The following is a 72,089-nucleotide window of genomic DNA, read 5'->3' on the forward strand; positions in this document are numbered from 1 at the left end:
GTATTAGGTCACACGATTGACAGCTGCCATTTAATATTAAGTGCATTAAAAGCATACGTTTCAAAAATTAATGCTGGTATTGCATTCATACATTCACAGTCAGAAATGAAGTGCTTAGGCATTCTGTGAGTGGCATAACTATTTTTTTTTTCCATTTTTCTTCTCAGTCAGAGTTGGAATAGACTTGGAACAGTACACCTGGTATGTATATATATATATATATATATATATATATATATATATATATATGTGTGTGTGTGTGTGTGTGTGTGTGTGTGTGTGTGTGTGTCTGGGTTTCATCAACACAATTGAGGGGAACTGAGTGAAGTAAATAAACAAACTTTCCATTTCACTGAACTTCCATTTTTTTCAAGTAAATTGTTGACTTTGCTTTGTAGTGAACACAAAATTAACAATAGTCGCTGAAACTGGCATAGAGATGCAGGATGGTAAATTCAAAACTTTTACCTTTAGTAGGCAAGTACATTTTTTTTTCTTCATTCAGAAAAGACTTTATCAAACCTATGAACCTTTGCTCTGCATGAATTTAAATAACAATAATTTCTCCAAGCACTTTGAGACAAAAATTACACCACATATGTGCAACATTATGAGCAGCATTGACTGCTCACCCTAAAAGAAAGACAAGCATCATTACATCCTCTGCTCAGTCAAATCCAAAATTACGTGACGGTGTACCTTGGCTCACCTCACAAAATAAGGAAAGGGGGAAGAGAAGAGAAGTTCACCCAGAACTTCTTTTCTCTGCCCATCAGCCTGTTCATAGGCTGTTCTCCCTTTCTCTTTCATAACTGCCTGACAACCTTCTGGAAAGTCAATGCTATGTGCATATCAAACAAACCCAGACCTATTTCACATAGATGTATTCCATCATTCCTATACCAAAATGGATTCCTATCATCAAAATCATGATGGTTAGTCACCAACATCCCCTAACTTACCCAATGCCCATGCTGGTATGTGATTAACAAAATGTCTAGCCCTCTTTAAAGCTACAAAACTTGGAACCTGCTTCCACACCAGTCTGAGCATAACCTCCAACCACACTATCTCCATTTACAGATGCTGTTGTTTTAACTTAATTAAATCACCAATAATCAAAGCCAACAGTTACCTTTTATGAACCCAACCTAAATCATTACCCACTAAATGAATGATCAAAATCTTCAGGACTCCCAACATTGATTTTATCATTTCAAGCTTAACAAAAAGTTCATGCCAAAGTAAACCTCTAAATCCATTCCATGCAACCTTCCATATTTCTTTTGAAAACCCCAACATGCTTAAAGACACATCTGTTACTCAGCTTTTCCATTCTAGATGAGGAGAACTATAATCTACTGTTTCTATGGCCCTGCATTACATTACACAACCTCCACACACCCATGCATAGGTGACTCAAATTTTTTTCCCAGTCTCAACCACGCTATTGTGGCACGACAAGCTTTTCAACAACATTTTCAGCATAATGAGATGGCAACATTTGGATAAAAAAATAGCCCTTTGCAGAGCCTGACCCTGGACATGCTAATCACCTAAACATGGACCCAACACCCTTATATTAAGTTGTTATATTTAATAAAATTACTACGGGGTAACCAACCATCCCAGCAAGCCATTACCTACTAATGGCACATACCCAGTCCCTGACATGTGTTACAGTAAAAAAACAAAAAACAAAAAACTCTTAAGATCTCACATCCCAAAACCATGTCTTAACTCTTACTTTCCACCAGATACCCATAACCAACCAGGCCTAACAAAGTGCTGGTTGCTTATATGTAGGGAGATACTCAGATAACTAAAATCCCATGCCAAAAGACTGAACATATCCTATGTGATAGCTTTTTTACTACTCAACTCCACCCCTAATTATCTCACTTCTCCCAACCTGTTCCTTTAAATGTAAGCCTTGCTTCCCCAACCTATTCTAATTCTACACATTTTACAAATTCCTATCTAGCCCACTCTTTGACACCACCCTCCACACTCAGTTACCTCAAGTGCTCTTGGACAAATCTGACTGTGGCCAGACTTCATTTGTGTAGCATCAGTCATTGTTTGACAATTGCCAGGACAGTTTCTTTTGCTTTAATATATTATCTACCTCTCTGCTACATGTAAAATTCCACAAAATCTAATAAAAAATACTTTTTAAAACCATTTAAAACCACTGTAAAATTAGGAATCTATGTGCAATTCATTTTTAGACCCTTTGTTTTTTTGCTGAGCAAACAAACATGTTCTCTTATACTGTTGTAAAGAGAGAGAGTTCAGTCAGCACAACAACATATAACACAGTTACTTTATTAAAACAAGCAGATAAAAACTAAAAAATAAGCACTTTCACACCCATCACAGGAGCTTCATCAGATCTACTGTTTACTAACTAAACAGCATTTAAATACACTGTAGCAGACTTCAACGAGATAGGCCCCTTGATCTCAGAACAGGTTTTAAAGGTACAGTGCCGTTTAAACCTCTGTAGTGATCTGCTTGTAACTCTAAAATACATCTGGTTTCTATGTACTCAGTTTTTGCTCTGATGTCACCAACTCTAGTGTGGGGTGTGACTAACTCTAACACCGAGTGGAATCATTTGCTAAAATATGATTAGCTAGAACATTCCTGGTATCTTTTTTTCAAACTATAGCTGTTATGTTCACATATCCTGTCTTTTAATGTCCTATTAGTCTTCTCTACATAGTAGTAGCCACATACTTTACAAGTAGCAAGGTAAGCAAGATCGGTGCTCCTGCAGTCTGCATAAAAGTTAAAATAATAGATACAACCAGTTGAAGCATTCTCATAACTGCTAATACTATTCATATATTTACACATGTTACAAGACCTACAAGGAAAACTCCCTTTCCTATCTGAAATAGTAAATTATTGCACTCAACTTTTTGTCTTCTCAGTGTTAGAGTTAGCTGCACCCAACACTAGAGGTGGTGACATCAGAACAAGAACTGAGTGCATAGAAACCACATGGATTTTAGAGTTACAAGCAGATCACTGCAGAGGTTTAAATGACACTGTACCTTTAAAACCTATTCTGATATCAAAAGGCCTACCAGGTTGAAGTCTGCTACAGTGTATTTAAATGCTGCCTATTTAGTTAAACATATCTGATGAAGTGCCTGTGGTGGGAGTGAAAGCGCTTATCTTTTAGTTTTTATCTGTTTGTTGTTTTAATAAAGTGACTATGTTATATTCTGCTGTGCTGACTGGACTCTCTTTTTGCTACAGTTTTGGATTTTCTGGTCTGATCCAGTCATATTTTCAAGTATTTTGTGTTGATTTTTATGTTCTCTAATACAATCAATTAATTTCTTCATAGTTTTACATACACAAATGCTCAGTTAGCTTCCTAATACTTTTACATGTAGTAAGGGCAGTACTTTTCTCATCTAAACTTGATATCTATGTGCTTGGTTCTCCATTACAGACAATATCCATACTGATATGTGCCTGACTTAATTTGTATATCTATTTAAAAAATCCAAGTTGTTCTATAACAAATCTTTCAGATTATTTGCTTTCTTATCAACAAATGCAGGTTGCTCTCCCATTGTTTCATACAAACCATTGTGGTATTTTAAGATGCAGCAGTTATTATGCATAATATATTTGATGCTACATCTAGCTAGACTTTATTCCATAAGCATCATGGTACTTTTATCACATTGTATAGTACTTGTCATTGTGGTAATCCCTTTCTTCAAAATGTGGCCATGCACGGTGCTTGTTACATTGGATATGTGCAGGGTGATATAGATATTATATTAGAACAGAAGGAACTTTTCTGGTAATTAAAAATGATGTAATAATTCTACCAAGTATTAATGACTCTCTACCATAGGCATTTAAAACATTGTTTAACAGAGTCTGACGTACCATTAATAATAAATTAGCTAATTCTTTTTGGTGTACATTTTACTTCTGTCATTAATTGACTATGGTGATGTAAATGAGTTTATTATTTAAATGGATAAAGAGTGAAGGTTAATAGGTCTGACAAATAATTTGCAAACTGAAGAAAAATGACAATGCTAACCTAGTAAAGTAAAAGTGTAGACACTGGCATCCTGCTTCTCAATTTTGTGACCTTTCATTTTGACACATGACAGAGTCATGCCTTAAGTCTCTTCCTTCTTTAGTTAAACATATAATAGATTTTCTCTTATACAAACATTCCTAAAAGTATTAACTATAGCAAATAAATATATTACACATCTGCTGTTTTGTGTGCTCAGGGCAAACTTCTATCATTTCCCAAGTGTGCACTTTAGTAAATATTATAAAACAGTAGTCCTTATCCCCACACATCCTTGGACTAAAATATCCATTCTCTCAAGCTGTCAGGTTTCAGCTGTAGTTCAGAAAAACAGACTACTTTTTCCATTCTGATCTTCATACTGTTTCCATTCATCGTTCATTGATTTTGTAGTGTCTGCAATGCTAGAGTTGCTGGTACAGTCCTTTGCTCTTGTTTCACAAGACAGTGGTATAAGATGTTCTTTTATTTTAATCATCACCTTTGAATTTGTAAATGTTAACATACTGCAAAATCAACATACCTTCAGTATGGAATGAAAGGTTAATCTATATTTTAGTTTACACATTTTACCTCCTTATATACTCCCTGCAAACTGCATTGGTTAGTGAAAATTAGCCTCTTGAGTATCAAGTTCAGCTTAAACAGGCCAATCAACCACTATAAATTGCTTTGTGGTTGTCTTGACTGAAACCAAATATGTTCCTTCTCAAAATATGATGCAAACTGAGTCAAAATAACTCTAGGCTTTCCATATCAAACACTAGCTTGGATCAGCAACAATGACATCACTTTTTCAATACCCTGTAATTTCCTGCCTTCTCTACCTCCCTTACTTTTTCACAGTCCATTAAATCTGTACCTTCCCTTCCTTTTACTATTCCAATCACATATTTTTTTTAAGTTATAGCTCCTATTGCAATTATCTGTTGGCCCACAAATTCTGATTGCACATATTTCACTTTTTTAAGTAAAATTATATATACAGGAATAAACACTTTAACGTAATACAACCACTAAGTACTCACACAACTTTTTACATAAATTCTTGCTAGACACATTACTAAAACTCATCAAACAGCCATCAGTTGATCATAGAAGACAAATTAATATTTTTTTTTTCTATTAATGAGCTCAGTTTTATCCAGTAATGATATTTTGGGGCTATCTTATTTGCTTTCCTCTTAACAGTAGATATTTCTTTATGACTCACAATGGTGCCAGTATTTATATATTCTGTATTTGAAGAAATAATCTTATTTTTCAGTTCTTTGTAGTCATTTAGTTATTGTTAATAAGCTCCACAAAAGTAGGAATTGAGACTTGGGAACCCATCTAGGAACTGAAGCATTAATACCAACAGCAACACTGATATAAATGTATCAGACCACAGTGCTTACAGGAACCATTTATTTTCTCAAAACAATATAGAACTGTGTAGTCATAAAACATGCTGACAAATTGCTTTGATTAAGGATTTTACACATCCAACTAACAGCTTCCTTTTTGTATATAATTACACTCTATGTTGAGTGATAAAAGAAGTACACATGACTTTTCCAACAGAATAATCTCCAAAACAAAGATGGTATAAATTTTGAAGATATTAAAATCATTCTTATGTATTGTAGTTAAAGATGAGCAGCTCATTTGGAGAACATAATACCAATAGTTTTATATATTCTGGATGATATTATCTCCCTGTCTTACCATTTATTTTGAGATTGTTTTGAAAATCAAGAATGTGTGTATATTCTTTTTTAATTATCTCGGACATTAAGCTAACTTCTGTTTAAGAACTATCCATTAATGCATACTATGGGCCAGTTTTCATATCCAAATCATATTTAGCCATTAACAGTCCATGTTAAGCACATTATAGGTTCATAGGTTGGTACTAGGCTATCGGCCCTATGGCCTATACAAGCCTAGCCATAACAATTCCCTGGCTATTTCTTCCCACACTATTTACTTCCGTGGATTCCCTGGGGTGAATTTCCTTTCTCCCATCCAATGATCAAGGTTTCTTTTGAAGAGGGAACAAGTCTCTCTTTTTAGTCTCTCTTAACAATTGATTCCAAAAGTCTCTATTTTTAAGCTTAGCATTTTTTGAAAGTTCAGACTGTGTCTACATTCCAGGGTAAATGCTATAGGTAATAATTTGAAATATCATGCTTTTATGACTAGTTATCTATATGCAACATTACTAAATGGCTAAATCTGTTGTTTATGTAGCTTGAATATGTTGGATTTCCAGAATTAAAAAAAAAAACACGTCTTTAACATACACTTGATATTGTTACTCAAAATTTATATACACTGTGCATTGATATATATATATATATATATATATATATATATATATATATATATATATATATATCGGTCCACTTTTAAATCCTGAAATGCTAAAATCTTGAGTTTTGAGATACCGAACTCAAAACATCGAGAGTTCGGTATCTCAAAACTTAAAAGTGGATCAAAAAAAAAGGAGAATGGTAATGCAACTGTTGCACTTACCATTTTCTTCACTGTAGTGCAGTCTTGGAGTTGGTATATTTAAGTAGGGGGGTGTAGGGGGTGCAAGGGGGCTTGCCCCCCCTGCAAACACATTATTTTAGTTTTTTTTTTTTTTTTTGTCCATTTTTAAGTTTTGAGATACTGAAAGCTCAGTGTTTTGAGTTCAGTATCTCAAAACTCGAGATTTTGGTATTTCGGGATTTAAAAGTTGACCTATATATATATATATATATATATATATATATATATATATATTTTTTTTTTAACCAAATAGTTTCTTTCATTTTTTTCCATTTAGCTAAATAATCAGAATTTAGCCCTAAAGCCACCATTTTAATAAGTAAGGTTATAGCATAAGTTGGGAAACGCTATTAAAACCATCTTTACTTTCTCTCAAGTGATGTTCCAAAGTTATTATAGGTTTGCTAGGATGGCATAAAAACTTCAAACAAATGCTGTTAAATTGTTTAGTGTTTTCTTTAGAAGGAACTAAAGCAATTGTCAGTATAATGTACGCAATGTTTGTGTAAAATACCACTTTTGATTAAAACCAACCTATTTTCCATGGAAGAGGATAGCTTATTCATTGTATTTATTGTATTAGTATTGTCCAAAATATTTTATAATTTACTTTTATTTCTTTACAGTTTCATGTAAGAGCAAATAACTGATTTTAAAGGATATTGATGAATCATTGTATACCCTAATATGTCATTGTTGTTGTTTTATGTATTTGATTCTCCAGAAGCTCAATGGCCAAAACAAATAATTAAGGAGATAGGGACAACTTTTTCCATGACCCTGCTTATCTTTATTTAATGAGAAATCAAAGAACACAGTTTGACATGTGAGAATTAATTTTGATAAAGATGGTTATCGAATAAGAGATATACAATTACTTGCAAATCTATGTATTGCTAGTACTTTAACAAGTTTAGTAAACTGAAGGGTTTATCAAGATCCAGGCTACTTATAGATAGTTATTATCAATAAAAATAATTACTACTTTGATGTTATACTGTGTTAGCCTATTTAATATAAATCCAGTACAATCTTTCCCTATTAATGTGGGTAGTATATTTAAATTATTGGTGATGACTGACAAACATTTTGTAATTAACATTCAGTAATGATATGGGTCAATTAGAGGAGTATAGAGATGGATCATTCTCCTGTTTTAATAAATGAGAGATTGTTGTATATGTCAGTGGCAGAGTTATATTAAATTTAGATTAATTTCTCTGCGTACTTTCTGTAAAAGATATAAAACACTGTGGGGTGACTTTATAGCTATATATAATTTTATATAATTCAGTAATTATTTCATCATTACTGAGGCTTTATTTTCCTTCAACCATTTCATTCTCATTTATTTCTGCAGTTTGTTCCAGTTTTTGTATATTCTTATTTAACAAGGTCTCTATTACTGTTTATTTTTCCACACTACTATTATTTTCGTTAATTTTCTCATTGTGTTTTAAAATAGGCCACAATTTCTTCTATATCTCTATAGTTCTTATTACTACCAGCCATTGGTAAACTTTTGATATGATTAGATTTCTCTATGATTTTAGATCTAAGTGCTAACTTATGTAAGCCTTTATGAGTTAGATAACATGAACATAATATGATATTCTGTAATCTAATGGAAAGCATATGCCATAGGATCCTTTGAAACTCTGCATTCATTTTTTTCCATTTCTGAAAATAGGGCCTTTTTATTTCTGTGTTTTCATCTTTATTTATCTGTCCTTGCAATTCCAATAAATCTTTATGTTCTTCTTTTCCCAGTTAGGGGTTGCCACAGCAAAACTCCAGTCTGCTAATGCTTTGCAGTAGATTTTTATGGTGCCGAGGTGCCAGCCTGATGCCCAACCTTCAATGAAGAAACACCCATTCACACATGTCTTTTGAATGCCACTTGACCATGGGGTGGACATGCAGCCTCCACACAGAAGGCGCTCCAGCTGAGAATCGAACAGGAGAACCTCTTGCTGTGAGGCAACAATGCTACCGCTGCACCACCGTGGCTTCCGTAATTCCAATAAATCTTTATCCCATTGCATTTTGCTGTTGTAATACAAAGTAAAAATATTGGTATTCAAATGTTGTTTCATTGTATCAAAAACATCATCATTATTATTAAAGTCAAGTCATTGTATATTTCTGTTATAACTCGCTCTTTAAAACCTTTTAACTTTGTTAAATAAGTTGATAGTCTATTAAAAAAAAATTTTTGGATTTATCATTACAACACATGTAATTGCATTATAATTTGATAAAAGTGATGTTATCACCTTTACCTTTTCCATTTTAGAAGTCATATCATTTTAAATATGTACCCTGTCAATTTTTGACTGCATAGTAAATCTATACAAGCAATGATTGTAAAAGAAAGAATTTGATTTAGAAAAATTATGTACATCTATAAGAATTTGTAAGTCAAAAATGTTTACTAAAGCCTTAGCTGATGCTGAAAGTCTGTACTACAGACTACAACTCATTGCCACTGTTGAGGCCATTTACATTCAAAGAAATGCCTTTAAATAAGATAGCCTATCTGTCACATATACATTGTCATGGCAAATTGATATTCTATGAGCTATATGACAGCTGAATGGAAAAAAAAGGAAACCTGCTTCTTAAATCCTCATTTTATTTCACATACACATCTTATTTAGCATAGCCACTGTGCCTGCCTTGTTGTTCCTTCTTACATAATTCTAAAGAAACAAAGAATCACTGTTCTGATAAGTAATGGTCTCAAGTTTTTTTAACAGTCATCAAAACATATGCTAGTAATGCTATCACTTCATGTTATATTAATTTTTGTTTTATATAAGAAAGTCTGTATGCATTTGTTTCAACATGCTTTTCTATATCTCACTTTTTCATTTCCTAATTATTTATTTACTTATTTAGTTATCTACTTAATTAGTTAGTTAGCTAGATATGTATGCACTTATATATACTTTGGTGGTTTGACTGGACATTCCCTATTTTCAGCAAAGGCACAAGAAGAAAAAATACAAAAATTCTATAAAAAATTTCAGTTACAGTGGTATAAGTACTGTTTTACATACAGACATTCTTGATATATGCAAAGTATATCTGGATGTATCTCCAAAGCTCTTAACTACAAAAGGCAGGCCATTTGTGCTCTTTTTGTTTAAATAAATAAGTATCACAGTTCTCCCTGATCAATGTGCATATTTATGCAATGGACAACCCAGAGTTTGTGTACTGATAATATGTAATATGGCTAGGCTTAAAAAGCATGCAGGTACAGGGCCATCAGCCTAGTGACCTTCTATGACATTATAATCAGAAATGCATCCCTGGCTTGTCAAATGCCATAAAGCACAGGTATATACCTAAGCCATTCTAGTCATTGGACATGGATAATTGGAAAAATGAGGGCATGAATGGCTAGGCTTAAAACGGCTGTAGGGCCATTAGCATAGTAACCTCCTATGATCCTATGATCCTATTATAAATCCTTTCAATTTTAATAAAATTTCCTCAGCTCTTTTTTTCTGAGAAGTAAAATGCTCATTTCACATCTGAGATTCAAACTCTAATTTTTCAGTTCTCCTCTCTAAAGGTTATCTGTATCGAGAATGGCCAGTGGAATGTAATACCATCACATTATTCTATGTCTACACCTGTGGTGTAGGTGTGGGATAGCACATCTGCATTTAAGTGACTGTGGACAAGATGGTAGTTTATCTTTAAATTAAGAGACTGAAGTGTCAGTACCTTGTGGATAATTTGGGACTACATTCCTTTTGCTAGTAGAGCCAATGTAATGGGGTATGGTCAATAAGGAATGCAAACTCTCTATCAAAAAAGTGAAATTTGGGGGTGTTGATGTCCCACTTAATGGTGAGGCACTATAGTTTAATCGCTAACTGGTGTTCGTCAGCATTGCCTAGCTTTTGATGGATGTAGCACACAGGATGTTCATCCCCATATGTAATATAAGGCTAAATTGCATGTATGACTATTGCTGAACATCAGTGTTTGCCAGAGGCTATTTGCGGAATTCTGCAGTGATAAAAATGAATCTGAAGATTGATATTGCCTTTATTGGTCAAAAGGCTTGTTCTGATTTATCTACCCACTTAATTCAAAAGGGAACATTAACCCAGATCAAGTCAAACAAAATGTATGCAATGTCAGCAAAATCTGAATACATTTCCAATAATAACTTAGCAGATTTAAGAAAAGAATTGGCTTGAATCTTAGTGGTTCACATGGAAAGGATTTGTATTACTTTCATCTTCTCAGCCTGTGATGTTACTATCCCGTAGACAATTATGAATCTTAAATAATCAGTTTCTACTTTGCATAATCTGTACTTAGCAGGGTAAGCAAGTAGTCCAGCTTCACGCAGGAAATCTAAGACAGCTTGTACATTAGAGAGATGGCCTTCTCAGTAATCTGAAAATGGAACCACATCATGCAGGTAGACTGTTTTATACCTGATGTGTGGTCTCAGAAATTTTGACCATTAGTGACCGTAATGCTACAGCTGTTTGGTGGACAGAAAATATCAGGGTGCTGTAGAGGAAAAAGTCCATTGGGCATTGAAAATGCCATCCTTTCCCAAGTGTCTGGAGTTAACGAAGTTTGCCATGCATTATTTGGTTATGTCCAAATTTCACAGAAATCTAGCCTTTCTCAATGTTAATATTAGTTATGGCATTTGACTTTGTGAAGTCATTGCAAAACCTTATAGACCCTTCACACTTAGGGAAATAGTGCAATAATATTATTTCTCTCACTATGGGATAGTTTTCTGAACCCAAGATTAAGCATTTTCTATTCCACTTCACTGATGTTTTGACTGAAGAGGCCATAACAAGGCCAAAACATCCATGCCCACAGCTAGTGGGATTTGAATTTATTGTCCTGAATTTGTCTATTTAACAACTTCAATTAAAAAAGTCATGGGCATTCAGAATCGCCATATAGCTGAAATACCTGATGTTCTTAAGGTTCATTTGCATCCTACCTCTCAACCTCTTAGAGCAAGAAATCTGGGCAAAGCCATAAATAAAAGTGGGACAAAGGCCCCAAAACAGGGACACTTTTTTTTAAATATTCCTCTTACAATCTTAGAAAGTTGATAGAATAACAGCTTTTTTATTAGCATGAATTTTCTGAATGGTATGAAGTCTGAAACTCAAATGCCTGTCATTATTTTTTAACTTCAGTCTTTAATGATTTGCCACTAATTTGCCAGAAAACCACAATTTTATGAAAAGCAGACCAAAAATATTAGGCAAAAATCTGGACATTCTACAAAAATCTGACAGTTAAGAGGTATGATTTGCATGTATCCCATGTGCCTCTAATACAAGAAATTTAAGGAATCACACAGTGGAATTCCTAGCTTGGCTAGAATTTTCTTGTAGTTTTTACTGATTGTTTTGATTTGTTAGTTGGGAAGTTTTTCAGATGCCCTAATGGTAATTAATGGGCATCAGCTGGGTATAAAAGCCCTGTGTTTCTATTAGTTAGCCATACAGTAAACTTGTGCTGTGTTGATGAGGCCATAACAAGGCCAAAACATGCATGCACACAAATAGTGGGATTTGGCTTCATTGGCCCAAATTTGCCCATTTAACAACTTAAGTTAAAAAAGTCATGGGCATTCAGAATCGCCATATAGCTGAAATACCTGATGTTCTTAAGGGTCATTTGCATATATCCCATGTGCCTATAACGTAAGAGGTTTAAGTAATCACACAGTGGAATTCCTAGCTTGGCTAGAATTGTCTTGTAGTTTTTACTGTTTGTTTTTTGTGTGTGACCTTTTTACTCATTGTTTTGGGATGTGAGAGAAGGAGGAAGAGGAAGAATTTAGGAAATAAGTGCAGTATTAGGAGAAGCAATAAGCTACAAAAGATTGGGAAGCAAAATGACTATAAGAGTAGGAGAAAAGAATGAGAAAATAAAAAAGGAAGAACAGAACCATCTTTGGCATAGGTGCTGTTTAAGCAAATTTTCAAAACCATTTAAGTTGTCTTTGGCATGTGTGTCGTTTAAGCAAAGTTTTGAAACTATGTATGTTGTCTTTAGCATAGATGCGGTTTAAGAAAAGTTTAGAAACTATTTAAGTTTTTTATCTGTTTTAACTGTGGGAATTTTATTCCAGAGTTTTGAGACATAATGGGAGTAGAGAGAGAGTCTCCAGCAGTGTTGAATGTCTTGCAAATTTAGCTATTTTGTAATAGCAAGAGGCTAGTTTAGTTTTATATGTAGTGTTGATATTTGTAAGAATATGGCAAGCATATAACAGAGAACGAAGGAAGTATGTTGCTGCTAAGGTGTTCCTTGCTTGATCTGTTAGGTAGTGTTTGGCCCTAAAGAGGGAGACACATTTTTTGTGAGTTTTCTTGATGGAATGGTGTATGCAGTAATCAAATCTGAGGTCATCTTCTATTGTGACTCTGAATGGTTTAGTTTGGTTTATGGTTTTAATTTTTGTGTTATTACTTGAGGTAATATGAGATGTGTGTTTCTGCTTAAGGTGTTGTTTTCTAGTAAATAGCATACAGTTTTTTTTTTTTTGCATTAAGCAGCGAGTTAGAATTTTTTAGCCATCTCTCAATGTCAGTGAACAATTTTTGGGTAACTTCCAATAATTTTGTTATGGCTAGGGCAGAGCAGATAAGGGATGAATCACCAGTGTATTGTACGAGAGTGGCAAGTGTTGTAGTGGTATGAAGTTTATTTATGAAAATATTAAATAGAAGGGGACCAAGTATTGACCCTTGGGTAACACCAACAGACATTTGTTGAAATGCTGAAAGGTTTTGTTGCCATTTAGTTGTTTGATGATGATTGCATAAATAATCGTGAAACCAGGAGAGGGAGGGGAAAGTGAGATCTTGATTTGCAAGTTCAGAAAGGAGCTTTTGGTGTGACACAGTGTCAAATGCTTTGGAATGATCAAAGAAAAGTGAAAAAAAAGGCTGCCCTAGTTTCTGCACTGATTTGATATGTTGGTGAAGTTGAGGAGGGCAGAAATAGTACTGTGGTTTGGCCCAAAACCATCCTGGGTGTTGGAGAGGAGGGTCTGTTTGGTTACATATTTCATAAGCTGAGAATTAATGCATTTCTTGAGGATTTTAGAGAGGGGTGATTGGATAGCAGTAGGTGTATAATTTGTTAACTCTACTGAAGAACCACCTTTGTGAAGTGGTATAATAATGGATTTTTTCCAGATGGATGGGACATAGTTTTCAGTTATTGCCTGGCTGATCAGAATACAGATAAGGAATGCTAGTGCTTTTGCAGCTATTTTGAGGAACTCATTGAGAAGGTTATTGGCAGCTGAGGTTATTTCATTAATTTGGCTAGGATAGGCTGAAAACTAAAATGCAGTGTGTTGCTTTTGAGAAGATATGAAAGCTGGCTGTTAAGAACAGAAACAGGAAAGACTAGTGCTTTTGCAGCTATTTTGAGGAACTCACTGGGAACATTATTGGCAGCTGAGGTTGTTGCTTTTAATTTGGGTAGTAATTTTTTATGGTTGATGTTGGGCTGAGCTGAAAACTAAAATACAGTGTGCTGCTTTCAAGAAGATATGGAAGCTAGAGGGGAGAAGTGAGGTGGTCATTGATTAGTGATAGAACTAAATGGATAAAATGAGTGGCAATGAACTGTTGTTTGAAGTGGAAGGACAGGGTATATTGATATGGCCAGGGTATAATAGTTTGTATGGGTTGTTTGGGTGCTTTTGTTGCAGATTACTGTAGTATGATTTTTGCCAGATTTAACAAGAAGCTCGGTATATTTTCTGAGATATCTAAAATTTTGGTAGTCATAGTGTGTTTTATTTTTATCCTATTCTTTCCATGCTTTTACTCTTTGCAGCATGAGCTGTTGGGTCTCTTTTGTCAGCCATAGTGCTGTGTTAGTTTTTACCCTTCTTGTCCTCACTGGTGCTAAATCATTTAATATGTTTAGGAATGTCTAATTGAAGTGGGTAACCACTTCATCTACTGGCATAACACTTAATACATTCCAGTTGTAGTGGGACAAGGCTGTAACAAATGTGTCTTTTCCAGGTTTGGTTAAATTGTATACCTGTTTATAGATTTGTTTAGGTGAACCATGTTGTTGCCTGATTACATAGGTTGGGAGGTGGTCACTTAGCAACCAGAGGATTTTATATTACGGGGTCTGTTTGTCAAGTCCAGTGTGGATTGCCTGTTAGTGCTTTTGTTGATTCTGGTAGTGGAGCTTATTAATTGGATGAAGCCAAAGAGGTGAATATAGTCCTTGGGATGCTACTATTTATGGATTGCCAATCTATTTTCAGATAACCTATGATGAAGGTTTCTGGGGGGGTATGTTTTCTTTTTCTTTTTTCAATAATATTTTTTATTGTTGTTCCCATTCATATCACAACATTTCACAAGAGTAAATACAGGTTTTATACAGTTGGTATAAACATTAATAACACTTACATCATATTTACACTATTTACAAGAATGCTTTCAACACTTAGTGATATTACAAAAGATAAAACCTTCTTTTTGATTTGTATTACCCTTCCTATCAAGTACTACTACATCTTATTGTGGGTGATAATTGTGTATATTATCAATGCAACCCCTATTCGATGATTCATGCAAGTATAATGTTGAAAATTTGTTCCCAAAGTTTCAAACTCATATGTTTTTGGCTATGTTTATTTAATATGTATTTGTGAGCTAATATATGTTTTATCGCTAAAGTCCTAAAGCTGTTCCATGAAAGCGTAGATGGTGTTAACCAGTTGGTTGCTATGTAAAGTTTTATTAATAAGAAAATATTTATGAGAATGGATTTCTGTTTTTTTGATAAATTATTTAGCGAGATATGTAAAATCGTAAATTCCCAATTGAGTGTTGACATTTGGTAACCCATTTTTTGAAGTTGTAATTTCAGTGAGTTCCAAAGTTTGAAAACACATTTACAACTCCAGAACATGTGCAGAAGGTCAGCTGTTTCATCTTTACAAAGTGGACACATTTGGGAGTATTTGGGGTTAAATTTATGTAATCTAAGATGTGTGTAATAAGCATTATTATATATCATGAGTTGGGTAAATGTTAGTTTTTGAAGTGTTGTGGATTTTATAGTTAAATTAATTGCTTGCTCTATTCTATGGTTGTCTATCAATGGTAGTTTATCTCTCCAATACTTAGATATGAGTATATCATCTTGAAATTTCATCTCTTTTATTAATTTGTATGAGCATGATATAAATTTCTTATTTTGTATAAGAGTTTTCCATAGTAGGTTACATTTCCTTAGATCATCTTTATTAACCTTAGTATCATTCAAATAACCTATACATAATTCTTTAATCTGTCTTAAAATCGACAGATACACCTTTGGAAGGCCCAACTGAGTTCTTATTTCTTGAGCTGAACAATTTAAATATGGGTGTAAATCTTGAATTGTGATATGAGTTATAAGTGGAAATTTTTTCAGGTCTATTAGCTGATTATTAATTTTCAAGTTAGGGTTTTTGTGAATGGGCTGTAGAGTCATCATAGGTTGAAAAAGACCCATTGTTTTGAATAGGTTCTGTGTTAGTAAAACAGAGTTTTTGAGGGGTTCCATTAAATTATGTGTTTTGATATTTTCACTATTTAAGAAAGGTAGTGCTTTAGGGTTTATATTCAAACTTTGAATATATTTAAAGTTTAGTTTTACCCAATATGGAGACCAACTATTTTCTTGTGAATTGTAATTTGCCATTCTTAGCATTCTATTTGCATTAATAATCAAGTAATAATATTCAAAATTTGGAAGGTCTAATCCACCTTTACTTTTTGGTGTCATCAGTTTGTCATATGAAATTCTATATTTTTTCAGATCCCAAATGAATCTAGCGAATTCCGTGTGAATTTGCTTAAAAAATTTCTTGGGTATTAGTAACTGTGAAGACATAAAAATGTATAATAATCTAGGCAAAATATTCATTTTGATAATTGAAACTTTTGCTAATACTGGTAATTTTAGATTTATCCATTTTTTTAGATCCAGTAGAATGTGGTCCCACTTTTGTTTAATGTTATTAAGATAGACATTTTTATTATCTGTGGAGAATATAATTCCTAAATATTTAATCCTTTCTTCAGATTTTATTTGACCTATCAGCGGTAAAATTGAGAAGGGTTTTGGTGATTTTAATGGAAAAATGTTGTTTTTTTTTATATTTATTTTATAGTTTGATATTGAAGAAAAGTCTTTAATAGCCAACATTATTTTCTCAGTGTCTGAGACTGGTGTTGTGCAATATATATTAAGATCATCAGCGAAAGCTGACAAGGATATTGTTGTGTTAAATATTATTGGAGCATTATGGTATATATTTTGTTTGATATATAAGAATAAGGGTTCTAAATATAGGTTAAACAATAAGGAAGATAGAGGGCATCCTTGTCTAGTACCATTTTTAATTTGTATTCTATTAGACCAGCTTCTATTTATATATAGAGCTGTATAAGGATTGTTATACAGTACTTGCAGGGTTAGAACAAATTCTTGAGGAATATTAAAATATGGTAAAATTTGTAGTAAAAATTTTATGTTAACTCTATCAAAGGCCTTCTGTGCATCTATAATCAGTGCATATATGTTTAGGTTATATTGATTAGCATAGGAAATTAATGTGTGTAGTGTTAGTGTATTGTCACTGATTTGTCTAGTTGTTAAGAAACCAGATTGTTCATTTGAGATGATTATATCTGTAATTCTTTTCAGTCTGTTAGCCAGAATAGATGTTAAGATTTTGGTATCTAAATTAAGTAATGATATGGGTCTGTAGTTTTCCGGGTTCTGTAGATCAGTTTTTTCTTTAGGTATGAATATTGTTTTGGATGCAGTAAAATGAATGTCATTAATTTTATTGTTCATAATATAGTTTAGTGTATGAGCTAAGATTTGTGCCACTGCACTATGAAATGTTTTATAGAACTCTGTTGTGAGCCCATCAGGGCCTGGAGATTTATGTGGTTTTAATTTTTTAATTGTAATTATTATTTCATCAATGGTTATTGGTTCTATTAATTCTCTTTTCTGTTCCTCATTAATTCTCAGAAAATTAAGTTTTTAAAGAAAATCTCTACCATTATCGCTTATGTTTAAGTGTTCTTGTTCTCCATATATTTGTGAGTATATGGTTTCAAAAATGTTGATAATATCCTCAGTTTTTGTATAACTTTTGTTTTTGTATAGTATTTCAGCAATTTGAGATGGTGTCTTAGATTGATTAATGATTCTTGCTAGCGCCCGTGATGGCGTTTGAATATGGTTAGCATAGTTTGCCAGAATTTTAGTTTCTTGAAATGATAGATTATTGTTGTGAATCATAAAAAGGTCTTTCTGACATTTCAATAGATCCTTTTCTGTTTGAATGTTATAATTTTTAATTAGATCCTGTTCTAATGATTTACTTTTAGCCTCCAATTGCTGAATTTCTTTAATTTGGATGTTCTTATAATAAGAGGCTTTTTGAAGAAAAATACCTCTTATTTGAGTTTTGATTGTTGCCCATTCAATATCAGGAGGGTGTTTTTGTTTTCCTAAGTTGGCTATAGCTACTTTAAGAATGTCTTGAACTTCCTGAATTATATCCCTTTTATTTAAAAGATTAGGGTTTAGCGACCAATTATAACCCCTTATAGGTATGCTACTTTTGATGTTCTTAGTAATGTTCAAGGTTATTTTGGAGTGATCAGATAGAAACCGAGTGTGCACTGATATTGAGGAGTCAAAATTATTCAGCTTTTCTGTAATAAGAAAAAAGTAAATTCTCGGCCACATTTTATGACAACTTGAGTAAAATGTAAAGTTATTTGGATTATTTGGGTTGTTACCATAAGTGAAAGGGTCATATATGTTAAAATCACATTTGAGTTCACTTAATGAAAACACTGCTTGTTTGTTATATGCTGCCTGTGGACTTGATTTATCTTTCTTAGGATTTTGATATGCATTCCAGTCTCCTCCAATTATTATGTAATGGTTTTTATACTGATTTAAAATAGGATACAATGAGGCAAAAAAAGAGTGTTGGTTATTACAGGGCGCATATAGATTAAACAGTAAAATAGGTTTATCATAGGTAGGAGTTGATAGGGTTACATAGCACCATCTGCCTTCTTTATCTGTTTTGGATTCCAGAATTTTATCTTGATACTGATCTTTAATGATTATAGCTACTCCTGCACTGTTGGTTCTACCCTCAGAAGCTATAATTTCTCTTATCCATTTTTTTCTTTTTATTTCTGACCATTGTTCTGTAGTTAAATGAGTTTCTTGGATTAATATGCAACTTGCTCTCGCCTTCAGAACTACATGTAAAAACAGTTTTCTTTTGTTGATGTTTTGAAGCCCTTTAATATTCCATGAATCTATTTCCCACATTCATGAAACTTTCTTTCTTTTTGTAGTAGTGATCTTGAATGTTTGTGTAACTGTGCTGGGTTGCAATTATTTCTAAGAAAAATATGATACGAAAGCATTCTTTGATTCCCGTCCCTTCTCTGTGCCTACCCACTATACTCCTGGACCAGGAATTAAACAGGGCCTGTCCCGATTTAGATTCTGTAAATATTTGCACTCTTAGTATATGTATAACATGAATGTTAATATTTGAATGGTGAGGAAAATGTAATAGCCCTGAAACATCTACCCTAATTAATACAAAGTCTAACCCACTCATTCCCTAATAACACTGCTTTAACGACCACATCTCCTTATATGAGCTTTGAAATGAGTTGTCTAAGATTACATAAACTTTTTAAACCAGACCTGATCTTAAATTTAGTACAGGTCACTTCTTTCTAATCTACTTGTTACTAATAGTAATTGAACCTCTATCAACTGTTTAACTCATAACTCAAGGTTATTAACTGATTATGTCTCGTATTAACAATAAGAGTCTTAACATCTCTTCATTTTCCACCCATTCTATACTTAACAGTTATTTTTAATTACCTATAAGACTCTGATGTATCTTATAGTGAGCCCTATAAGCATACAATACTGTGTGATCAAGTACCTCCATTTGTACAAACATTGAAGTGGGTACCAAAATAGGTATGTAAATTTTCCAATACTGGAAGCAATACTTTCTGTTTATAGATTATTAGTTTATGCACCCACTTTAGTAATTACTTGTGTTCTTTTCATCTAATAATGTTTACATACAACAAAAAATCACTGTTTTTGGATCTCTCTAGTGTAAATATGAATTTGGTAACATTAGAACTATTTGGTGATAGTTATAACCAAAATACTGTCCGCTATGAGACAGTCAGGTTAGAAGTTTAACATTGCTAGAACATTTTAATTTATTCCACCATACTGATTTCAGTATAATCATATGTAAAAAACAAACATTAAGCTGTGATGCTAATCACCAATTTATAATGCACTGAAAAAATAAGTAATTAAGATCGGATACTTTAAATGTATATAAAATGCCAGTATTGTTTTAAAATTGCTTTATATGTGTTTTGTTTACTTGGCACCTTTATGCTTATAATAATTATATTGGCGCATACATTTGACACAATGTTAGTAGTGAAGAATTCATCTGTAAATGGTGTTTTTGTTACCAAAAGTGAATTACTTCAGTATTTTTTAACATTTAATTGCTTATTGGTAATGAAGGGATAATGTAGTTGATGCATCTGACATGTTTAACACTGAGAGTGGTTTGGTGTCGAATCTTGTATGTTTGTGAGTATTTTGGATTGTATTTAGTGTAAATGATTTTTTGCATATACCTCTTTAGTTGAATGAAGTCTACAGGAAAAGTTAATAAACATGTCTGCTACTTATAATGTTAACTAACTGAATAACTGAAATGATTTTTTTTCTTTTATTTACAGTTCCTTCAACTTTTCTGGCTTTCTACACAGCTAAGCCGGTTGCTTAGCTTCTCGACGGGGGATTTATCTTGTTGTCGGACTTCCGGAAGAACCCTCAGAAGCTGGAAATCAGTTTTCAGTTCCTCGTGTGGGAACGCTGGATAGTCCCCAATGCTGCAATTTTCTTAGCGAGGTTCACGTAACTCGCAAAGCGAGATTTCAGGTCGCGCCACTTTAAAAATGAGGCCTTGAAGCTGGACAAAGTAAATTCAAAGAAAAGTAAGTCCTCGACTATTTCCACGACATGAAACCGAACTCGGAAGCCATGCCAGATCCACCGGAGGATGCACTCAACTGTCCAGGTCGGGAACTTTCTTGAAAACCTTCATAAAGGTAGATTTTGTTTCTTTTCTGTTAGTGACTGTGTATTTAATCCCCTCCACATAAAATATTAGAGAATTTGGGTATTTCATTTGAAATTTTTGTTTTCTGTCTGTCAGAAATTTACAATAGGGGGATAAGAGCTGTCTAGCTTGTCTAACTTGAAGAGGCAGGTCCTGGGTTAGGAAGATTCTGTTATTATTCCATAGTATAGACCCCCCCCTGTTTCTTTGTGTTTGTTAGTATTTTGTTAACATCTTGAAAGTTCAGCAGTTTGACGTATATTGGTCTTTGTATATTAGTAGTTTGTGTTTCTCTCAGGGCTCTGTGCGCTCTTCTCAATTATTATTTGGTGTGCTGTTTTATGGTCATTTAGTAGTGCTGCAAACACATCAATTATGGAATGGATCAGGTCATTGTGCTGTATATTTTCCGGCATACCTCTGATGATTATATTATTCCTTCTGGATCTTGCCTCAAGGTCTATAATTTTTGCCTGCATGGTTTGTATGTCTGCTTCATGGGATTCCGATTTTTTGGATAGTAGGGCTATTTTTTCCTCATTTTCCACTAGTTTGGCTTCAGAGTTATCCATTCTTTCCAAGATTTGATTAAAGGAAGATCCAAAAGTCTGCAGTTGAACAGACAGATCTTTAATTGCCTCTTGAATAGGTAGTAAAGCTGCTTTTATATCATCCATGTTTGCCAGTTGATCTGTTTTATTTTTTGTCCCAGATTTTGCAGCATCTTGTTGTTTTGCTGTTTTCTGTTTTTTAGAATTTAAATCTTTTTCCGGTGATAACAACTCAGAGAGTTTGTTTTTTGTTGTTGTGAAGTCCATCTTTTTATCTTCTTTGGACATTTGGTGATGGTAAAACGTCTCAACTTGAAGGTGAATTTGCAGGAAGCTTTGAGCACACGGTTCCCTTCCTTTGTTTCTCAGTTCCAGTTAATCCTCTACAATCCTGGCATATTTGATGTTTCTTTTATTTTAATTTCTCCTTCTTAGGGTATCTGGAAGTTAATTGTAGTTGTTCACTCAGAGTATTTATTTTAAAAAGGCTCAGGTCTTTCTTCTAGGTTGATTTTTAATCCATAAGTTTTGGAGAGCTATGCAATAGCAGTGTTTACAGAACAGTGGCCATCTTTGAATCCTCTGGGGGGGTATGTTTTCAGATATCCAGTGTAAGATATTTTCAGCTTGTTGCCTGGTGGGATGTTTCCTGCTGAGACACATATAGGTTTCTTTTGGTTTATTTTCAGGTATGCAGTCAGAAGTTAAGCATTATAAAATTTTGAGACATTTAGATGAGCTGGAGTTATTTTCTAAGCTGTTTTTATGAATAATAGCAATGCCACATACTCTCTTAAATTTTCTGTCCATGCTGAGTATGTTAAAACTTGGGGGAATAATTTTGTTGTCAGTTATTTCTTGTTTTGTTTTCTATGATGATTAGAATGTATACAGAGTAAAAATATAGACACATGGATATCATGAATTTTGTTGCAGCTATTTCTGTGGTTAATATTGAAAAGAATGAGGTTACATTCATTACCTGATGGGAAAATTGTGTTTGGAGCTTTAAAAAGTAATGGGTTGGCCCTGGTTGGTCGTTGATGTTATTTGGACATGGGGTTAGGGTGAATATTTCCATTAAATTCCAGGATGGAGGTGGGGTGAGTAGATGTATGGAGGCATTTGTATTTGTACCTGACTTTCTGTACTGCTGACAAAGTGCTATTCTTAATTTTAATATATCTGTAAGAGAACAGATCCCCAAGGTTGTTTCAGATAGTTTTAACCATTTATTTACTGAGACAATCTAAGCCCTAGCTAGCCAATTACCCCCTAGCTCCCCTCTCCCTGAAAGTACCATCCCTATGAACCTACTTTCATTCAGCTTCCAAGCAGTGTCCTCGTCACTTATCCGTACCTTGATCAAAAAATTAAAACCCACTACTCTCTCAGCTGATCAACTCCCCACTGGGTACCTTCAAAAAATCAGCTGATGCTATTGCCTACCCAGTATCAATACTAATTAATCGTACCATAGCAAAAACCAATATACCCACCATTTGGAAAACATCCTGCTTAATCCCACTACATAAAGGAGGCTCCTCCATTGAATTTTCCAATTACAGACCAATAGCTATACACTCTCCATTTGCAAAGATTATGGAAAAATGTATACACAAACAACTCATGCACCACCTAATCCAGAATCACCTCATGGCAGATACCCAACATGGCTTCCATCCACACCACAGCACAACTTCAGCCCTACTAGCTTTTACCAATACCATAAACAATAACAGTAACAATAATCTCATATCCTCAACCCTCCTCTTGGATCTTTCCAAGGCATTCGATATGGTTGACCACCAGCTTTTAATACACACCCTGCAAACTTTCTGTTTGGATTCTATAGCCCTTCATTAGTTTAAATCCTACCTCAATGGGAGACAGCAGGCTGTTCTTTGGCAGAACAAGCTCTCTGACCTACTACCTAACACCCTTGGATACCACAAGGCTCCATACTAGGGCCCCTACTGTTTTCTATCTTCATTAACGACCTGCATACTGTCATCCCAAATGTCAGCTGTATCCAATATGCTGACGACTCCACCCTGATCTGCTCAGCTACATCTCCTATAGATTTATGGTCTGCTACCCAGTCCACTTTCAATACTATAGAAAAGAGGCTCTCTGAATGCCATTTAATACTAAATCCCCAAAAAACGAAAATGCTGTTATTCTCACCTTCACTAAGGTCAGCTACTTTCACCTTTACCATAAATGCAAGTGATGGCACTATAATCTCCCCTGACCCCTCTACAAAACTATTAGGTGTCATTATTGATAATAACCTAAAATTCGACCTACATGTAAACCAATTGATCAAAACCATCCATAAAAAACTAGGGTCACTTTACAGAATAAAAGCCTTCCTAACCCCTCCAGCCAAAATTGCCAGAGCTCACTCTCACCTGCTTTCTACACTTCTATATGCATTCCCCCTACTCTCTAACCTAAACAAGACTGTACTTAACAAACTCTCAACCTGCTATAATCACATTGCCAGGTTTGCCACTGGTCTGCCTTTTAGGACCCACCACTGCATCAATCTTAACCAGCTTGGGTGGCTTGAACTATCCATTCTAATCCAATATAACTTACTTATTATGGCTAATAAAATCCTTTATAATCCAGATAATACTCCAGTACTGAAAAATCTTATCACCCCCTATAACAACCCGTGACTGCTTCGTTCCTCCAACAGACTACTCAATCAGACAATCAAAACTAACAACATAGCCAGTGATTCCCTCTTTGCCTACTCTGTAGGTCAATATTACTTTGCTCTCATCCCTAGGACAATTCAAAACTAGACTTAAACAACATCTGGCACTAAACTGGCTTTGTCACTGCAACAAGCCTGGCTAACTCTCATTAAGAGAGTGTATAATCTACTATTGAGATTACTGTTAAATTTACCCCGACTTGCACCAGGGAGTAACTATAACCTGTGGAACTTGTTTATTCATGTTTGCTTATGAATTCTTTTTACAATACTATATTTGTAATATGCTCTCATTGTTTTATTGTATCTGATTAACTTGGAGCTTTTTACCCCTGGCCTCCGCTGAAAATGGACATGAATCCAGTCGGACTATCCCAGTCAACAAATGTAAAATAAAATAAAAATAAAAAAAAAATGTATATTAGTACAGAGAAGGAGAGAAAAACAGGGAAAGGAACAGAGTTTTGTGATGTAATATATATGCATCTGTGATGGAGTTGGGATATGATTTGGGAATATTATAGTAGTTAGTAAAGTAAGCTAGTGTTGTGAGTGTACAAAAATGTAGAAATTACTTGACTGTCGAGTTGAGGTGGTGAAGTTTAGATAGTGTGTAGAAGAAGGTGAAGGTTTGGCAAAATGGCAGCTGTGTGGTATATTAATGAAAGAAGTGCTATGGAAATAGAGAGAAAGATGTGTAGGTCTGAATAGATGTACTGTCTCTAGAAACATATTTACCAAAATATCCTGAAGGCTCTTAGTTTGATTTACAAGAAGACCCATAATGTCCATTGGTATGTATTCAAAAGAGACATGCATGATGGGTAAGGGTATAAAAGGATTCTTAAAGCCAGGATCGGGTGTTGCCCATTAGTATTCTAGACAAGCAGCAGAAACATTCTGATACTGGGTAAGTAAAATGAGGCCAAGTTGCCTTATCCGTTACTAAGTAACCAATTAAAGTGTGACTGCATGATAACTTTATAAGTGAGAAAATGGCTTGGAAATACCCAAAGTAGTGGTATGATATGGGGTGTTCTGTTCCCGTGTTTTCCCATAAAATCTAACAATGCTCTTTCATACTGTACATTGTCTATTATCTTCTGTTGGGGCCTTTTTGAAATTGATTCATCTGGAGTTCAGCATAGTATTATTTTCCACAGCATTCTGAATGTGAAACCGAGGCAGCAATATCTTCTCCTGAAAATATAGGTACAGTTTTCTTTCCCTCATGTAATTCAACCTCTAAAAATGGCAAATAGAAAAAAAAAAATCCTTCCATCAGAGTTACTGGTAGGTTGACTTTATCTCCTTTTTCTATGGAAGTTTGTTTTAACATCATTCCCCTCAGAGTCCTGCTTTTGCACCTCTCTTGCTCTATCTGCTTTGGTGTAACATAATAGCAATACTAGGCAAGTGATAATAGGAGCCATAAGATGCCTGTCCATGTACAACTTTAAGTTGACACACTTAAACGTCAGTGCCATCGTTTACAAGGACTTTATAAGTGCTCACTTCTCAAATTGAGCATTGTGATGCATGATAACCCTGGCATAAGTTTGTGTCGACCCATCCAGTCATCATGTACTTTGCTTAACCTGCACTAACAGCTTATTAAATAGGCTAGGAATACATTGATTTAAGAACCTAACCCTCCAGCAAGTCTATTTTTAATTGTTGTAAATTTAAGTCCCTAGTATGGGTGTTTGTAGAACCTCTACTTTGTAAAGAAATAAGTAATCAAATAAGACTGGATCTTTCACGCCTCCAAGGATGAGACAAGTCACGTCAGAGCAGCTGACAGACTACTGCAGAGACTACATGCCCATCTTGTGCCCATGATATTCCTCTATCCAGTGCCCCCTCAACAGTAAGTTGAAATGCAAAAAAAAAAAAAAAAATCAGGCAGTCCATTCTCCCGTTCTGGTGTTCTTCTCTAACATCTTAAGCTAGGTTTGCACCTTCTACTCTCAAGTAAAAAAAAAAAAAAAGAAAATGTCTATTACTCAGTCTGGCACTCCAGAACTGTAACTTGAGGGCAAGCAACATCTGTCCCATGGGCTCCACCAGTAAACATTAATTTGTAGAGCAAAAAGAAACAAGGTTTGCTACCAGAATGAAGAAAACAAAACAAAACAAAACAAAAAAAAAAAGAAGAAGAAAGGGTCTTCGCTTTTAAACTGTAGCAAAGCTCTTGCTAGAAATACACATGAAATATACATTGTAGCAAGAGGTTTGCAACAGTTGCACTACCATACACTAAGTTCTTCAACCCATCATTGCTTCTGTCCTTGCAATTGCAGTTTGTCATTTACTATAATGACAATTCAGAATGCCAGCAATGGCATATTGATAACTGCTGCTGAACATGTCCCCTAACTTCTTGCCCATGGGGTGGCTGCCTCGTTCACTTCACCCTGAGTGTAAGGGGAGTTGTGCTAATCTGTTGGAATAGATGAAGGATTTAAGGCCTCCTATCCAGCTGAGTGATATGCTTAGATTTGTACATAGCAAAGCAGCCATTATATTCAATTATGGGTCTGAGAAGGTTCATAGGTGTTTACTAGACTAATGGCCCTGGAGCCCTTACATGCCTAGCCCACTAAAGTGCCCTGGCATCATGCCATTCGACATTAGTTCCCAGTGCCTTTATCAAGTAGAACCACTGGAGTGATCTCTGGGGTGAACTGTCTATTACCCATCCACTCATCAAGATTTCTCTTGAAGAGGGATAGCGAGGTGCTCTGCTTGACATGTATGTGAAGTCTATTCCAGAGCATGGGCAGTCTCTGGGTGAGGAACCTGTCCCATCAGCATGTTCTGTTGATTATGGTAATGAGGTTGAGGTCTCTGGAGCATGTGGTGTGGAGGGATTGGGATTTCTTTAGATGTAGCATTTCTAACATAGCTAGGTCAGACATGGCTTTGTAACTCAAGCAGAGATCACCTCTAAGAAGGCGATATGAGACAGAGAATATCTGGAGTCTTTTGAGTCTGTCCATGTAGGACATATGTTTAACACCTAGGATCCTCTTTGTGAGGTACTTCTGTGGCATCTCCAGCTGTTGCAGGTGTCTAGTGAGGTACATGCCAAATTGGGCATTATACTCGATGATTGGTCCAACGATGGAAGAGTAGAGAGAGACGATTACCTCTTTTTTCCTGGATACAAAACCTTTGGTAATGTGATGTGCCACATAGAAGGACTTTCTGACCACAGTGGAAATGTGGTGGTCAAAGGAAGGATTGCTGTCAACCTGTGTCCCCAGATCTCTTATAACACCTTTAGTGTTCAGTGGGCTCCCATCAATCTGGTAATTAGTCGAACTGAGTTTTTACCAAAGGAGATAAAGATGCATTTTTTGGTTTTGACACCTGTCATTGGTCTCAGTGAGGCCTTTCTGTAGGATGCCTGCATCACTCGGGGAGTTAATAATGGCTCTCAGTTTGCAGTCATCTGTAAACCTGATCAGCCAGAGTTCCTTTGTGTTGGCCTGGACTTCTGAGACATAGATGCCAAATAGGAGAGGACCCAGGACTGATCCCTGTGGGACTCCACTCATGACGGGTCAGCAGTCTGACTTGGAGTCCACTGCTTTCACACTGTGTATTCTATCTGTGAGCCAATTTGCAACCCATCTACTGATATAGGGGCTGATGTCTAGTTTAGTGAGTTAATCAATAATTCCTGAGTGAGGAATGGTATCAAAGGCCTTGGCCAGATCGAGGTAGGCTGTATGCACTGCCTTACCTTCATCCACAGCTCTGGTGACTGACTCAAAGAAGTCAACCAGGTTGAGTATGCATGATCTTCCTTTCACAAAGCCAAATTGCATGGGGATAAGAGTTTGGAGATTTCCAATATCTTTGTTAATCAGGTCCATGATGATGTGCTCCATAGCTTTACATATCAGATTAATCAGGCTAATGGCACAATAATTCCCAGGGTCTGTAGTCACTCCCCCTTTATGGAGAGGGATGACTGTAGCAGTGCGACATTCAGTAGGGACAAAGCCTGAGGTGAGGCTGTGACTGAACAGGGCACACAGATGTGGTGCCAGATCACTTTGTAGTTCATTTAGAACACAGCCAGGGATATTATTGGGTCCCATGGAAGAGGTATTCTTGGCCTTGAACAATGCAGCTTTAAACTATGCTGCAGTAATGCTAGGTGCCTGGCATTCTTCCGGTATTGTGACTGGTCCTTTAGGGAGGGAGATGGGTAAAGTTGGCACTGAATCTGTCAGCCAGTATGTTGGCAATATCTGTTGGCTCAGTATAAGAGGTACCATTGTGCAGTAACTCAGAACAAATCTGGGTATTGCCATGGAGGTTCTTGATATAGCTATAGAAGGCTTTGTGATCGTTTTTAGTATCTGCCGCAATTCTGCCTTCATAGCTGACTTTAGAGGATTTGATGAGGGATCTCAAACTTTTTGTTGAGGCTAATAAGGGAGTTTTTCCAGTCTTGGGACTTCACTTTTTTCTGAAACAGTTTCTTCCTTCTGTTGTAGAGTTTATTAATGGCAGGGGACCACCAGATTGACTTTTTTTTTGGAGGAGAGCATCTTGGTTCTGTTGGGTATGGCTAGATCCATGCATTCATGTACATGTTCGTACAGTGCATTGCTGTATGATTCAGCAGTCATGCAGCTATTTTCCATTGGCATGGGTGCTGTGAAGTTAGCCACCTCTGTTTTTAGGAGTCCAAAGTCAGCTTTGGAGAAGTTTTTTAAGGTAGTTACCTTTGTAGGGGTGTGGGTGAGATGTGGATTTCCATGGTGATTAGCTTATGGTCATATCTGACCAGGGAGGGATTGACTATTGATGTAGAGCAATGGACACCCATGTTAGTAATAACCAGGTCAAGGATGTTGCTTCCTCTTGGGGGGGTCATAATGAGCTGGTCCAGGGCATTAAAATTGATGAATCCCAGGAAGCGTTGGGCCAGTATATTGGTGTTTGAGTAGTTTTCCCATTTGATGGAAGGGTGGTTGAAGTCTCCTAGTAAGAGAGTGTTGGATTGGACCTTGATAGATTCCAGGGTACTTAGGAACATGAAGTGAGAGTCTAGGGACATGGTTGGGGACCTATAGCAGGCTATGACTTGGATTGCCATCTTACCCAATGTTAGTTGTACCTGAAGTAGCTGAGATGCATTATGCTGGGCTACTAGTCTGCAGGTGTGCATATCCTTTATTAATATGGAGACACCACCGCCTTTGGAGCTTCGGTCCACATTTCAGGGCCGAAAGGTGTGGAATGAGTTATAGCCTGGTAGCACAGGGGTGCATTCTGCTGCTTTAAACCAGGTCTCCGTTACAGCACAAATGTCAATGTTCTCCATTTTGAGGAGTGTTTCGAACAAGTGCATCTTGAGATTTAGACTTCTAGCGTTGAGCAGCATGACCCATTGCATTTATTTATAGCTGTTACATTGGTAATTTGGTCTTTGGAACACCGCCTAAAAAAAGGCAGTATAGGAGTTGCAAGAGCCTTAGCCAGTAACCGGAAACCCAGGGGTGACAGATGCAGGCCATCTCTGGCAAAGGAAAGAGTAAAGAGGTATGAAGACTTTTTTGGATCTTGAAGATATTACCTTGGAAATTACTTCCAGACTGTGGTGGCAACATGATGATCAAATGAGAGAGAGTCCATCTACAGAAGAACCCAGGTCAGTTATGACTGCATTGGTCTGAAGATAAGCATCACATATGAGGTGACAGCAACTTATTTTTACTAAATGCTACTATACTGAACTTTTTTGTATTTAGCATCAGGCCATTTTCACTATACCAGGTATGCGCATTCTCAAGACCTTGTTGGAGAAGTTTATTATCAGTGGATAGCAGCCAGCATGCAGTCATCAATACAGCTGGGTAAAAACATTTCTAGTATATTGGCTTGGATGTCTGCAAAACAGATGTCAAATATGACAGGCCTAACATTAATATCTGAGATACTCCATTAATTCAATGTTATACTCAGACAATATACCAGTAAATTTTCCAACTTGGGATATGTTAGACAGACTATTTGCAATCCAGTGGACAGTGTAATAGTTTACATTGTTTTCCTGTGTTTTAAATAATGCCAGCATTAAGAATAGTGACAGAAGCCTTGGATAGGTCAACATAAGCAGCATGCATTGAGTGACCACTGTCCACAGCCTCGGTAATAATTTTAAAGAAGTTTACTAGGTTCTATAGACAAGACCATTTTTTCACAAAACCAAACTGAGTGGGGTCTATCCCATTTAAGTTTACTACGTCTGCATAAATAAGTTGTGCTAAGATACATTCCATAGCTTTGCATGTATACATGGTAAGGCTGATGTTATTATAATTATCCTGGTCTGTTGTGGAGCCACTCTTGTGTATGGGAGTCACGGTGGTTATTCTCCAGGCATCAGACACAAACCCTGTGGATAAGCAAAGACTGTGCAGTTTAAATAGCAGGCCTGATAAAGTATACTTGACACTGATGAGAATGCAGCCTGGTATGATATCTGGGCCCATAGAAGTATTATTTTCAGCCTTTTTAGGTGAAACTAAATGTTTATGGATAGATGGGAACAGCAATGTGGGTAGATGGGGGTAACGGCAGCAAAATATGTGTTTGCTAGTATATTGGTTACATCCTTGTGATTAGAATGTATGATATTATTAAGGATAAGTTCAGATGGTCTGAAGCCTAAACCAGAAACTATTGAAACTAAAACTAACAGAAACTGAACTATTGTGCAAATGCTAAGGCCAAAACACCAGCAGGCATTACAAATATATCTGTGAATGATTTGGCATCTTGCAAAGACTGTACCTGTTTCATATGATGTATTTGTGACTGTAAGAAGACTCTTAGAGCAAGATGTTGACTAGGTACGTGTTACAAATAAGATGAGAGTTTTTATGTTTCAGAAAACTAATCACAGATGCTCCAGTTTTAAAATGTTATGACATGAGTGAGCTAGTCATGTTCCAAGTAGCTCAGACAGAATGGTACAGAAACTGTGGTCCTATAAGAGGATGGAACCGTTGCCTGTAAGTCAACACTTTCACAGATGCACAAGAAATGAATGCCAAGATAGAGAAGTAATTGTTAGCTATAGATAATGAATATGAGAAATGATATGACTATTTCTATGGTAAAGTAAAAAAGTTCAGATAGAAAAATACCACAAACACTTGCAAAGCATATTCACAGATGCATAGGTTCATATGTTCATATTAAGTTTGTTTGACGGGTTTAGCCACAGTAGTCTTGGGTACTGAGACAATATTAGTTAACCTGGAAAGAAGTGTACTTCCACCCACATTGCAGCAGACATGAATTTACAGTCTTTTCTAAAGTTTAATTTTGAAAGTAAAGAGGGTGTTGCTCTGTCAGATCTGTAGTGAAAATTTATTTGAAGGCAGGAAATACTCCGGATTACAAATCTGTCACTCCAGCATGTGTGTCAATCTAACAGTGGAAGTTAAGGTATTTGTCACAAGGGCAGGGCAGTCTGATGGTTCTGAGAAGGTACAAAAGGTCAAAAAGAATAGGGACTCAAAAGAGTAAACAAAAAAAAAACACTTCTCAGATGTCAATGTGAAGCAGGAAAGAGAAACAGGGTTTTTATTCTTTCAGAGTGGCTTAGACTGTGCAGTCCAGAAACCCTTGAGGTCAACTGATTTGTAAAGCGAATTTTCAGAGACAATCTGTTCAAGGAAAATGGTAGATCAGTTAAATGGTAAGAGGAAGGAATGCCATCTTTCCCTAATGTAACTATACTGCATATTTTAGTAACTAAGATGAGGCCATGACTGACAGACTTGGCACCAGTATGTTGTAGTCCATGCTAGAGTATCTGAGTGTTCATGGGGAGCTTTGAAAATTGTACCCAGTTTGCAGTCTCAGTAAACACACTTAGCCATAGTCCCTTCATACCTGCTTTCACTTCTTTGAGAGGAATGTGAAACATATTATGCATTATAGATATTGAAGGGATAGGAGACACTGAGATATAATAGACAGCCATATTTTTTGATGGGAGATGAATCACATTTAATAAATAAATGCATTAAAAAAGTGGGCAAGTAGGCCATGTTTCAAAAAGGTATGAAGTATAACATACCAAATATAAGAAAAAATGTATTTTTGCAATGATATCCACTGTTAGAAGGACAAAATTATACAGGAGGGAGCAAGGAATAAGAAAGTATACATCAAAACAAACACTGCAGTATGCATAATAAGGCAAACACTGTTGAAACCAATAACATGCCTGATATGGTAGAGATCATAGGGATTGTAGAATATGACAAAAGTGAAGTACTGCAGAAGACAATGGTGTGAAAGGTGATAATTTAGAACAATATAATACATACTAAGTGCTACAAAGTGATGAACACAAGGAAGGGAGAGGAAGGAAATTAAAAAAAGAGATTATATTAAAAAGATATATAAATAACAGAAAGGGTTATCTTTTCCATAGTGGCTTTGGATGTTAAAAGCATTAATAACAATGAAAGGAAGTTATCATCTTTGAAATGGTAAAATAATGGTAAGCAATATATAATTTGCTTATAAGATGTTAGGTTTTTAATACAGAAGAAAATGAAACAATTTAAGCAAATGTGAGATAGAAAGTAGTACAGAGAACCATGGATGAAATCTGAATGGTAACAGCAATTTTGTTCACAACAACAGAGCTATAATAATTTATGTAAAACTGCTGATTGCTACTGTATCTTTTGCTACTCTGAAATACTTTGTAAATATTCCCCCGGATTCACTATGCCCTGCACAGCATGCAGGATCAGTGCAGGAGCTCTAGCAGGCAATATGTCTGCTGTGTGATCCAGGAACAGCCTGCAGGGGTGTGCATAAGAGCTCCTGCACTAATCCTGCATGGACTAAGCCCTTGTATGCAAATCACTCCATTTTCAGATAAATCCATGCAAATGAGGTTATTTTGCGATCCAGGAAGCTTACGATCATCCATGCAGGACTAGTGCAATCTGCAGAAATGTACTCGGTTAGTAACCGAATACATTTCTGAAAAATCAAAAATGGAGCTGTGACAGCTCCAAATAAAGGCTGCATATTATTGAAGAAGCATGCCAATGGCCAAGTATAAGGCCATTGGCACTGCAAACAAAACAAAAAATAAAAAAATCAACTTTTAATTTTTTTTTAGCCGATTTTGGCTGTTTAAGAGTAGGGCAGCGGCATTCTAACTAAAATCAGTATTCTGCCATGCAAGTCAATGGCAGGCAGAAGACAACATGGCCAGTGAGTAGTGGTTGCTAAGGGGGAAGGCTCAGTGTGAGACATGTAACTATGCATCAGCAGGCAAGCTTATGCAAATGAAGGAAATGATAGTGAATCCCAGTTTTCTCCAGCATGTGAGTCAGGTCCCAACAGTGTAAGAGCAGGAATACCTTGGTGCAAGCCTAGGAGTTAGGTGACATCATGGGGTTGTATGTCAGGCATACTGTAAGCGGATTGGAGCCCTGTGGCTTGGGTTTGCTCCTAGCTTAGCACAGCTAAGCTAGCGGGTGTGTCTAAACCTGCCTAGCACTCCTTACATAGCCTAAGTGGGTGTGCGTGCTGCGCACCGGGTTTTCCAGGAAGAAACAATAAATTAAACCAGGAAATAGCAGCAGTGTGCACATTTCAGCACTGTGTTTGTGAGGTGTGCACACTGGCTTAAACAGGAAGGCAATGGGAAGGGAAAACAGCAGTAGGAAAGTAATCAAGGAGAACTAGCTTAGCTGGCAGGTGAAATGTATTAGAATCAGCCAATTATACAGGCAGTAGATCAGCCCAGCCCAGAACACATCTATAAACTAAGCAAACACCTTCCCCTCTGGTTTTTCCCACACTCTGCACCACTGGTGTAAACAAGCGGGGAACTTTTATCACTCACAGCAGAAAATGATAGGGGCTGCAATAGCTATCATACAATTTGTGGAAGAGGCTGAGGGTGGTGAGGATGTGAATGCTGTCGACCAACCCACAGTGAGGAGACGGAGAAGAGTGTACAGACCCATTATAACCTACCAGGGTCTACATGAGCTGTAAATAGTGGAACGCTATAGGGTGGACAGGGACCTCCTACAGCAAATTGTTGAGCTGTGCCGGCCACACCGGACACACAGAACTAACAGAGGGGAACCCATCCCAGTGGATACCAAGGTATGTATAGGCCTAAGAATACTAGCTACAGGTACCATCCAAAGGCCAACTGTGGATATGATGGGGATTTCACAGGCATTAGCATCCAGGGTACTCCACCAGTTCCTGAATGCCATGTCAGCACATGTCGGTGAGCACATATATTTCCTCAACATCTGTGAGGCATTGGCCAGCAATATGTAACTGTTCTACCAAATAGCGGAATACCCTGAGGTAGTGGGTGCTATAGACTGCATCCACATATGCATCAAAGCACCACCCGGTGAGCGGGGTAGGGTCTACATCAACTGCAAGGGCTTCCCCTCCATCAACTGCCAGTTCATGTGCGATGCCCAGGGCATAATAATGAATGTGTGTGCTGGCTGCCCTGGAAGCTATCCCGATTCCCACATCTGGCATCTGATGCAGCTGTACCAGAGATTTGCCAATGTGGACATCACTCACAGTCACCTAGTGGGGGGTGCTGGATACACAATGGAGCTGTGGCTGATGACATCCATCAGAAATGCACACAAACCTGAACAAGAACTCCATAATGAAGCATACCAGAGTTATAGAAGAGCATGTGTTTAGATTGCTCAAGTCATGTTTCTGGTGCCTGGACACATCCGGTGGAGCCTTGCAGTACTCACCAGCTACATGTATCCATATCATCCTTGTATGTGCCATGCTACACAATATGATCCTGTGGAAATAGCTGCAGCAGGAACAGCACAGGGCAGGGCCACACAGCCCCCCACCATTGCCAAGACCTGCATAGACACAGAGTGACTCAGGGGAGGAACAACCTGAGCCTGTCCAAGTAGGCAGAAAGAGGCATGCCCAGTATACCCTGCCCTTGGCAAAGAGGCAATGCATAGCACATACATTGACACAGGTGGGACCCAGGGAATAACAACTATCTCCGACTCGCACATACAGTAAAAGGGATGCCAAACATTACACTACCTGTGCCTAACCATGTGTATGGAGTGTACTATGTGCATCCGACATAGGCAGCCCTGCAGCACCACCCTCAATACTGAGACACCCACAAGGTAAGTGAATCACACATGCCAGTCAGAGTGGATCACATAACCAACAACAGTCACAGCCAGCAGGACAGGTGTAGACAAACACAAACAAAGGCAGTGCTATGGCCTCTGAATGAGGCCTATGGGTAAACTCCCCACCCCAGGCCTACAAAGACAGACTACAGCAGGTCAGGCAGTGGGATGTCAGTTCTGAAGGGTAGTACGTCAGAAACTAATATGTAGGTAATTAAAAGCTAAAATTTGTAGTACACTGGTATGCATCTAGCCAGCATGATAGGTAAGACTACAGATTGAAATGGAGTACCCGACATACCAGTACAGTCCTAGAAAATGTGTACAAGTGTCTGGTGTGCCCCCTCATCCTACGTAGAAATATAGTAACAGTCAGGTGTGCCCCCCCAATCCTGTGTAGAGATGTAGAAATAGTCAGGTGTGCCTCCCATCCTATGTAGAAATATAGTAACAGTCAGGTGTGCCCCCGAATCCTGTGTAGAAATGTAGAAATAGTCAGGTGTGCCCCCCCATCCTACGTAGAAATATAGTAACAGTCAGGTGTGCCCCCCCAATTCTATGTAGAAATGTAGAAATAGTCAGGTGTGCCACCCATCCTATGTAGAACTATAGTAACAGTCAGGTGTGCCCCCCCAATTTTGTGTAGAAATGTAGAAACAGTCAGGTGCCCCCCCCCCGCTATGCCAAAATGTAGTAACAGTCAATGTGAAATGATCGATGGATACCTTGCAGAGACATCATGCTACCTGTCGGTGTACAACACAAAGGTCAGCACTGCAGTACAAACTACCTGGACTCGATCCACACATGCAATACAGACAGCCATACTGGGCATGCTCGCACACTTAGAGAAATGAAGGCAATATCAGTCAACAACATACTGAAAAGTCATACTGGGCATGCTCACACACTTAAACACATGAAGGCCATGTCTGCAAACACCAGTGGACCAGACATATATGACAGTCGCAGTTGTTAATGCAGACATTTGTCAGTATGCACCACTCATGCCTTGCACACACAGTGGATAGGAATACAGACATATATGTAAGTACAACACACTATAATAAGCCAAAGGTAGATGGACATAGATATATGGAAGAGGGTGACTGAGACAAAGGGCCATCCAGGCCTGTCCCACCCAGCACACAGCCAAAGGGACCCAAACACACGAGGTGCAGATGTCACTCACTGCAGATACTAGCCACCAGTATCTGTCAGCATGACAGACTATGTAGTGCATGTGCCAGCTGTACAACATGGCTGTACGAGGAAGTAGTCATCTAGAAGCTGTATACACGTACCTGTGAAATATGACCCTGTGCGTGCCCGCATGTGGTGTGTCAACCCCTAGATGAATGGGTTATGGTCCATGTACACACATTGACCTCCCCATAACCCTACTATGACAAGCCTGCTGAGGTCATCCAGTGTGAAATTCACCTTTGGGAGAGTTGCAGCCCAGTAATCTCCGTGGTGTGTCCCATAACTGTGTACTGCTGTAGTGTGATAAACTAGGCAGGTAGGAGTTCTAATCCCATACTTGGCAACTGTGAGTTTGTGTGCATGTCTGTCTGTCTCTGACTGTGTAGAGAGCAATGCTTTTTAGGGTAGTCACACTACCAACAATTCAAATGCTCAACTTTGGCAAGGCTGTTGATGTCATCCACCTAGAAATACACCTCTGGGAAGGTTGTAGCCCAGTAATCTATATAGCGTGTCCTGTAACTGTGTACTGCTGCAGTGTGATAAAGTAGTCAGCTAGGTGTTCTAATCCCAGACATGGCAAGTGTGTGTGTGTGTGTCTCGGACTCTGTGTAGAGAGCAATGCTTTTTAGGGTACTCACACTCCCTACAATTCATATACTCAACTTTGGCAAGGCTGCTGATGTCACCCACCTAGAAATACACCTCTGGGAAAGTTGTAGCACAGTAATCTCCATTGTGCATGCCATAACTACGTACTGCTGTAGTGTGATTTAGAACTGTGGTAGGGTTCTGTCCCCACCCATGGCAGTTCTGGATGTTTTGTGTGTGTTTCAATGTCTGTGTATGGAGCAATGCATTATAGGCTAGTCACACTCACTACAATATGAATGTCCAACTTTGGCAATCCTGCTGATGTCATTCATTGCGAAATACACCTTTGGGGAATGTGCTCTCCAGTAATCCCCATGGTGTGTCCTATAACAGCTCCATGCTGTAGTATGATATAGACCTCTGTTAGGGGTTCTATACCCACACATGTTGGTTGTGGATGTTTTGTGTGTGTGTCACTGTTTGTTTAGGGAGCAATGCATGTTAGGCTAGTCACACTCACTACAATTTAAATGTCCTACTTTGGCAATCCTGCTGATGTCATTCATTGTGTAATACACCTGTGGGGAAGGAGTTCTGCAGTAATCCCTGTGGTGCGCCCTATAACAGTTCTATGCTGTAGTGTGATATAGATCTCTGTTAGGGATTCTATACTTACACAAATGTCTGTTGTGGATGATTTGTGTGTGTGTCACTGTCTGTGTAGGGAGCAATGCATTTTAAGCTAGTCACACTCACTACAGTTAGAATGTCCTACTTTGGCAATCCTGCTGATGTCATTCATTGTGAAATACACCTTTGGGGAAAGAGTTCTGCAGTAATTCCCATGGTGCATCCTATAACAGCTCCATGCTGTAGTGTGATATAGACCTCTGTTAGGGGTTCTATAGCCACACATGTTGGTTGTGGATGTTTTGTGTGTGTGTCACTGTCTGTGTAGGGAGCAATTCATTTTAGACTAGTCACACTCACTACAATTAGAATGTCCTGCTTTGGCAATCCTGCTGATGTCATCCAATGTGATATACACCTTTGGGGAAGGAGTACTCCACTAACCACTGTGGAGCATACTATAAGTGCATAGTGCTGTAGTGTAATAAACTAGTTAGGTAGGGGTTCTACTCCCAGACATGACAGGTTTGTGTGGGTGTTTGTAACTTGTATCCTGTGTGGAGAGGGTTGTGAGTGTGTGACACCTGTGGCCAATATGGAGCAGCTTTTGCATAATTCTTATATGGTGGCCCTACTATATATCACAATGTCCACCGTACAGGGACAGTGCACAGTTTACACACCCTTACTATCATAGAATATATAATTTTCATCTCTATGCTACCTGTGAAACTAAACATGTGGTTTATCTAGAACATTGTTTAAAATGTAAAAAAATGTATGTGGGGAAAACTGATAGGTGCTTAAAAGACAGAATCAGGGAGCATCTTTACCACATTAATAAGGACAATTTAAGTGCTTTAGCTAAACATGTGAATGAAACTGATTCTGGGCACACATTTAGGTTTCTAGTTATAAGCAGGGCATCTGAGAATATTAGAGGTGGTAACATATGAAATGTCACAGAAAACTTAGAAGCAGAATGGTTAGTAAGGTTGAGAGCCAATGCTGATTTTAGAATGAATGAATATGTTCCCCTCAAGCCTTTATTAAAGAAAAGACCCTTCATTAGGTGAAAATATGTGCAATAGGTATATATAGTAAATAATTATACATATTTTGTAGAGTGTTTATTGTAATGTTTTATATCTTTTTACATATTTTTTAAAACTTAAGTTTGTTTGTTTGTTTGTGTCTTTCGGCTTTTCCCGGTTAGGGGTCGCCACAGCGGAACTCCGGTCCGCTAATGAGTGGCAGTAGATTTTTACATACTGGCTTGCTGGGCCTAACGCACAACCTTCAACGAAGGAACGCACATTCATGCATGTCGCTAGACAGAAGACGCTCTAACTGAGAATCGAACGGGCAACATATAGGCAGGTAGATGTATAATATCCTTGTCTTGAACATTTTAACATGAGTGCAGCTTTAAGGTGATGTCACTGTTTAATTACTTCAGGTATTTCTGTATATGTATTTAAGCCATTCCTGTTTGAACAGTTGTTAGCTTCGGAAGAAGTGGGATGTGTACCTACAAAAGTGCTTGTGATTCCTTTTTGTGGATTAAAACTGTGTTTTTAAACTGGAAACTACAGCCTCTTCATTGGGTCCCTTTGGTTTTTCTCTAATTATTGGACACTCCAATATCTAGGAACATCATGTTGGTAATGGCCCTTTTCATTCACTGTGAGCAGGAACTAGATCTGTTGTTTGGCAAACAGCATCTCAGATGGATTGGGGATTTACCTCTAACAACATACACTGGAAACAGGGCAACACACAGGAGGGGGATGTGCCTGACCTGACTACAGACTGTAAGTGCTGCTATACTGTATTTGGACTAGTGTTGGTTTAACAGTGTATGTGTAGATATGGCTCTCCTACATGTCTCAATACCTGCCATGTCAGTTCTATGTTTATGAGGAATCCCCGTCTGCAGGGTCATCTGCAGACTGGACAGTGTGTTGTGCCTTTGGTTTCATGTGTTACCCACGGAGCATTTATCTGTATACTGCAAAAGGTAGTGTGAAGATTGCAGTCTGTAGATGGTGAAAGCCATAACAGTTACTGACTTCATATCCCTCATAGGACATATGTTGCAACAAACCCTGTTACAACAGTAAATGTATTAGGTTATCACAGCAACATGTCAGTATTGGCTTTGTGTATGTGCTTCCAGCCCCAACTCTGTCAACCTTTGCACTTATGTCGTACATGAAGAGGTGCATAGGTGCTGTACACCTAATTAGTGTCATCATATCTGATAACAAGTCAGTGAGATATCAGACTGCTACACATGTTATGTACAGTAGGGGTTATATTTGATAACATAACCTGGACATACTGTGGTTGTTTGTACAGTACTGAAGTCTATGTACTTATGATGAATGGTGACAGTTTGTGTTTTAATATGTACCTTGGCCTGTGTACAAGCTGTGGTAGTTGTCATAGTCCTAGGTCCTGTCCTATCTGATGTTACATGCTGCTCCACTATATGTTACCATATTGGCTTACATGTTTGTAGGGCCATACACACACATGTCCCATATCACAGTCAGCCATCAGACCAAACTGTGTAGAGGACCAGTATAGTTAGTGTGAGAGTGGCACATATGAGGATGGTGTTGAACACATAGTCCATATACTGTAATATTATGCCAGCTTGCCATATGTGGCTGTGGCTCTGTCCTCATTGGTTGTGGTTATGCATTTTCACACAGGTGTATCTTACCCTGTGCTGTGACATGCCTGTACAGCCTGCTATATATGCAGGTACATGTGCATTCCCCCATAGGAAATGTAGGCCAGTGTTGAACCAGTCTGCCTGTAGCCTGCACAGTGCCATTGTTACATGCCTAGCAGCTTAGTGTACTTACCCAGTGAGATGTTATGTGGAGATACTTGACAGATGTACTGCTGCTGGGCCTCCCTTAACAGTCATGTGTGTCAGACAGAGCAGTGGGATGCTGTACAGATGTATGTCTATATCTAGTGGATGGTGTGTGGCCATGGCACCCCTGTACCAGTGGGTAGTACATGTCAGGCCAGACAGGTGTGTGTGAATGCATAACCTATGGTGGCATATGTATACCAGTTGCTATGTGTTATACCCATCTGACTGGGGGGGGGGGTATGCCTATTTGTACAAGACGTATATTGTTTGAGGCCTCTCAACCACATTAATGGTGCATGTGGACATATTTGTTTTTGTTAATCTACCATCGCTATCTACAGATGTATGGCCACATATACCTATATAGATATATATATATATATATATATCAGTTTACATATGATATGACTATGTCTGTATATACCTACATAGCTATATACCTGTGTACATATATGTACCTCGCTGTGCATATGTTGACATATAGGTGTAGACATATATATGTGTCGATGTAGGCATTTGTATGTATATATGTTCATATATATTTATATATATGTATATATTTCTAAATATACATATATATATATATATATATATATATATATATATATATATATATATATATCTACATATATAGATATGTTATATCTGTTTAGATATTAATATGTTTACACACACACATACATCTAGATGTTGGTTACATTCTCTGTACTGTAGTATGACTGGGCTGGATAATATGTTTCTGAAAACATCAGATTTGTGTATATCTGTCATGGTTTAGTGGTAAATCACTTTGTCTGTGGTGTGCAGGGTCCTTGCAGAGGCTGTTTATTTTGTTTCTGGGCAGAACACGGGCCATTGGATGCAGTTGATTAAGGCACTTAAAACAGTTGTAAGCGGGTTTGCATGGGTTTCCGCAGAGGTAAACACTGCTAACTTCCGGTTACTGTTTCTTATACTCAGTTAGCTTCTAAATTGCTTAACCTGTGTAGGCATTGCTTACCCCACTGCAAACAGGCTTAAACCCGCTCACTGCTTAAAAGTGCTTACTCCCGCTTACCCCCGTGCTAATTTCTTTAAAAGAAAAGAAAAAGGGGTTGATAGGAAAATGGTGAAAAAGGGGCACAAAGAGGGAAAGACAGTAGGAAAAATAGCCTGGGATGTGCAGGAAGGGTGTAGGGAAGGTCCATAGCTGCCCATTTCTTCTACAGCAACAGCTGTGCATATACACTGAATTTGAAGGTAGATTTGAGCACATAAACCCCTGGGAGGGGGTGAGGACAACAATAATTTGTTGTGATAACAATTAGACCAGATTACATGAGCTCCGTGGACACATGCGAAATGGACAGCTATGTACGGGGCGAAATTTTTTTGTGGGAACAGATTGCCCTTTTTTTAGGTGAGAGTGGGATGTTGGGGAGGGGTAGTAGGTATATTTGGGGAGGTAGGTCGGGTAGGTTAACAGACAAGACAAACAAGACGCATACAGGGGCGGTATATGACACATGTGGGGGGGTAAACACCTTGGATGGGGAGGGGTGTTTGGAAGTCACAAGCCCATGAGCCCCCAAATGGAAACAGTGGGACTGAGGTCCCCACCCATGGGTAGTCACCACTGCACCTTCATGGCCCCAAGAGTGACTGTGCTGGGGGCTGGGTAGGAGGGGCAGGTTCACCCTCTAATTGCGCCATGCTGCCCTCAAGGTGGCATAACTGGTCTCGAAACTCCTTGTCGAGCTCCCTATGCACTACATCCCGAACCTGATGGCAGGTGACAGGTATCTCTCCACCCCCGCTCCCAGGCGGGGACAAGCCACATCTCCTGCGGCATTTCCACCCGATGGTGGTGCAGGGACAACGAAGGAGGAGGTCCCAGGCTGGGCCCCAGACATGCTGGTGCCCAGTGCCATGGCCAGCTGAGGTGGGACAGGTTGGTCTGCTGGGACCAGCCATCCCATACGAGCTATGGTGTTGCAGTTTTAAGAATGATATGGGTTAGTAATAGTCAACAGCATTCGGGTTTAGTTATAACAGTATGCATAGGTATTCCAATTAACCCACGACACCAGATTTACAACAGTTGAGGAGCAAGCAGAACACATGCATATATGGGACAACAGTGGCCATTACAACAGCATGCAGGTTTCATTGATGGTGACAGGCCACCAGTATGGGGGTATTTTAACATGGCACATGCATAGAACCAAATGTGATTATTTGTAAACCAATAGGACATATGTCCCAGCAAAAGTATGGAGTGTACACGTACCCAGTGAGGTGTGTAATTGGGTTATTGTTGCACATATGGTAGGGGTGAGAGAGAGAGATCAATTAACAAATAATATATCCCTGTAGTTTTCACAACTTTCTTAGTCACTGCAGTGATTTGTCCCTTACATGTATTATTACACTACCCAATGGCCTTACTTTGAACAATGGTATGTTTGTAGATTAGCATATACGTGGACTGTGTGTTATGTATAGTCTACACCTCTTACTTGTTATAGCTGTTGAGAAAATCATTGTTAACACTACCTGACAAATTCTACACATACTCCCAGATGTCATGCTTGTAGACAAGTATATGAGTGAACTGTTTTGTAACTACAGTCTACACCTCTTACCTGTTATAGCTGTTGGGAAAATCATTAACACTACCTGACAAATTCTACACATTCTCCCAGATGTCATGCTTGTAGACAAGTATATGAGTGAACTGTGTTGTTCCTACAGTCTATAGCTCTTACTTGTTATGCCTGCGGGATAAATCTTTGTTAACACTACCTGACAAATTCCACACATACTCCCAGATGCCATGTTGATGTTATACACATACCTAACAGTCGGTTATTGCACACACTCTGGTCAAGGCTTGACAGGATGCACGTATTAATGTGACATATTTTGGAATAGCTGTCATATGCTTTGGGTGAGATGCTACGACAGGTTTGTTTCCATATACATTCTCTTTTTATGTTCAGGTCTGACTATCCATTATATATCAGTATAAGCTGCCTACATTTCTTGGATCATCACACTTATTTGTCAGGGGAACAGATTACCAGGCAGCAGATTTGGGCCCGTTATCTGGACATGCTGGACAGATCAGGACAGTTGAGGGGTATGACTATGCATACAGCTTACTAACTGAACATTCTGCCACAGTCTGTACAGTTAATGGTTATGATTATGCTTACAGTGTACTATCTGAACATTCTAGCAAAGTCTGTAAAGTTTTGGTGTCTAATTATGCATACAGATTTCTGTCTGAACATTCTCGCAAACTCTGTACATTTGGGGGGTATGATTATGCATACAACTTACTACCACTCCCAGGATTCAAAGTCCTGCTGTGTGTGGTAAAAACATTACAGTTGACATCACAGTAAACTGTGCTATCAGGGAATTGACGTAAAGCGTTCCAATGGTTTTTGTCTAAGTCTTCCTCAGTTGTTCTATATAACTGATCTCTTGGGACTTCCAACATTGTTATACTGAACTTCCTACACATTTTAACTGCGTTCAACAGTGTGGGTAACACTGCTTAATACAACAGTACTATTTATAGAATGCAACACAACAACATATGAAAGCAGAACGTACACAAGCACTCCAGGGGTTATACTTTAAATTGCTAGATATTACACCTTTTTTCCATGCAACCTGTATGACAGTCTTCCTGCCATATTGTCTGGTTTATTCAGTACATCCCATACACAATACATTTTTATACAGGTACAACACTTTCTAGTACTGTTATATTTATTTGTTATGACAGTACATGCAAGAATATTACTAACCTGCCTCGTGACGCAGCCTTTGTAGCCTAGCAGCATGGGCTTACTGGTTTGCAGCCCGCTCATCTGCAGCTTTCGGAGAAATACAGTGATATTTAGCCATTACCTATCCATAGTATACACAAGCTAGGCAAGCATTATCTACGTAGTAGAATGAGTACTTAGTGCTGGGGCATGAGCCATCTGCCTGGATTCTTGGATCCACTGGTCCAAGAGATCACCCCTCCACTACTTAAGGTCAGCATGGTGATGCCTGACCTTCTCACCAGTCCGAGGGATACCAGTGGTACTGGTGAGGTCACGGGCGAGACTGTTCTAGGCCTCCACTTTATACTGAGAGCCCTGGTACTAGCCCTGAAGTAGTCTCTCCTCATGGTGTTTTACCAGGAGCCATACCATGAATCTGGACTCCTGGGTGCCTCAGCGCTGCACTTTAAATCGGGTGCCTTCCCCAACTCCAGCCATTCTGCCAACAGTAGGGAGCTGCAACCAGTTATGGGAATTATTGGTGCCTGTTGGGTTTAAATACACCCAAGTTCCCACACTTTCCCATAATTGGACTGTTTTGAAAAGGCTAAGCTATGGGCACACCTGCTTACCTAATGTTGGCATTGCTTAAAGTGGCATACCACTAGGCAGATTTAGTTAGCCGGCCTACACATTGCTTACCTGTAAGCTGACCTGTGCAATACTTAGCATTGTTTAATATCTAATTAGCATTATATTTTCCTTTCGACATTGATTTATTATTTGTTACATGTTATATATGTGTCTGGTATCTGTGATTCATGTGTGCGTACACTGTATGGGGTCCTGGGGAATTCAACACTTTATTACAATAACGCCTCGCATCTGGCCTTACTGCAGTACTCCAGTTCAGATATTTATGTTATGTAGCAGGTTATACAACATCACACTGTACATAGATTTATTTCACATGTTCAGTTTGATTTTCCTATGGTGAGGATTTGTTTGTTGAAACCTCAGTCTTACATATGGCTGTGATGGCTTAGTGATTAACTACTGTGACTGTAGTGTACAGGGTCCTGGGTTTGAGCCTTGCAGAGGCTGTTTATTTTGTTGCTGGGCAGAACACGGGCCATTGGATACAGAGTGGTTAAGGCACTTTAAAGCACTTGTAAGCAGGTGTGTGCGTGTTTGTGCAGACCTAAACACTGCTAACTTCTGGTTACAGTTTCTTATACTCAGTAAGCTTCCAGATTGCTTAACCTGTGTAGGCAGTGCTTACCCCCATGCAAACACACTTACTAGTGCTTACATATGCTTACTACTGCTTAGTTGTGCTTAGACCTTCTTACTAGTGCCTTACTCATTATGACACTGATACTTCACATGTGCATTTCCTGCAGTACTCTACTTTATAAATATGTGTTATTTAGTGGGTTTTGCAACAAAAATATTGGTTATAACATGCTTTGCCATGTAACATAGACTGTGCTGCAGTGAGACTCGAACTGGGAATGCCTGCTCGTTAGGTGAATGCTCTGTCCATTACACTATTACTGTGCTGTTTCATTTGCATATATCTTCCTTGTTACCCTCTTCAGCTTTTTAAGCTGCTTTAACTGTAGCTAAGCAATGGGCACACCCGTGCACCTACTGTTAGCTTTAATCAGATTTAAAAAAAAAAATAAAAGGGTTTCTTCATTTACTTTTTCTGTACTGTTGCTGTTGTACACATGGCGAACTGCTGGTGGGGATATGCGGACAACTATGAGCGATCTTGCTCATTTCTTCCCACTTTCTGCTGTTCTACATTGCAGGGGCGTGTTTATTCTGAGAGCTCTGCTCTCAGACATGCCCCCTGCACTCGTACACGCTCCTTGTAAGCCTAGGACCTCAGGCAGTGCGCCTCATTAATATGCATGTCTCGCTGCCATCCTGCTCCTAAAAGGGCACTTCCATGCAGGACTAAGTTAGTCCTGATTGGAAGATTGGTGAATCCAGGGGATTGTTTTTTTGCCTTATTTTTGTATGCCTATTCTATGTTTTATGTAGTAAACTATGCATTTGTTTGCATCTTAGAGCTTTTATCCCCAGGCCTCTGCTGAAAATGGACATATATCCAGTCGGACTATCCCTGTCAACAAATGTAAAATAAATAAATAAATAAAATATTATTTTTGGGAAGCCTGCAAGATTGAAACTACTTGATTTGAACATTAGAAGAAAAATAAATGTGACTAATTATTATATATTTCACATAAACCCAAATTGTAAAGACAGATAAATATTTGAAGATATTAAAATATTTCTGAATGCTAATACAGGTGTAATGGCAGCAGGAAATATTAATTGTGACATAAAAGGGCAAAGAGAAAAGAGAGCAAGGATGTAAAGGTATGTAAGTAAACAAATATTTCATATATGAAAAATGCATTAAGAACCTTAGTGATATGCCTTTAGATATTAGTTGTGCTATGTAGAAGGACTTTCTGTTGAATGCTGCTACATGGAAGTCGAAGGTGAGGGAATTATCAACCCAGGTTCCTAGATCCTTGACTACTTTATTATTTTAGAGTGAGCTGTTGGTTATATTTGGCATTGAGAGACAGAGTTACTTACATGTAGCAGTACTACACTTTCTCACATTTAATTTTAGCTATTTTTTAATACACCACTTGATTATTAGGATATGTTCCTGATGTAATGAATAGTATCGATGGATATTTAACAGTAAACCTCCATTTGCAACCATCTCCAAACTTAGTTAACCAAAGGTCCTGAGTCCTGGGTGGGAGATCGAACAAGAAGTTACCTTCATACTTCCTGAGAAAGCACCTGCCAGCTTAACTGTGTGGGTCATATCATTAAGCTAGTTGGCCATCTACCTCACCATGTATGGATCTACTAAACAGCAAATCAGACCAACTGGGCCTCAAGTCAGAGGAACAAGTGTATAATCCAACAGGAACAAAGTTAATAAAATTCCTCCACATGACTCAGCGGCTTAAAAATAATTGCTTTATTAGCAAAAGTAAGCACTTTCACGTTATGGTCCGAATGCTTCCTCAGACTTTAATAAAATCCCTTTAAACAACTACTACTAATATAGAAGGTTTATCTTGCATATGTTTTATACAGTATGTATGGTTTGGAGTTATTACTATTCATTTTAGAATTTGATGTTTTGTTATAAGTGGATATAGTTATTTATGTATTAGTGGATTTTTAACATAAACTGTAAATGATATATATTTTTTGCAAGTCACTTGAGTGTTTTCCTGTTTTGAATTTTATGACATTGAACATTATGACTTTGGCATTCAGTAGTCTTCAGTTTCTAGTTGCAACATTGTTAACACCTTGATGGGGGGATTCATCGAATAATGATGTCATAATTAAGCTAGACATTCTATAGGTTGTCTTTGATGACTACCCTCTGTATTAGTAATAGTTGTTTAAAGTGATTTTATTAAAGTCTGAGGAAGCGTTCAGACCAGAACACGAAAGCGCTTACTTTTACCAATAAAGCAATTATTTTTAAGCCGCTGAGTCGTGTGGAGGAATTTTATTAACTTTGTTCATGTATGGATCTACATTTAAGGAGCATCAGGTATAGTGGTAAATGCATAGGTTGCCCACAGGTATAGTGCTGAGCAGAATGAACACTGTCAACAGTCTGTATGACCTTCTCAAGGAAACCAATAAAATGCAAAAGCACTTGTGAAGCGGTATGTCCAATGCAAAATAAGCAATTTATTAAAAGGTCAGCTAGCCTTTTAATAAATTGCTTATTTTGCACTGGACATACTGCTTCACAAGTGCTTTTGTATTTTATTGGTTTTCCTTTTGGGGTTGCATTTGTTTCTTGTTTTTGTGCTTTTTTACCTTCTCAAGGAAGTTATCAAAACTGAATAGTCAGGATCTCCCTTTGAAAAAGTCAAACTCATGAGTCAAGCCTGAAAAGGTTTTTGATATAGTTTATGAGGTCAGATATGATGTGTTGGAAGGCCTTGAAAATCAGTCTAGTCAGAATAATGGATCTATAGTTTTCTGTGTCAGTGGTAGTGCCACCCTAGTGTAGGGACATCACCACTGCAGTTTGCCATAGTTCATGGAAAATCCTGTAGAAAAATTCAGGTTAAACAATTTAAGGTGGAATTCCACAAAGGCATGCTTGGTGCTATTTATTAGTTATCCATGTAAATTACTAAGACCATTGCAAATAGTATTTTTGAATTTGTACAGAGTCTTCAATGCATATTTCTTGGTGATATTAAGAGGTAGAAGGGACATGGAAATGTATATAATTGATATAGTTGTTTCAATGCACTAAATGTGTCTTCTGTTATATTTGCCAAGTCTACTAGGTCTTAGTGGGTGTTGCCATTTTAGATAAGTTCACAACACTGTTGGGCATTATTTCTTATTTTCTAAATGTAAATAAAGAAGGTCCTAATTATCCTTGGCTTCAGAAGCTAAATTCAGATTTACTTTACTAGCACTGATAGCAACTTTTACTTCCTTACAGATATTCTTGATACTGTTTTAATATGGGGAATTTTAGATATGTTGTATGATGTAAGAATATTTTTCCTCTTGTTATACAGTTTATTTAAGCTTGCTGGTCCATACTAAACTCTAGTATGGACAACCAGGTGTAGGCACTTGATGTGGAAGTAAAACTAATAAATAGTAGACTTGTCAGGTGTGGCGATGTTACAAATAAATATAGATATCTCATCACAGAGTCTGAGTAGATTTGTCCATTTAAAATCTTCAAATTTGGCATTACTGACTGCAGGAGTTTTAGCGTTATTTGCATAGGTTGCACGTTTATGGTCAACCTTAACCATTGAGGAAGAAACTAAAAGGGCGATGCATGTAGTTTTCCAGTCAAGCAGCAGCAGTTCTGTACTCTTGTTGTTTTTTGTTAACAATCCTTTCCAAAGATTTTTTTCACTTAATCATTTTAAGAGTCACTGCATAAAGGCAGTTGAAATAAGAAGTGTAGCTAGCTATTCTAAGGCCTGGTTCCATCCCTTGATCTGGCACCCCTTCTCAACTCTTCAGCTCTAGCTGAGGAGCAAATCACATCTCTTATTTTCGTTTAAACTGTAGCAAGCACTTGCTTTATTTTTGGAGCAAGTGGTTATTACAGTCCACACAAGGAGCACAATAACACTTCAGTTCTGAAGTCCTGGGACAGAACTTACTTGAAAAAAAATCTATTTTTCCTTTTAAACTGTAGCAACAGCTTGCTACATTTGTAGTAAGAAGCTACTACAATCCACACACACAGAGCTAAAGTCTTCAGTCCTGAAGCCCTGGAATGGGACTCACTAAAGATATATTTATTTTTTCTTTTAAACTGTAGAATCCACATGCAACCATTATGTCCAGTCACTCTAAGGGTGAGTACTAAAGAGCACTAAAAAAACTACTGTGCAGTTTACCCACCATGATGTAGTATGGAGTGCCATGCTGTATATACTAGCACAATATGTAATAAAAACATGGCAAATGTAGTGCCATGCTACACATACCAGCACAATACATAATTAAAAAAAACATGCCAAATGGAGTGCCATGCTACACATACCACCACAATACATAATTAAAAAACACGCCAAATGGAGTGCCATGCTCCACATACCAGCACAAAACACAATAAAAATACTAAATGGAATGACATGCTGAAGATACAGCACAATATATAATTAATAAAATGCCAAATGGGGTGCCATGTGGAAGATACTAGCACAATACATAATAAAAAAAGCTAAATGGAGTGCCCTGATTCACATGCCAGCACAATATGTAATTTAAAAAACAACATGCCAAATGGGGTGCCATGCTGCACACACCAGCATAATATATAATTAAAGAAACAGGCTAAATGGAGTGCCATGTTGTACATACCAGTTCGATACACAATAAAAAACATGCCAAATGGGGTGCTATGTTGCATATACAATCACAATACAGAACAGGCCAAATGCATAATACATAATAAAAACAAATGCCAGCTGGAATGCCATGATGCACATATCAGCACAATACATAATACAATATACTAAATGGAGTGTCATGCTGTACATACCAACACAATATAGAATTAAGAAAAAACATGGAAAATGGGGTGCTATGCTGCACATACAATCACAATACAAAACAAGCCAAATGCATAATACATAATCAAAAGAAATGTCAAATGGAGTGACATGCTGCACATACCAGCACAATGCATACTTAAAAAAATTCCAAGTAAACTCTGGAAACACAGAAATATTTACCAACACTATTTGATGCATGAAAGCACATTAATTGAACACCAAAGTTTATATAACAATCACATAGTCAGACCAGCCACTAACTGGAATATAATTTCAAAGACATTCAACAATTCTGACAATAAAAGCAATCTTTCCAAAAGTGCATTTATAATTGTCATTTCACAAAAGAATGTTTCATCCTCTTAGCAGCCCATAGTAATGTTATCCCTATGTGCTCATGTAGATTTATTTCTACAGCCTGGTCCCCACCCCTAGGATTTGGATCCATCTTACCAATGACACTAAAAATAAAACAGTGTTCTCTGAATGTCTCACTGATATACTTTGTGAAAGCTTTAGTCAGAGCATCATCCCTAATATCAGTACACTGCTCTGCTATTCTATCTTTAAGACAGTAGTTTGTTTTGTCTGCATAGAAAAAAGTCCATTAGGTGCACGTGGCCAGATAAATATTATTTTTATTCAGGCATGTGAAATATTGTGTAAACATAATGTCTATGCTTGCTGCTTATGTGTAACATATTTACTGAATAAGCAAGTATAACATGAATATGTTACTCCTTTATTTGTTACATACTTATCATCGATCCATGGACTATCTTTATAGCATAACTGTTTCAGATGTTTCAGATTTCCTTCACTTAAATTGTGGTCTATCTGATAAATCTTTCCTTAATTCAATTGAGCTTCTTAAGCTAGACCAACATTTGTTAATAATTTCAGCAATTTGATGTAACCATCTGTTCTAAGTTATAGTATCTTATCTGTACAGTACTTTGAAAATTCTGGTTGTTCACCACTAACCTTTCAAAGAAATAAGGCTTACCTACAAACTGCCTATATAAGTCACTTCCTCTTTCAAAGAGTACATCTGTGTCTTCTACTCTCTATGTTCCAAGTCACTTACCAGAGCATCTAGCTCAGTGTTTAACCTACTCACCATTGTTGTTAGGCTGTTTTCTCATTGTAGCTGTCCATATGCAGCCCCTTCAAATGTGCACCTTGGATGCATACATGTTCTGTGTAAATAATTGTTTGCACATTCTTTTTGTATATTGCTATACAAATCCCTTCTTGCCTTATTACAGATACTGCAATTAAATTAATTCAAACATTTGGATAAATCAACTTAAAATGCAAAAAAATTCTGTGGTCCCAGTTCATAAATATATCATCACAAAATCTTTTGTAAAATTATATGTGACAAATATATAGATTCTGGTTAGGCAGAACATTCTGGTTCTCCCACAATGGTAGTGTTATATTTTTATACGCATTAGCCATGGTAAAAACTCTGTACCCATGAACTACCATATAGGCAACAATCTACTTAACACCGAATGTGTGATAAGAGACCTTGGGACCCAGGTGGACAGTAGTCTCTCCTTTGATAGTCACATCACCACAGTAGTCAGGAAGTCTCTCTACGTGGCACACCTCATCATAAAAGGGTTTTCATCCAGGAAAAAAGAGGTCATTGTTCCCCTCTACTCGACACTCATTAGACCCATTATAGAGTACAATGCCCCTTTTGGAATGTACCTCACAAGACATCTGCAGCAGCTGGAAAGGTCACAGAAGTACCTCACAAAGAGGATTACTGGCCTCAAACAAATGCCCTACACTGACCACCTCAAAAAACTCCAGCTTTACTCCATAGCATATCACCTACTCCGAGGTGATCTCTGCCTAACATATAAAGCTATGTCAAACCCAGAGCTGTTGGACATGCTACACCTAAAGAAATCCCAATCCCTCCGAGCTACATGCTCTAGGGACCTAAACCTTGTCACCACAATAAACAGGACATGCTGGAGGGATAGATTCCTGTCCCAGAGACTTCCCATACTCTAGAACAGGCTACCCATCTATGTCAAGCAAAGTTCTTCATTAGCACTCTTCAAGAAAAATCTTGATGAGTGGATGGGAAATAGGAAATACACCCCAGGGATCACTTCTGTATCTCTGCTCGACAGTAGCACAGGAAAATAACTGGGAACCTTTTTGGCTAGGCTTACATAGGCCCTTGGGCCGATAGTTTAGTATCTACCTATGAACCTATGAAGCTATGGAGGTGCCCATTGTAGTGCCAGCTACTTGATGGTAATAAACATTATTAAACACAAAAACATTATTTGTTAGAACTAAGTCAAGTAATGTATAAACTGTCTCAATCCACCTGACAGCAAAATTACTGTGTTGGCATTAATGCTGTCTCACTGCCTAGTGCCAGCATCATTTGGTATCGTGGTAAATAAAGAATCTATAGCTAATCACCAATATAAAACATTCTTGTTCATGCTTCTGCGACTATTCATACAAACATCTCAAAAAGTCTTTTGTGTTCTGTGTGTAGCATTTGACATTCTTCAAGTAGAGTTTAAAGAAGTCTTCCCGAGTATAATAAAATTCAGTGGTGGATTTACTATTGGGGTAAAGGAGGTAAAGCTCCCCCATTACTGCTTACCTCTCATTTTTACTGCTTTGGCTGCACATTTGATTTCTTTAGACTTCCGCTATAAAACTGTTTTATGAAGCTGAGCAGCATCACTCCTCAAATGTGATTGAACCGTCAGGATGAGTTCCTTTTCAGCCGATACTGACAACCCAATTGTGTTCTGGGAAATATGCTGACAAGTCATGGTGGGCTGTTACAGGCAGCATAGGGGAAACTAATAAAGTCATCGAAGAAGAGAAAATGCTTTTGCAGCTTCGTGTAAAATGCTGAGATCGGATATGTTGAGTGTGCTTACATTGTACAAGTGATTAGTCTGCACAGCAACAGTGTAAAGAGTTGGGGTAAGAGACTTTTGTAACACTACAATTTTATAATAGGAAGCATTTATTCTTTGAAGAGGCGTCACAATCTACTTAAATACTAAGAAAATACTTTAGCTAAACCTTTAATTTTTTATCACTTGAAGCTTGATTGACAGACAGTACATAACCATGTGGAATACTTATCAACTGTCCAGTATTTGCCTGAAAATATTGCATTCTTAACTTAAAATAATAAGACGACTCAATATTCCAAGTATCCCCTTTGATTTGTATTTCCTTTGCCTCTTCACATCAACTGCATCCTTAGCCTGCGCTGGCATCACCTACATCAGTGACATGATGACATTACCAGAGTTGCAATCTTGGTTGTATATGAGAGGTGTTCTGAGTCTCCAAGTCAGACACTATAGGATGGGTAATCATGAGTAGGTTTCTCCAAACCACTTTAGTCTTCATCCTCAGATTTGTGTTTTCTTGTTTGATTTGTTTGACATTTCACAAAGGGGACCTTAGAGCACTGAGAAGCCTGTTGGGGCCACATATTTTTTAACAACTACAAGCTTCTCAGAATGCAATGAGGAATTGATAAATAACCTGGTAAGGAAAGCATTAAATGAGTCTGACTCTGCATTGACAAACTAAGCTCTAGATTTTCCATGAAAAAATATTGGTTTGTATGAGTACATCTCCAGTTTTTGCTCAAGAACTTTTGACACAATCAAAAATAATGGGGGTGAGGGACAAAGTGATACACTTTAAATATTACTCATATTAACTTAAGAAAGTAGACAGATTAATAGGATTTTGCATCAGCATGCATTTTCTGAAGGGTATGAAGTCTGAAAGTAAAATGTCATTTATGTAGATATAGGTCTGTCACAAGTGAGCCTTGCTTTCATCCTTTTTGGGTATACCAAGCAGGGCAAATGATAAGATATGCTGTTACAAAAGACCTGTGCTGACTATGTAATACTTTCACATTTGTAAAAATGAATAATCTACTCCTGAGATGGCTCAAACTGTTGATAAAAAGTGAGATGGAACCAAAGTAATGCACTGACTAGACAAATCAGCAGTTGTTAGCTTTAGTATTATTCTCTGACTACAATTTTCTTTATACCTGCTGTGGAAATAGATAAAGTAAATCAGTACACTAGAAAATGAATGACAGTAAATGTGATATGGGATTTGCAAGTTATACTTTCTTGGGATAGCAGAAATATTATTTAATACAGTGTGAGATATGTTAGTAGTTTCCCATTACAGTATATATGTTTTTCATTGATTAATGGTCTATTTCTTTAGATTTATTTGCAACTTTAATTGGAAACACTTGCTTTTCTGTGTATGTATGAAATAATTTATCTCCTTTTTCAAGAAACGGTTGGTGCTATGAGACTTTTCATCAAGCAAAATGATAGGAGATACTCCAAAAGGTAAAAATATAAAATATATTTTAGAGATCAAATGTAGAACAGCAAACATTATTAACAGCGAATTTGCAGTCTGTTAAGCAGCATATACTAAGTAATTGTCAACTGTAACAATGGAGAGGAAGGTAAGATATGTAACAGAGTACTGGACAGCAGCATCCCTATATACGTGAGTGAATAAATACTTTAAAAATGTCAGTTTTGAAAAATATTCCCCCAGATTCTGCATGTCTTGCATGGTGTGCAGGATTAGTGCAGGAGCTCTAGCAGGAAATATGTCTGCCGTGCGATCCAGGAACAGCCTGCAGGGGCGTGCACGAGCACTCCTGCACTAGTCCTGCACGGACTAAATCCCTGTATGCAAATCACCCCATTTGTAGGAGAAATCCATGCCAATGAGGTGAAATTGCGATCCAGGAAGCTTGAAACCAGCCGTGCAGGACTAGTGTAATCTGCAGAAATGTACTCGGTTAGTAACCGAGTACATTTCTGCAAAATCCAAAACGGAGCCGTGACAGCTCCAGATAAAGGCTGCATATCAGTCAGGAAGCATGCCAATGGCCAAGTATAAAGCCATTGGCATTGCAAACAGCTTACAAAATAAAAAAATCAACTTTTATTTTTTTTAGCCAGTCTCGGCTATTTAAGCGTAGGGCAGCGGCGCGCAAACGGGATGGGGGGAAATAATAAAATAAATCTAAAATAAACATTCTAACTAAAATCACTATTCTGCCATGAAAGTCAGTGGCAGACAGAAGACAACATGGCCAGTGAGTAGTGGTTGCTAAAGGGGGAGGCTCAGTGTGAGACATATAACTATGCATTAGCAGGCAATCCTATGCAAATGAGGGGAATGATAGTGAATCACACTTTTCGCAAGCATGCTAGTCAGGTCCCAACAGTGTAAGAGTAGGAATAGCTTAGTGCAAGCCTAGGAGTTAGCTGACATCATGGGGGTGTGTGTCAGGCATACTGTAAGTGGACTGGAGCCCTGTGGCTCAGGTTTGCTCCTAGCTAAGACCCAGTTAAGACCTGCCTGAGTCTGCCTATCACTCTTTACATTGCAAAAGAGGGTGCGCATACCGCGCACCGGGTTTTAAAGGAAAGAAAAAAGTTAAATCAGGAAATAGTAGCTCTGTGCACATTTGAGCACTCTGTTTGCGCGACATGCTCCTGGGCTTAAACATGAAGGCAATGGGAAGGGAAAACAGCAGTAGGAAGGTAATCAAGGAGAACTAGCAAAGCTGGCAGGTGAAATGTATCAGAATCAGCCAATTACACAGGTAGCAGACCAGCCCAGGCCAGAACACTGCTATAAACTATGCAAAAACCTTCCCCTCTGTTTTTTTCCATACTCATCACCAGTGTATACAAGCAGGGAACTTTTAACAAACAAAACTACAAAAGGATAAGGGCTGCAGCAGGCAACATAGAACAACATGTGCAAGAGGCTGAGGGTGGTGAGGATGTGAATGCTGCTGATCAACCCACAGTGAGGAGATGGGGAAGAGTGTACAGACCCAGGGTTACCTACCAGGGGCTACATGAGCTGGAGATAGTGGAGCACTATAGGGTGGACATGGACCTCCCACAGCAAATTGTTGAGCTGTGCCAGCCACGCCTGACACACCAAACTGCCCGAGGGGAACCCATCCCAGTGGATACTAAGGTATGTGTAGGCCTAGGAATACTAGCCACAGGTACCTCCCATAGCTCAACTGAGGATATCATGGGGATCTCACAGGCATCAGCATCCGGAGTATTCCACCAGTTCCTGGATGCCATTTCTTCCCATGCCAGTGAACACGTATATTTCCTCAATACCCATGAGGTGCTGGCCAGCAATATGCGTCTCTTCCACCAAATAGCAGAATGCCCTGAGGTAGTGGATGCTATAGACTGCACGCACATATGCATCAAAGCACCACCCGGTGATCAGGGTAGAGCCTACATCAACCACAGGAGCCTCCCCTCCATCAAGTGTCAGGTCATGTGTGATGCCCAGGGCATTATAATGAATGTGTGTGCTGGCTGCCCTGGAAGCTATCACAATTCCCACATCTGGCATCTGACACAACTGTACCAGAGATTTGCCAGTGGGGGTATCCCCTATGGTCACCTAGTGGGGGATGCTGGTTACACACTGGAGCCATGGCTGATGACACCCATCAGAAACGCACACACACCTGAACAAGAACCCCATAATGAGGCACACACACAGACCAGACATATAATAGAGTGTGTGCTTGGGATGCTCAAGTCACGGTTCCAGTGTCTGGACACATCCGGTTGAGCCTTGCAGTACTCACAAGCTACATGTACTCAAATTGTTATGGTATGTGTCATGCTATGCAATATGATCCCGTGGAAACAGCTGCAGCAGGACCAGCACGGGGAAGGGCCACACAGCGTCCCACCAATGCCAAGGCCTGCCCAGGCACAGAGTGACTCGGAGGAGAAACAACCTGAGCCTGCCCCACTAAGCAGATGGATGCATGCCCAGTATGCCCTGGACTTGGCAAAGAGACAATGCATAGCACATACACTGACACAGTAGGGATCCAGGGAATGACACCTCTCTCTGACTCGCACATACAGTAAAAGGGATGCCAAACATGACACTACCTGTGCTCAACCATGTATAGGAAGTGTACTATGTGCATCTGACATAGGCAGCCCCCCAGGAACATCCTCAATCCTGGCACACCCACAAGGTAAGTCAATCAATCTACCAATTGCTAAATGGAGTAGAGTGTGACATTACCTGTATCTATGATATGAATGTGAGCATGCAAGGGAATTGAGTGGCTGAATGTTATGGCAGCAGATAGTAAACACCCATAGTGGCACCATTACATCTGTAACACATATTGGAGTCACCATAGTAGCCAGTACTACACAGGGCAAATAAACCCACTGCAGGAAATGTTCTGGGTGACATGTATGTCCATATGACTCACACATGCCAGTCAGGGAGGTTCACATACCCAACAACAGTCACAGTCAGCAGGACAGGTGTAGACAAACCCAAACAGAGCCTGTGATATGGCCTCTGAATGATACCTATGGGTAACCTCCCCCCCAGGCCTACACAGACAGACTACAGCAGATCAGGCAGTGGGATGTTAGTTCTGAAGGGTAAATAGTCAACACTATTATGTAGAGCAACCAAAGCTAAGACCTGTAGTACACTGATATGCCTCTAGTCATTATGATAGGTTACAATACAGAATTAAATAGAGTACCTTACATACCAGTACAGTCATAGCAAATGTGTGCAAGTGCCAGGTGTGCCTCCCATCCTATGTAGACATGTAGAAACAGTAATGTGTGCCCCCCATCATGTGTAGAAATGTAGAAACAGTTAGGTTTGTCCCCCCAATCCTGTGTAGAAATGTAGTAACAGTCAGGTGTGCCCCCCCAATCCTGTATAGAAATGTAAAAACAGTCAAGTGTGACCCCCCCACAATCCTATGTTGAAATGTAGTAACAGTCAGGTGTGCCCCCCACTCCCATGTAGACATGTAGAAACAGTCAGGTGTGCCCCTACCCCCAATCCAGCATAGAAATGTAGTAACAGTCAGGTGTGCCCCCACGATCTGGTGTAGAAATGTAGTAACAGTCAGGTGTGCCCCCCACGACTATGTAGACATGTGGAAACAGACAGGTCTGCCCCTTCCCCCAATTCCAGTGTAGAAATGTAGTGACACTCAGATGTGCCCCCCCCAATCCTGTGTAGAAATGTAGTAACATGTATGAGTAGGTATAATATGAGTGGAGCACAGATCCCAAGAGGTGACCAAGGTAGCAAGATAGGTTGTAGCATTTGCACAATATGCAGGTCTGTATGTGTTAGGATGGTGTGTGTTTCATTATGTGTGAGAGTGGTCAGTATGTATTTATGTTGAGGTAAGATCTGGTAGCCATTGGCCACTACTGCTGATAACAGGGACAAACCCTCATGACTGCAGTGCCAATGACAATCCCCACCAGTATAACACATGCTAGCAGTAAGCCATTGTAAATGTATGGTAGTAACATGTGTCACCATCTGAAAGATTGACATGACATGGCTGTTGGGCTAGATATACAAGCTGTACACAGGGGAAAGTACCCCAGACATACAGTATATATTGTGTAACTGTGAAATGGAGACACCCTTGGATTTGTACATATAGGTATGCATCACAGTAACTGGACCTGTAGTAGGGGATACCAGTGATGTCTGCCTGAATACCTGCAAATCACAAAGGAGGCAGGGCTAATGTATTGTGGATCAGCTGATGCACCTGCACATGCCAGCATAACTGTAATGCCCCATGCATATCTGTGTGTCAGATGCAAGTAGTGTCCATAGCACACATGCACCCAGCCATGCAAACACCACCCACAGGCACCTCTCTGGCAATATCCCTGCTGTGGGGAATGGGTACAGTAAGACCCCACCTGTATATGGCAATAGCAGAAGACTGCAACATGCAGTGCATATTTCCCATTCAGGTGTTTCCCTAGCTGTAGGTAGCACCCTTCCAACATCCACACCACCTGATCAAGACTGATAGAAGGTATTGGCATGAACAACTATCACACCTACCCTGTCACCCCAGGGGATTATACTGTATGGTGGTCTGGGACTGTAGGACTGACAGAATGCAATGGCCTGCCACATCTGGCCTGCAGCAACACCTAATGCCCCACAGGTGCCTGCCAAATACCTGTGTCTGACATGTACTGCCAGTGCATGTTATGTAATGGACACCCAAATAACAACATAACACACTCCATATAAGCCATATGCAAGGCCATGTGGACAAAGCACAGTAACATGCCCACCATGTCCCACTGCATGAACTGTTGACTAACACTAACACTAACACGCACCTGTGATGTGGTGATACCCTTAAGGAAAGTATCAGAGAATGTATGCATAATGTATGGAAGAAGTTAGAATAACAGACGGGGGTATAGGAGCATGGGCAGCATGGAATGTGCAGGGTCCGACACCAAGCTGTGTGCACACACTATCCCTGGCTGCAAACACACAAATGGGTGGCTACACACTTGCCCATGCACCACAATAGGGTAAATGTCCTGACACATGGCACCTGTCTCTGGCTAACCTGTACAAATCTGTACAGCTGTGAGGCATTGCCATAGCAAGATAAGGCCATACTGCCATGTTTATGGGCGGACAAGTATGGGATCCTCTGTTAGCACTGTACCAAGGTGCTGAACTGAATACACAAACCCAGCACCAAGTGTCTGCAGCTCCCCTTCCAGAATGGCATAACTTACTATGAATACGTAGGTGTCTGCCCACAATACCAGACACAACTGCAGTCACCCTTGTCTCCCATGTCATTACTGTAAGCAAGAATGTCCACCTGACAGTACATGAGAATAGAAAACATCACTGTGTATAACAGTACACATGTCTGAACATCTCTGCTAACAGCAGTACTATGCAGTTGAAGCAGCACAGACACAATCACATACAGTACACACTATCCCCTGCACAGTTTGCCCCCATATTGCCAAATGATCGACAGATACCCTGCAGAAACAGTATGCTACCTGTAGGTGTACAACACAAAGATCAGCACTGCGGTACAAACTACCTGGAATCGATCCACACATTCAATACAGAAGGTCATACTGGGCATGCTCACACACTTAAACAAATGAAGGCCATGTCTGCAAACAACAGTGGACCAGATATATCTGGCAGTTGCAGATATTAGTGCAGACACTCTTCAGTATGCAGCACTCATGCTTTGCACACACACTGGATAGGAATACAGGCATATACCTAAGGACAACACACCATAATAAGCCAAAAGTAGACATACACAGATGTGTGGAAGAGAGTGACTGTCACAAGGGCCCATCCATTATAAGGCTTGTCCTACCCAGCACAAAGCCAAATGGCTACAACCACATGAGGTTTGGATATTATTCACTGTAGACTTTAGCCACTGGTATCTGTCAACATTATGGACTATGTGGTGCAAGTGCTAGCTGTATACACATACCTGTGTAATATAACACTGAGTGTGCCCACACGTGGTGTGTCAACCTCTAGATAAATGGGTTATGGCCCATGCACACACACTGCCCTCCCCATAGCCATACTATGACAAGCCTGCTGAGGTCATCCACTTTGAAATACATCCTTGTGAAAGGTGTAGGCCAGTAATCTCAATGGAGCTTCCTGTAACTGCATACTGCTTTAGTGTGATAAACTAGTTAGGTAGGAGTTCTAATCCCAGACATGGCAAGTGTGTGTGTGTGTGTGTGTGTGTGTGTGTGTGTGTGTGTGTGTGTGTGTGTGTGTGTGTGTGTGTGTGTGTGTGTGTGTGTGTGTGTGTGTGTGTGTATATATGTGTGTGTGTGTGTGTGTGTCTGTGTGTCTGTGTGTGTGTGTGTGTGTGTGTGTGTGTGTGTGTGTGTGTGTGTGTGTGTGTGTGTGTGTGTGTGTATGTGTGTGTGTGTGTGTGTGTGTGTTGTGTGTGTGTGTATATGACCAGCTGTGTAGAGAGCAATGCTTTTAGGCTACTCACACTCACTACAATTCAAATGCCCTACTTTGTCAAGGCTGCTGATGTCATACACTGTGAAATACACTTTTTGGAAAACTGAAATACAGTAATCTCCATGGCATGGCCTATAACTGTGTACTACTGTAGTGTGATAAACTAGTTAGGTAGGAGTTCTAATCCCAGACATGGCAATTTTGTGTGTGTGTGTGTGTGTGTGTGTGTGTGTGTGTGTGTGTGTGTGTGTGTGTGTGTGTGTGTGTGTGTTGTGTGTGTGTGTATATCACCATCTGTGTAGAGAGCAATGCTTTTAGGCTACTCACACTCACTACAATTCAAATGCCTTACTTTGTCAAGGCTGCTGATGTCATACACTGTGAAATACACCTTTCAAAAAGCTGTAGCCCAGTAATATCTGTGGCGCATCCTATAACTGCGTACTGCTGTAGTATGATAGACTAGTTAGGTAGGAGTTCTAATCCCAGAAATGGTTACTGTGTGTCTCACCATCTGTGTAGAGAGCAATGTTTTTAGACTAGTCACACTCACTACAATGAAATTACCTTACTTTGTCAAAGCTGCTGATGCCATACACTATGAAATACACCTTTTGGAAAGATGTAGCCCAGTAATCTTTGTAGCACTTCCTATAACTGCATACTGCTTTAGTGTGATGAACTAGTTAGTTAGGAGTTCTAATCCCAGACATGGGGACTGTGTGTGTAGGGAAAAATGCATTTTAGCCTAGCCACACTCACTACACTTCAAGTGCCCTACTTTGGCAATCCTGCTGATGTCATCCATTGCGAAATACACCTTTGGGAAAAGAGTACTCCAGTAATCCCCATTGTGCATCCTATAACAGCGTTATGCTGTAGTGTGATATAGAGCTCTGGTAGGGGTTCTGTTCCCGCACATGTTGGTTGTAGATGTTTTGTGTGTGTTTCAATGTCTGTGTAGGGTGTGTGTTTCAATGTCTGTGTAGGGAGCAATGCAATTTAGCCTGGCCACACTCACTACAATTCAAATGCCCTACTTTGGCAATCCTGCTGATGTCATTCAGTGTGAAATGCACCTTTGGGGAAAGAGTACTCCAGTAATCTCTGTGGTGTGACCTATAACTGCATAGTGCTGTAATGTAATAAACTAGTTAGGTAGGAGTTCTATTCCCAGACATGGCAGGTGTGTGTGTGTGTGTGTGTGTGTGTGTGTGTGTGTGTGTGTGTGTGTGTGTGTGTGTGTGTGTGTGTGTGTGAGATAACTGGGCTCAAGGTGGAGTGGGTTTTGCAGATTTCTTATATGGTGGCCCTGGTATATATCACAATGTCCACCACACAGGGATAACAGATGTGAAAGAGTCGAAAGGCTGGGGTGCAAATCCATACCCCTACATGTGACATCAAAGCCAGGAAAACAAGGTTAACAACCCTAGTATTACCCAGAGAACACTCTCAACCCATGTCTCATACAAACACACACACACTTGCCTAGGCAACAGCTGCTATGTTGGTAGTACCCTGCATATTGCCCACTGATAGTAACCATGTTGTGATTGCAGTGGGCTACAGAGGGCATGCCACCCTGTCCGTCTGTCCAATAGACATGTACATACCAACAGTGCACCTTCCCCATGTTCTCCACTGGACACCTGCAACACCTGTGGTGCCATCAAGTGTGACCCACAAAGGACATACCATGCCTGAAAACATGTCCTGTATGGACAGATGCCACTGACACCAGGGAATGATGGTATCATGCTATCAATGTAGGTGCAGAGTAAACCTGCTGTTCATTACCAGTTTCCGACACATGAGGCCAGGACTGGTACATCTGATCTGTATGCGCAACATGGGCCAGACACCCCAGGTACAGTTCCACATGTCACTGTACATGCATGTGGGAGGTGTGCACATCCCAGACACCATCCATGTCATGAACTAAGGAAAACATACATGGAAAGCAATGCACAGCATTGGCCACACACAATAGTCACCCAGGTGACTGGATGGTGAATACAATACCCACTTGTGTGGGCAAATCCAGAAACTACACCCCTAAGCCACAATGCAGACCATTGTCATGTGGGCTGATGCCAAGGTATACCCATCATCTAGCCTTTTATAACTGCCTGGCACAGTTGACCACTACACACCTGTGAAGCAATGCACCCATGCATGTCGGTATTGGCACCCTGTGTGTGTGCGTGTGTGTTGTATGATGTGTATGATCACATTCACACTCACAACAACCGCCATTGGCATACTGAAGCATGCTGTCCAATGTCAGGCACCTCCACATACCCTTTCCCCATATAACCTCTGTATGACCCCTGTGGTGCATGTGATACCTGTACAGAAATGTGTTGTGGCAATCTCACTAGGGATGAGTTGTATTCCTGGCCCTGCCATGTGTGTCAATGTGTGTGCATCCCTGTGAGAGTGTGGCTGTGTTTATACTGGCACCTGCTCATGCAGACAGGCACGTGTACTACACCTACCGTATAGCTACCATATCCCTGTTGCAGATACCACTCACCATCACATATACGTTTTAAGAGCTCCTCAACATGTAGCCTATGTGGCGCGTCTGATAACTGCATAGAAATGTTATAGCATGACATAGTCATCAGGGGTTTGATACCCTGTGTTGGTAGGTGAGTGACGCAAACATGATTATGTTTTACTCTCCCACCCCTCCCTCACTTTACTTTGTCTCTGTCTTGACTCTCTCACTCCCTCTCTGGAAGATGTGGAGACCTACACCTGCTTTGCTTAGGCAGCAGCATGTGTATTTTAATTGATGCTCATGATCAGCTGATGGCCACTGCACAAATTGCAGCCCTCCTCTAGCTGATTGCATGTGGAACAGCTGTGGTAACATTCCCATTGCCAATTGCATGGAAACACACTCCAATATCTAGGAAAATGATGTTGGTGTTGGCCCTTTTCATTCACTGTGAGCAGGAACTCATTCTGTTGTTTGGCTTAGTGGTAAATCACTTTGTCTATGGTGTGTAGGGTCCTGGGTTTGAGCCTTACGAAGGCTGTTTATTTTGTTGCTATGCAGAGCAAGGGCCATTGGATACAGAGTGATTAAGGCACTTTTGAGCAGCTGTAAGTGGGTTTGCGCGGGTTTGCGCGAAGGTAAGCACTGCTAACTTACAGTTACAGTTTCTTATACTCAGTTAGCTTCTAAATTGCTTAACCAGTATAGGCATTTCTTACCTCCATGCAAACAGGCTTAAACCCGCTTACTGCTGCTTAAAAGTGCTTACTCCTTCTTACCCCCATGTTAATATCTTTAAAAGAAAAGAAAAAGGGGTTGATAGGAAAGTGGTTAAAAACGGGGCACAAAGAGGGAAAGGCAGTAGGGAAACTAGCCAGGGATGTGCAGGAATAATGTAGGAAGGTCCATAGCTACCCATTTCTTCTACAGCAACAGCTGTGCATATACACTGAATTGGAGGTAAATTTGGACACTCAATCCCATAGGAAGGGGTGAGGACAACAATAATAATTTGTGATGCCAATTAAACTGGATTACATGTGTCTAGTGGACACATGTGTGAATGGACAGCTATGTATGGGGCATGATTTTTTTGTGGAAACAGATTGCCCTTTTTTTTTTCAGGTGAGAGTGGGATGTTGGGGAATGGTAGTAGGTATATTTGGGGAGGTAGGTCGGGTAGGTTAACAGACAAGACAAACAAGACACATACAGAGGAGGTATATGATGCATGTGGGGGGTAAACACCTTCATGGGGAGGAGTGTTGGGATCTCGGAAGCCCATGAGCCCCCTAGTGGAAACAGTGGGACTGAGGTTCCCACCCATGGGCAGTCACCACTGCATCTTCACAGCCCTGATTTAGGCTGTGTTTGGAGGCTGAGTTTCAGAGCCAGATTGACACTCTAGTTGCGACATGTGGCCCTCTAGCTTGTGTAGAAGATCATCAAGCTGCTGGTTGATCTCTCTATGCACCACGACCCCGACCTGGCAATGGCTGACAGGTGCCTGTCCGTGCCCGCTGCGGGAGGGGCAAGCCCTATCCCCTGAGGCAGTTCCACCCAAAGGTGGTGCAGGACCAATGGACAGGGAGGTCCCGGGTTGGGCCCCAGACATGCTGTGCCCTGTGCCATGGCCAGCTGAGGTGGGACAAGTGGGTCCGCTGGAACTGGCTTTCCCAAGCATGCTTTAGTATTTAGATTTCATCATCATATGTGCGTTAGTAATAGTCAACACATTCCAGGGTTAGGTATAACAGCATGCATAGATATTCCCATTAATCCAGACACCAGATACGGAACAGTTGCATAGCAAACAGAACACATACATATATGGGACCACAGTGGTAATTAGAACAGCATGCAGGTACATTGATGGCACCATGCTACCACTGTTGGAATAATTCAATATAGCACATGCATGGGAACAATTAAAATATTTATCAAACAATTGGACATTATCAGAACATAGGTGCCATTACATACCAGTTGGGGTAGGTATGTTGATTATTGGAGATATGGTGGGGGGAGAAAAAGATGTCAATTAACAATTAGTATATTCCTGTAGTCCACATTACTTTCCTAATCAGTGCTGTTATCTGTACCTTACAAGTCTTACTACACTACCCTATAGCATTAGTTTGAACAGTGATTTGGCTGCCATCATCGTTACACATGAACTGGTTTTGTCTGCAGTATGCACCTCTTACCTGGTATACCTGTGGAGGGAATGTTTGTTAACACTAACTGTTTCTACACATACTCTCAGATTCAAGGTTGATGTTGTGCACATAGCTATCCAACTCTTTATGTACAGACTCTGGCCATGTGTTGACCACATGCTGGTGTGCCGGGACATATCTAGAATATTTTAGTGACGTGACACACATATACATGCTTTCCTACACAGTTATATTATGTAGCACAGTGTGGGTGACAGTGATCAGTGATACTTTATTAGTCAGAGAAACTGCAACACTCACAATTCCATACAATACCAGAGTGAACAGTACCAGTACAGGTTATAATGGTCTTTATTTCTCAGCATAGTGTTCGTATCCGACGTACTTGTGGGAACAATGTTTGTTAGCAGTACCTGACTGTTGCCACACAAACTTGCAGATTACACATTAATATTATGCACATACATCTCACTCTGTTACTGTACACACTCTGGTCACAGCTTGACATCATGGGAGTGTAGATAGGGCATGCTTGAAATATTATTCTCCTAACTGTTTTGGGGGTTGCTACAGTGACAGGTTTGTTCTCATAGATGTTTGACAATCACTTGTATTCCCTGTTTGCTGGCTAAACATCTGTGATCATCCCACAGACTTACCAGGGAGACAGGGTGACAGGCAGCAGATATGGGCCCATATACTGGACATTCTGGCCTGATCTGTACAGTTGTGGGGTATGATTCTGTATGCAGCCAACATCGACTCTAAGGATTCAGACCATGGCTGTGTCTGCTACAACTTAAACACTGTCCATCACAGTTGTGTCTGCTATATAGATATTGCTGTATGTCTCCTATCTGCTTTCTGTCTTATTAATCCCCTGTGCTTTTGCATTCTGAACTTGTATTACAACACCCTTATACAGATCTCCTAGACAGTAATATTTTGTAGGACAGTGTGGGCAACAGTGATGTGTAATACCTTATTATTCAGAGCAACTGCATCAGTCGCAATGCCATACAATACCAATGTAAACAGTACCAGTACAGGGTATCATTCTTGTATTTCTGGGCACAGTGTTGGTATCTGGTAGACCTGTGGGAGAAATGTTTGTTAGCACTACCTGAATGTTCCCACACACAGTACCAGATTCCACATTACTATTATGCACATACATCTCACTCTTTTACTGTACACACTCTGGCCACAGCATTACAAGTTGGGGTGTAAATGGGACATATGTGGCTTCTTAGTCTCATAAGGTTTTGGGGAGTTGCTAGTGTTCCAGCTTTGTTCTCATAGATGTGTGTCAATCAGTTGTATTTCCTGTTTGCTGCCTATATGTCTGGGGTCATCCCACGGGTTTCCCAGGGGGACAGGTTGATAGGCAACAGATATGGGCCACTTTACTGGACATTCTGGACATATCTGTACAGTTGTGTGGTATGATTCTGTATGCAGACTACTACCACTGGAAGGATTCAAACCATGGCTGTGTGTGCTAAACAAAACAGCAGTTCACATCTCAGTTGTATGTGTTATTTGGGTTTTGTTGTCTGCATTTTCCTTGTTTTCTGTCTGTGTGTCTCTCAGTTGTGCTAAACAGCCTCTGGAGATTATACCAGTCATATACAGGCATTCCTACACATTCAATTTATGATGCACAGTGTGGGTAACATGCTTAATACAACAGTACTATTACATGATTGCAAATCTACATTACCATATGATACCAGAGTATACACATGCATTCCAGCAATTAGACCTTTATTGTCAGGCTGTTATGCTTTTATTTATATACATACTATATGAGATTCTTCCTGCCATATTCTCCAGTGTATGCAGTACTTCCCTTGAACAATACAGATTATTACAGGCAATTGATTTACTACTACTTTTAGTTTTATTTCCTATGACTGTAAATGCATGAGTATTACTGACCTGCCTCCCATTGCAACCTCGCCAGGAGACTGATGTGGGCCTCCTGGTTTATGGCCCACTCCATTGCAGCTGTGGAGGACATAAGAGGAATATTTAGCCATACCTATCCATGATATACCTGAGCTGGCAATTATTACACACATTTGGGGTGATTCTTACACACAACTGGAACATCCCCTGCCACTCTAGCTTCTTGGATCCACTGGTCCAAGAGGTCCCCATTATGCCACTTCAGGTCGGCATAGTGATGCTCGACCTGCTCACCAGTTCGGGTTATGCCATTGACACTGATGAGGTCATAGGCGGGACAGTCCCAGGCCTCCGCCTTATATTGGGAGTCCTGGTACTGGCCCTGCAGCAGTCTCTGATCATGGTCTTTGACAAGGAGTCCTGCCATGACTCTGGACTCCTGAATGCACCAGCACTGCACCTGAAAGCACACACCTTCTCCCCTTACTGCCATTGTGCCTGCAAGGGGAAGCTACAACCAGTTATGAGATGTATTCCCGCCTCTTGGGTTTAAGTAGGGACAATTTCCCTCACTTTTCCATAATTGGCCAGTTTTAAAAAGGCTAGGCTATGGGCAAACCTGCTTACCTAAGGTTGGGATTGTTTAAAGGGGTATAACACTGGGCACATTGAGTTAGCTAGCCTACACATTGCTTATACCTCATAAGCTGGCCTGTGCAATGCTTAGCGTTGCTTACATTAGACATTGCATTATCATTCCTCTTTGGCATTGAGTTATTATTCATTACACCTTATATGTATGCCTGGTATCCATGATTCATGTGTACATGCACTGTATGGGGTCATTGTGTTTTATTGGGAACTTCAACACTCTGTTACAATTACACCTGACTTCTGGCCTTTCTGTTTTACTCCAGTTCACATATTCATGTTATATGTAGTGGGTTAAGGCACATATGTCTGTATACTGATTCCTTTCACAGGTTCAGTTTGGTTTTACTATGGTGAAGGCTTGTTTGCTGATGCCTCATTCTTTTGTACTTCTGTGATGGCTTGGTGGTTATCTACTGTGACTGTGGTGTATAGGGTCCTGGGATCAAGACCTGCATGGCTGTTTATTTTGTTGATGGGCAGAACAAGGGCCATTGGATACAGAGTGATTACGGCACTTTTGAGCATTTGTAAGTGGGTTTGCGCAGATTGGCATGAGGGTAAGCAATGCTAACCTCCGGTTACATATGCTTACAGAGAGTTAGCTTAAGAATTGCTTAACCTGTGTGCACATTGCTTACCCTCATGCAAACGGGCTTAAGCTTGCTTACTAGTGCTTAAATATGCTTGCTACTGCTTATTGGTGCTTAAACTTGCTTACTAGTGCTTTATTCATTATGACACTGACACCTCACATGTGCATTTACTGCAGTACTCCAGTTCATAAATATATGTTATTTAGTGGGTTATGCAACAAAAATATTAGTCATAATGTGCTTTGCCATGGAAAATGGAATGTGCTGCAGTGGGACTTGATCTGGGAATGCCTGCTCGTATGGCAAATGCTCTGCCCACTACACTATTGCTGCACTGCTTCATTTGCATATATCTTCATTGTTATCCTCTTCAGCCATTTAAGCTGCATTAACAGTAGTTAAACGATGGGCACACCCGCGCACCTACGGTTTGCTTTAATCTGATTTTTAAAAAAAAAAACACGGGTTTGTTCATTTTATTTCTGTATACTTTTGCTGTTGTACACGAGGGGACTGTTGGTGGGATATGCAGACACCTATGAGTGGTCTCGCTCATTTCTTACCCCTTTCTGCTGTTCTTTATTGTGGGGGGCATGTATATTCTCAGAGATCTGCTCTCAGACACGCCCCCAGCACTCTTACACGTTCCATGTAAAATTAGGAGCTCAGGCACCGTGCCTCATTACTATGCATCCTGTTCCTAAACGTCCGCCTTCATGCTGGACTAAGGTAGTCCTGCATGGAGGAATAGTAAATCCAGGGGATTGTTTTTTTTTACTTCTTTTCTGTAGCAAAGTAGCTAGGTTGCACTATACTTGAACAATGCTTAAGCAAAAAATCTGCTTTTAGAATCATTTATCTTTCGTGAAACTGATATACCGTTAAAATTATTTGTTTTTATACTGTCTTTAAGCAGCAAAATTAACAGTTCATAATTGCATATTGAGATATTACCTACTGTTATACCAAATAAAAGTGACAGTAGTCCAAGATTAGTTTCCTTAATCAGACTATTTAGTAAAACTTTATTTTTTAAGTAAGAATATGAAGGCATACTTTGAATATACTGGGTGGAAATCTCAGGGGAGGCAAGTGGATTTTTTTTTAGAAAAGGTGGTGGATGAATTAACAGCCTTATTGTTTTATGTCGGGTTAAGTAGGCTTTGTGGTGTATGAAGAAAGTAAGGAAACTGCCAGGCAAGGAGGGCAAAACATATAAACAAGTTGCCATCAGAATCAGAAGATGTGCTCCACATATTACACATGTTGTTTCTTTTTGCAGATGTGTGTTGAATTTATGCAGGAAGTGGGGAAAAAGTAGGATAGCAGAACAGCTTTTGGCTGTTTTTGCCAGATATATATTATTTTTTTGCATTATTTCTGTGAAAGGGCGTATATAGGTGGTCAGTGGAGGGCAAATGCATGAACAGCTAAACTCTCCAGGAGGAAAACTTCCAAGATGGGTGGAGCACAGTAGAGAAGAGCAAAACTCTTGGAACTAGATTAGCGGGAAGAAATAAATGCAACAATATTCAGAAACTACATCTTAATGAAAGCTCTCCTGAAGACCCAAACCTTTAGCTAAGACTATTGAAATTGTATTCATCTTTCAACACAGGCGTTTAGCCATCCTCTGTGATTTCCACAGTGGTTATCTCCCATGTGCAGGACTGCATACTTTTCTCAGTTAAGAATCAGTGCTAAATTGGTGTTAAGGATGTTTGGAATGCTCCCCGACACTGGAATCCCTGAAGCAGATTGACTTCTAGCTCTGACCTCCTCATTCAGACTTCCCCACTCATCAACCACGTCTTCCAGATACTTGAAGCTATTAATCTGTTCCTCTATTTTCCATTCTACCACAGTTTTCAATGTCTTCTGACTGTCCCATTTGCAACCAGGACAACAATGTTGTCTATACTTAATTTCATCCCATGTGCTTTCAGCTTTACATTTTAGTCTCCTCTCATTTGCTGAAGTTCCAGTTCAGAGTCTGTTTGTAATGCAACATCATTTACATATAGCAGCTTTGTTGATTTGTCCTCTCAGACCTATTTACTAATGTAGTCCATTAGCATTACCATTATGAACAGCAATGGTCAATAGAGATGAATATGGATGCATACCAACTCCCAGTTGGAACCCCTCTGTGTGTCTGAACACTGTTCATACTTGTCACTTAGTTCTTGGACATAACCAGTACTAATTCTACCAATATTTCTGGGAATCAGGCCCTGTACTCTAGGTATGATATGCAGTGCATTAACAGGCTGGACTTTAATTCTATACCCTAACTGGCAGGCATCAGTTAGGTGAAAGCTTGTCATATCACTACATTTTCAAATATAGATGCTTCAGGAAGAGTTCTAAATCTAGCCTTCTAAAAATCATTTGAGAATGAGATGACAGGCTAAGCAACTTTGTGACTGTCTGCCTAAGGACTGTTACTCTAAAGGGGTGTCTGTTCAGTCGGTACAATGAATCAGTAAGGAAGTTGCATAACCGATATAGTGAATGATTCATCCACTTAATATGGAGCTGTTGCTTGGTTTCTGATGAAGAGAAGTTCTGAAGAAAATGTTTACTTTTGAAAACGGTACTGTGTTATCATTTAAGCTTTTTGTCTCAAAATCATTAGGTACACAATTCTGATGAATCAATTCCCTTTGTGTGTCAGCTTTGACATATATTTTTTCTTCGTCTGTATGGAATATCATT

This window comes from Protopterus annectens, chromosome 4.part1 (genome assembly GCF_019279795.1).
Source record: "Protopterus annectens isolate FY-2018-M chromosome 4.part1, PAN1.0, whole genome shotgun sequence".
NCBI lineage: Eukaryota > Metazoa > Chordata > Ceratodontiformes > Protopteridae > Protopterus > Protopterus annectens.